This window comes from Petromyzon marinus, chromosome 42 (assembly GCF_048934315.1).
Source record: "Petromyzon marinus isolate PM22_M1 ecotype Great Lakes invasive population chromosome 42, UKy_Petmar_22M1.pri1.0, whole genome shotgun sequence".
Lineage (NCBI taxonomy): Eukaryota > Metazoa > Chordata > Hyperoartia > Petromyzontiformes > Petromyzontidae > Petromyzon > Petromyzon marinus.
The window spans coordinates 8,449,629-8,521,717 of record NC_133708.1 but is presented as its reverse complement, the minus strand read 5'-3'; the positions used below and the strand labels follow the sequence as shown (position 1 = coordinate 8,521,717).

The following is a 72,089-nucleotide window of genomic DNA, read 5'->3' as shown; positions in this document are numbered from 1 at the left end:
GCAGATGTTTATCTGCGCTACCCATTCCGCCCTTGACATTAATGACAACTTTAGCATTTTTGTTGTTTCGATTTAAAGCTTTCGTGACTGCAATGATTCATCTTCTTTGGTTCTTTCGCTGTGAGAATATTGTGTTATTTTATTTTATCAATTTATTATTTTATTCTCATTCTACGTGACTTTACCGAAAGAACCAAAGAAGATTTTTGTTGTTGTTGCATAGAGTGCAACCGCTATATAGTTTCTCCCATTGAAGAATAACAATGTGTATACGTGTATACTTGCGAACATGTGGGTGAGACGTTGTCCAAGGTTAAAGCTTGTTAAGGAATTATATATAGAGTTGGGATGTCTAAAGTAAGTGATATTTGGCAGGGCACATTGCTGGGAATGGACAATGGGGCCACTGGTGAAGTATAATAACGGAGTCGCAGCCAAGGAATGGAATGCGTCGAAGAGGATACCCACCGTGGGAGGTGGAGTGATGAAATCAATTTAATGAGCAGGTATGCTGGATGGATTGTTGCATGGCGGGATTGTGAGACGTGGCAACGGCGGCTTGGTGAGGCCTTCATCCAGCGGTGGATTGACGATGGCAGATGACGGTGATAATTAGCTGTTCGGTTATTTATCTAAGCAACGTGTTAACCTTGCTCATTGTTTGATTACTCAATTAGCGGACGATACGAAAGGCGTTTGCAAACGTCTCACTTTTGTTCCCACGTGTACCACTGGATGGGAGGTGATGAGTCATGTGACGCTGGGCGTGGCCTGTAGGGGGTTTCCCACCTTCGGGAAGCAACATGCCACCGATTTCAAACAGGCCCGGGTAACTGACCACAAAAGTAAAATAGTTGATTACAATATTTGATCAACGTGTCGACGAATAAACCCGGCTCGACAAATGTATGCTTGGGAGATGATAATGGCTTGGGGAGCCCTTCATCCAGCAGTGAATTGAGCATGACATCCGCTGATTGTGATCAATTGGCAATTAAGGCCAGAAGTCTATTTTGCAAATGATATCTGGGTTTAACGACAAATGCAAAACAAATTTACGTATTGGGCGTGCTCTCCAGAAAACGAAAAGGCACGAATGAAAAAAAAACCCGAATCAACTGGGCGATATGATTTTTTTGTGCCAAACTCAGAAGGTACAGAAAGGGGATGCCGGATGTGAGAAGCGCGCGCGCGTGCGCTACGTTGCCGGCACGTGCCGCCGTTGAACTCAACGAAATCGGCTCACCGGAGAGAGAGAGATCCCGTACGTGCCGTGGATTCGGCTACGAAAATTATCATCCGAGAATGCCTGGCTGACACGAGGTGGCGATTGAGGTGTCCACCTTGGTGAATTTTTTTTAAAAAATGGTTTTGTTTTAATCACGGGAGAGAGCTTTCTGAGATTCGGGGCACGAAGCGAGTTCAATAGGCCAGCATCAGTCATTCGGCACGCAAGCGTCCCGGGGTTAAAGGTGCTCCGTGCTGCTTTGCGGCCGCGGCAAGAGTGTTGCTGGATGCATTGACAGAGGTGAGGGCTCCATTCAACGTCTTGGAATGCCTCCGTGCTACGGGAGGTTATTTTGCAAATAATCAGTTATCACTCAACAAACAAAACGGTGCAAGGGACGGAGGGAGCTTTCATCCTCTGCTCACGTTTTTTGTTGTTGTTGCCAGCCACCCTGGCTTGCGCACAGTAGGGTTTCCCGTTCAATGGCTGCACTTACACATGTCGTGCAAAGGGGCTCACGTTGAAATGTTTACGTTCTAGAGAGGGCGTTTCTTGCATTGTTGCCGGTAAGAATCCTGCAGCTCACAGACCTGGTCCCGAACTGAAGATCAGGTGAGGAAGTTACAAGTGGGCCAAAAAAGGATGGAAAGAAGGATTTTTGTTACGTAGCAAGGGGAGGGGACGACATTAGGAGCAATAATTATAAATTGTTGATATGGTCATTATTATTCCAGATAGTAATGCGCCGCCACATTATTTGCTCGTTCTCGAAGGGAGAGAGGACGACTCAGAGGCACGAGGATCCACGGGACAAGCTGGGAGGCAGCCACTCTATTAGCCGACACCAACAATTGCCCAAGCTTTGCGGTCCTCTACGTATTGAGATGTTATCGGCTAATGAATGAGCCAGCGAGTGAAGGTTTTGAGATTTGAAACCAGGATAACGCGTAATTTACAAAGGTAAAAAAAAACAACGTAAATGGAATGTGATTGACCGACGGGTTATAATTAACAATGGAATTGAAGTTGGCGGAGGGGAGAAGAAATAAGAGGTAGACAGAACGTGAGATGACAGGACGAGATTTTTCCGAGTGGACTGGATGGTCGAGCTAAGAGATCGTAAGGGGCGGAAGACACGCTGCAGCAGCAGCAGCATGCCCAAAAAATTCGTAGAGACATTTCAAATTCGCCCTCGTCGAGCCTCAGCCCTTTCTGGATAAACGCACGGGCCCTGCCAAAGGGCATACCCAGGACCATAACCAGAATGCGAACTTTAGAATTCAAAGCCACCCTTGAAGGTGGAAAAAGTCTCCTTAAAATCACCCGCCCACGAGTTGCACTCCATTGTAGCAGCACGGATGTTGGAAATGTGTTGCTGATCATGCCATTAGCGTAGGGTCTGTGCGTTCAAGCTGGAAGTAGAGGATTTTTTTTCCTAATGGGAGGTCAGGCACAGAAGACGTATTGCTCGCCGAAGCATGCGCGCATATCGTGTGTCTTCATAGAGTCTTGGCATATTTGAACCCGGTCACCGCAGCAAATCCCTCAGCGCATGTGAACTTGTAAGCAGAACAGAAGTTGCCCTGGACGCGGAACGGCTGAGCTAATGGGTCGAGTTTGAGTTATTTTGGCAGGAACGTAAATTAATGCGGTAAACATGCCTTACTCTCTCTCTGCATTCGATTTTTTTTCACGCTGGTTAAACTCTTGTCGGTTTAACCGTGCCTTCCGATTAGCCGCGGTTGGCTACGTACGGTGCGAAAGAAGTTCAAGGTACATGCATTAGTCGAATCGCTGCCCCGTGATTAATTAATGCACGCACACACGCGTACAAAGATATAGCCTACACAGACTGTTAGGGCAGATTGTGTTGGAGGGCCCTTGTTAAGGCTGACACGGTTCACGAGGTGGGTTTTCTGTGGCTACCAGCACGCACAGTCACCTTTGTCTCACCAGTGCTGATGTTCGCACACTGCTCCAGCCACTGCCTTGAGTCTGAGCTGACCCAAGAGAGGGACAGCAGCGGTTCAGATGTACCGCTGTTATCGCTTGTCAATGGTGAGCATACAGAACAAGGGGGTGGTGTTGTTAGAATAAACAATCTTGTTCAGCTGCTGCTTGCCACGCTTAGCTGTGTTGGGAACCGAATTCAGGTCGCCGGGTTAACAGCTCAGTGCGGGCGCCACTGTGCAACCACTCACTACCCACAAACACATATATGCCCCGTATAGCCAGTGGGACTGTTGGGACGAGCCATGTCAGTCAGCGACTATGCATTGCTGTGAAGCATCATGGGAAATAACACGAAGATTGACGTCCGTTCTAGGTATCCACAAATAAATGTAATGTTTGCTCGTCATCGGTGCGTCTCGTCAAAAGCCATCTGACAACCCAACAGCATTTAACAAGCCTGACTGCTGATGACACCCACTAGGTGGAAACCGGTCCAGGGTTTGCTCGCTTAAACTAATGCTGCCGGATGATATTGTCTGGAAAAAAAAATCCAAAAGGCTAATGTGTTTAAAGAAAACTACACGTATATATGTGTGGGGTTTTTTTTTTACTTATACGCGCAGCCAGAGAACGGAGGTGTGTGTTTATGTAAGCCACATACGCACGGGTGTGCGGCCGAAATGTACAAGCGCCGCCACGCGCGTGGCCCAGCTTTCGTTCCGCCAGAATTAATATCTGGGCACTTTGTCATTTTCAGGCCGGAGAGCCGAGAGCGGCGGGAGCCCATTTGAAGTGTCTCTCAATAAGTCAGCGCAGCGTTAAAACAAACCGCCAGCGCGCCTACGCGCGCGCGCGCGAGAAAAGCACTCGCTCGCACGTGCGCTGGTATCGCGGACACTTACATCGCTCTCGGCGGTCGCTCGCACGATGAGAAAGGACGCGACGCGAACGATCTTGCGGGGGTTTTGGGCGACGATGTATGGGTGTCACGTGGGGCTCGCCTTCAAAGTCTCTTGTGATGGCCCCTGACGGTGAGCGGATTGCGCGTCGCGACGAGCAGGAGGGCTTCGTATTCGCTCTGCAGTGCGACGGGAGACACCAACTAGCGCAGGGAAGCCATGAGCGACGTTGACAGATATGGCCAAACGTATGGAAACACCAGCTATATGGGCACATTACAATAATACGAATAATTTAGAGCTCTTTGTTAATTCATATATTGATAGAGGTCTCCTAATGCTGTTGTGGTTATGTGTCTTTTGTTTGACCATAATGCAGCAGACCTTGCCTGCACGGGTTCGTGAATACGACACTGTTTTTTTCTATCGAATCCTTACCATCTAATACATGTGCAATGGCATCCTTCGAAAACCCTGGCTGTCTCCTGCGATTACTTTTAAACAAATTCACGTCGAATTATTTACGCGGCCCTAAAAAAAAAAATGTGTCTGGATTGTATGACCATGCTTTATCGCCATGGGTCAGTGTGGGTTGTGGTGAATTCGGGGAGGTTGGGATGGTGAGTGGGGAGGGAGGGTGTGTGGCCCACGACCGGTTCAGATATCACTTGGCACTGATGTTCGCCATGGCTGGCACTCAACCTCAGGTCCCTGGGTTCAAACAGAGTGCGCTCCCCACTGCGCCTCTCCTCTAACCGTCTATCTTAAGCGGTGTTCCTCATTGCAAGGCACGCGGGCCACTGACGGCCCCTGGTGGCCTTTAGTGTGGCCCCTGAAGTGCTCCCCCCGGAAATACACAAAAGCATCGTGCTGCTGTCAAACCCCCCAATGGTTTCAAATGTGTGGCGGCCCTCCTCGCACCGATAATGTCTTGTCGGCGAAAGTGGCTCCCCCCTTCTGAAGGTGTGCAAAGAACACTGATATAAATTGTAATGTACAAAAAAATACATCTAATAATGTACACACCTTGGCCAATGAACTGCTGGGATGAAGGTCCTCCCACGTCGCGTCGGTGATGGGAATTGGTTGACCGCATTGAGCCATGCTGGTCAGTGTGGGATGGATGTAAGCGGGAGTCAATTTCAGGTTGCCAGGTTAAAAGTGCAGTGCACAAACCAATGCACGCCCACTCCACTCTTGCCTGTATATGTAATGCATTCTCCACACATAATGTGCAGCTCTTTGTCAGTTGACAGCTGGATGTGATATTATTGACGGAGGATGTTGGCTCAATTTCACTTTGCTGGTCAGCGTTGGTCGTGAAGTGGGAGAGGCCTGTGACCGGTTCAGATGCCACTCGCCATTGATCTTAGCCAGGGTTGGTCATCAAACGCTGGTGGCCGGGTTCATAGCGCATTGCGTAGACCATTGTCCTGCTGTTCCCCCATTGGGCTCATGTACGTATGTTAATCTTCTTTCTCATCGTACGCAGCCAACCGCGCTAATCGGGAAGTGCGGGGGAGCGCCAACAAACTAAACACAAAAAAGCAGTTCTAAAGAAATGAGCTTTAACAGTGCATAACCCCAGCGGCTTCCTAACATCGGAAGGAAGAGCGTTCCAGACGGTTTGCAGAAGCGCGTCTGAAAGTTTTCGATGCGGTGTCCACCGCCTCTGTTCAATGGCCAGTCAAAAGCCGACGCTGCGAGGATGACCGGAGTTAGCGTGATGATAGCTTACACTCCTTGACGAGATCAAGAAGGTATTGTGGTTCATTTGTGGCAAGCACTTTGCGTGTATTGAGTACCACCGTATAACAACGTATGCATTTTGGCAACCGGAAGCAATGACCCAGCGCAAAGCCTGTCTGAATTCCCCCGTGCAACCGCATACATTTTTGAACAATAACCCAAACTGTAGGAGGTGGGGGGGTGAAAGACATTCTTATTTTTTGTTACCGAAAGCACATTTAACATTTGGAAACTGCAAAGCAAACATGCGCTCAAATACAACCACATTTTTACTATTTATATTCTTGGCTCTTTCGGTAAAGTCACGTAGATAGGTTCAAAGAAAATAACAAAAAATAACAAAAAACTACGACTTTTCCATCGCAACACAAGCGGTCGTCTTCAGGAAAAGGGGGGTTAGCTTCCAAGGCAAACTGTTTATAAGGGGTTTGAAATGGGCGTAGCCCAAATGTCAGCAGCCAATGGTAATGTAAGTGGTGGGCAGCCAACCCGACTGTGGTTGGTTTTCCACCAATCAAAGGGCTGCCAGGTGAAAATTAGCATGGTAAATAGAGATTAGCATACTCTTTGATTCTTTCGGTAAATTCACGTAAGCCTACTTCAGCAGTAAAAACTGCTGAAGTAGGCCTATTTCAGCAGTTGTTCCTTGCTCTAGTTGTCCCACCTGATGACGATCGCTTGTGTTGCGATCGAAACATCGTGATTTATTTTATTTTATTTCTACCCACGTGACTTTACCGATAGAACCAAAGAGTGTGGATTCCTGCAGTCACGAAAGCTTCAAATCGAGAGAGATTAGCATGTCAATGGGAGATCGCAGAGCCGTAACCAAGAGGTCGGCACGCGAAGTAGCCGGCACATCGACTTCGTGTGAGCAAGGTCTCCGTTCCCAGCGGTGTATCCTGAAGATGACCGCTTGTGTTGCGATTGAAATGTCATCGTTTTTTGTAACTTTTTTTTGTTATTTTCTACGAGCCTATCTACGTGACTTTACAGAAAGACCCGAGAATATGAATTCCTGCGGTCACGAAAGCTTTAAGTCAAGATCACATTTTTACTTTTGCACATTTTAATGGAACAACTTTAAATCGCAGTATCGAGCATTTAATCAGAGCACGGCTCTTTGAACGTGTGCACTTCCGCTGTTTGGCCCACAGTCAAAATTCAGAGCAACTGTTTGGGGGCCGTCCATAAATGACGTCACGCACCTAGGGGAGGGGGGGGTGTCAGACATTTGTGACGATGTGTGACGAGGGGGGGTTTGAGAAATGTGACGTCACATCAACACGCGCAACTTTAAATAAATATAGACAACACGTTCTACTTAATTACATAGACTTTTTAATTAATGTTGTCTCCAACAACATCAGAGTGCAGCGCCACTTAATTACGCAATGCAATGACAATAGTTTAAAACGATTTGAAGCATGTTTTATTTGGGGGGGGGGGGGGGCAGAGCTCTGTGACGTCATATTTGACGGGGTCGGGTCTGACTTTTTGTGACGCCGTGTGACGAGGGGGGGGGGGGTCAAAAAATGTCCAAAATCGCGTGACGTTATTTATGGACGGCCCCTTGGCGAATGCAGGGTCTTCGTGATTAACCCTGAGACACCCACAGGGCATAGCCCAGCTGTTCTCGACCTGTGATGGGGGTGGGACGGGGTCAGGGCGCAGGTCGCAGCATGGATACCGTGCCGGAGAAATGTTGAATGTGCATGGGGAATGTCAGTGCCACCTTGTGGCACCGAAACACTCGCACACAGCTGGAAACAAAGACCTTACGAACCCAAGAGACACTCATACACAACATAAAGCAAGAGTCTTGCTAATAAAAATAAATCACAACGATACACAGCTGGAAACAGAGACCTTGCTCACACAAGACACAGCCATACACACCATGCAACATTTACCTTGATTTGAAGCATTCGTGACTGCAGGAATCCATACTCTTTGGTTCTTTCGGTAAAGTCACGTAGGTAGAAAATAAAATTACTCACGACGTTTCGGGCGCAACACAAGCGTCCATCATCACGTCGTGATTTATTTTATTTTATACCCACGTGACTTTACCGAAGAACCAAAGAGCAACAATTACCTTACTAAGTTGAACGTCTTTAGCACCGTACGTAGCCAACCGTGCTAATCGGAGCTGCGACTTCGCTGAGCGATCATTTGTGATAGCCAGGTCGCTTCTGACAAAGAGCTATGAAGCTCAGTGGGCCTTACCTGGAAAAAGTAAATCGTAGTTAATAGTTTAGCTTATAGATTCCATTCCACCTTCCGACACGGCATTTGCAGTGGAGGTAAATATTCTCATATCGCTCCACCACTGTCCGCCCAGCAGTAAAAATTGGTTGCGCGTGTGGTTGGATAATAATGTGTTGGTGGGCCCACTTCTTCTTTAGACACGGCTGGTCAATCGTGGAAGAGTAGACCAAATACCCCCCCCCCCCCCCCCTCCGAGAGTTCGCTCGAGCAGTGGCGTGAGCAAGAAATTTGCGGCGCTGCATCGCCACACAACGAGGTGGGAAAACTGAGACGAAGCAGAGTCGAATCGTCATCAAATGAAACTACTCGGGGCTGAGACTCGTTACGTCGCTAACTTCCAAAGCCGTTCAGCAGGCTGCAAGACTCTGATCTGAGAAGCGAATACCGGAGACTCAAGCTTGTCTACGCATCATCATCATAACACGCGCTCGCAACAGCGTTACATTTAGACCGATACGCCAAAGGGGTTGGAGAGGTTGCGCACAGCGTTGAGCCAGCGTGCTGCGCCCTGAAGCCAGCGAGCCGAGTTCGATTCCTGGCCAGTGCCGAGTGTATATACGAACCGGTCCTCGGTGCGTCCCTTCACCAAGCTGCACTGACCAAGCTGCACTGACCAGTGCAGCTTGCTCATGCGACCACCGCGACCAACGTGGAACGGCAGGGGCCTCTCCATTTGTACCAAGGGCACAGAGAGCGCGGCGGGGTGGTGCAGCGTCAACATTCGTGCCTTGCAGCAGGAAGCGCCTGGGTTTGAGTCCCGCCTCGGGTGGCTTGCGCCGTGGAGTTCGTCTGTTTCTAACCCCCTTTGTTCTGCACGGGTTTTCTCGGGGTTCTCCGGGTTCCTGTCGTGGATAAACACGTACGATGCCTCGGTCCAGGGCCCTCCCGGCAAATGCTGTCGAATCTTGATTTGAAGCTATCGTGACTGCAGGATTCCATACTCTTTGGTTCTTTCGGTAAAGTCACGTGGGTAGAAAAAATAATAGATCACGACGTTTCGATCGCAACACAAGCAATCGTCAGGCCTGTTGACGATTACTGAAAGAACTAAAGAGAATAAATACTGCTAAGTTCACAGTATTGCTTTCCTGGGTTAATAAATAATTGGTATTATTATATAACGATGCATTCAGTTTTATTATTGTGTTTTTTTTTTTACAGGAGCCAGGGTACAGAGTGCGAGCAACAACAAAACTCGGAAGGGGCGCAGATATTCCGCCGGCTGACAACGCTTTCAGTTGAGAAGCTTCGATTAAGTTTGTTCCTTACCCATTGCCCTCTGCCCATCCATTGGTCCTTCACCTGACCCATTGGCCCAAGAGCTTAGTGATGCCGTACGTCTCCGTCGGGGTTTAGCAATGCACGCACAACTCCCCCCGGCTTTAAGTTGGGGCGTAGAATTAAGATACAATTTTTTTTTGCTCAAAGCAACATCTTTATATATTTTCATTTACCACTTAATTGCAGGATGTGAGCCCGACTCGCTGGGGAGACGTCGTGACGTTCGCGCATTAAACGGTGGCTGCCCGCGTACGGTATGCACGATCCGGCTTTATAAACCTTGTTACGTGTCTGAGTAATGACTCACACATGGACTGCAGGATGACTGGCCATTAAAATAAAAAAATAAAGAAGGGCAACGGTGGTTTCTTTGCCACAAGATAAAATTATAATCGTTGCCATGTGCGCAATCCCCCTCCCCTTTAATTGAAGTCTGGATATTGTGTTCTGTCGGCTGTCAAAATGCCACCCAAAACGGGGGCGGTGTGTGGATGGTGGGGGGGGGGGGCGGGGGGGCGTGCGACTGTTTTGCCACGGTTTGGGTGAATGATCGTGGCAGATCACGGCTAGAAGCCGTTCCGGCGAGCGTGGCAACCCCATCCCAGAAAAAAATGTGACGCAGTCCCCCCCCGAAATGCCGGCGTCTCGCAGCGCCGCGCAGAACTCACCGCTCGACGCCAAATCTTTAGGGCTCTCCGCGACGAATGTTTCTGTAGAATTTTCACTGAGAGTCAAGTAAAAATAAAAACCGCGGGATGATGAGACGGTTGACCAAAGGTTGCCCGCTGCAAAGTTACATTTTTTGTTTCAAGGATTTCACAGCAATGCAGAGTTGTCGTAACTAACCCGCCGCTGACCGGTACGGTGAAGTATGGTCAAACGACAACACAGATGACCGCTGCGGTCATCATGGCATGGGGTGGCCTCATGCAGCAGCGGACTGACAAAAAACGCCTTACAGAATTATGATGAAAATAAGTGATTTAAAAATGTAATTTCTTCAGACTGTGAGACTCATGCGTCTGCTGCGTGACAATACTTCACCACGCCGGTCAGTGCAGGTTTATGTAACAGTTGACACTTTAGTAAAAACAAAAAAAAACGACATTTGCAGACATCATCGACCAATACCACACTTTCAACCAAAGTGCAATAGGTCAGGTTTGAGCCCATCACACGGCACACCCCTAACCGCAAGAGATTGCCTCTCTGCAAACGGGACACGTGATGTTACTTCCCCCGTCCCACGACCTCAAGCAGCGTGCTCATCACCCCTGCCGCCCTGCACCTTTGCTCCCTGCGACAGGGGATGTCTTCGTCAGACCGTGACGACAGACACGTCTCGCCGTAGGGTGACGGCTGTGTGGATGTCTGGACGTGGGGAGCGCTGTCCACGGCGTCTCCGGTGGCGTTCCGATGACGGGATCCTTCGAGCTTCCCCCGCAGCACATCGACTCACGTCGAGCGGTGCATCGATCTTCGTTGGGCACCGCCGATCGTTTCAAAGCCACCACAGTGCGTTGCAGCGTGTGCTCATTGCTCATTCTCCCACTGCGTGTGTTCTTCTCTATTCAAAGACAAAAGGTTCCCTATATTTTTTTTGGGGGGGGGTGGGAGGGAGAGGGGGTGGCTGTGTCAAGCAAATGCCATACATCTGGATGAGCGGCAGAGAAGAGGCCCTGTAGGTTGATGGAATGAACCCACCGATGTGCGGACTTGTGGTCACGGCGACCAACTCTGACCCCAATCAGAGGCAAACCAATTCGAGATGACGAATCTCGCAAGTCGCCGACAACTGCTTCTGGCCAGACCATCTGACTCCGGTCGGTGAGATGGTGTGGATCTACGGGAGAGCGGTGGGGGGGGGGGGGGGCAGTAGCTGTGTCCATGGCCTATGTCAGAGAATCCGCTGCTAAGTGAAGGAGGAATTCGGTCCCTTGGTCAGCACTCATCGCAGACTGTTGCAGCTCGCCACGGCTCACAAAATCGGAGGCTCAGAGGCTCGCGGAGAGGGATGGACGGATGGGTTGGGGACAGTGCCGGATTAGCCTCGTCGCAAACGTAGCTACTACATATACTACATTTGTAGCTACTACATATGTAGTAGCTATGGGCCCCGCACTTTCAAGGGCCCTGCGCTAAATGCTTTCAAGCTATCAATTCCGGTTCAGTGATTCTGCACTTGCTCTATTACTATAGTACTATACCGCCTTCAACTTTTACGAACAACTGGGTGTTTAAGGTGAGCGATTTGTCGTATTATCTGGCTGTATAGCAAATGAAAAAAATGTAATTGCTTTACTGGGCAAGTAAAAACAAATGTGTTTTAATATTTACGTGCTTTTTTAAAATTTAGGGCCCCTTCATAACATATGCTACAGGTTCAACACTAGCTTGATCCGGCACTGGCGCTGTGGGGGAGGTGGGGGGGGGTGTTGGACATTGGCAATGGACGGGAGGCCGTTGATCACCCGTAACTCCGCGTCACCTCGCGCGTCGATGTCAACGAGGTTTATGTCGGCGAGCACCTATTAAGGACACCGCTTGCGCGCGAGACATCGGTGAGGCCGGCCCTCTGTTGGGCCTCCTCTGTTTCCGCCGTGCTGATGTTGACCACACCACTGCCCCAGGTACTTGCGTAGCAGGCTGAGTCAACCGAGGAGAGGTCAAGGGCAGGTTCGTATGTCAATTACAACATTCCATTCTTGACGTAGACTTTTTATTTCTGAGTGGCAGAGGTTAGATTTTTTTTCTTTCTTGCTGCTGCATGGCGAAGGTCATTGTGTAATTGAAGTCCCACAAATTTAAAATATCCCGCTAAAAATGTGTTTTTTTTGTGTTGCAAGAGCGCACGTGGGAAAATAACGGTGTGCAACAATTGCAATCGGCCGGGTGGCTCATTGGTAGAGCGAGCGAGTTCTGATCCCGGGTTTCGGTGTTGACTGTTCAGGTCTGACTCGTCAAACAACAATGGTTTCCGTTTAAATGTTCAACTGGCAGCTAAGATAACTGAAGTCAATATTTGTATTCTCTTGCCAGGTGGCTCTTGCAATGAGCCAAACAGATTTGGTTTGTGAAATGGGGATGAGACATTGGTGCAGTTAACCTCTCAGTGGCAGAATGAGTGCCTCGGTAGTTCAGCTCTAGAGCGACCTCCTTGCCACTGGAAGGTTCTGAGTTCAAATTCTATTTAGGAATAAACTTTTTTTTTAATTTTACCAGCCAAGGCCCACTTAGCTATAGCATAGCTCTTTTTCAGAAGCGACCTGGCCACAAATGATGGCTTATCATGTGGGAATTTATAGCAAACAAATACTCTAAGCGCATGTTGATTTTAAATGTGGAGGGAAACATTGGAGGACACAGAGACAAATCCACATGACCACGGGGAGAGAGACACGCAAACTCTAAATATACAGGCAGCGTCAAGATCTGATTCGAACCCACAACCTTCTGTATACCTGGCGAGGTAGTTAACATCTCGCCACCGAGGCACCCTGGGTAGTTCAGCTGTACAGCGAGCTTCTTGCAAACGGAAGCTTCTGATTTCAAACCCTGTGAACTATAATTTTTTTTTTTACCAGGTAAGGCCCAAATTTTCAGAAGCGACCTGGACACAAATGATAGCTCAACGAAGTGGCTTATCATAACGTGGAAATGTATAGCAGCCAAATGCTCTAAACGCGTGATGTTAATTTTAAACGTGGAGGAAAAAACCAGAGGACCCGGAGAAAAAATCCACGCTACCACGGGGAAAGACACATGCAAACTCCAAATATACAGCAGCAGGCATCAGGGTCGGGATCAAACCAACGACCTCCTGTATACCAGGCGAGGTAGTTAACATCTCATAGCCACCGTGGCGCCCTACATCGTAGTTGTGGGGTGACTTAGCTGATCATCCATCAGGGGTCTATAAAATAAATACCGTTCAACACGTAGCTTTTCGCGACCAATATCATCCATAATAGGTTTGTTGGGTTATATCGCGTAAATGTTTTACGCGATCGTAAATATAGGTTTTGTATTTACGCGATCTAACCCAAACAAACCGATATTATGGAAAATAAATACCATTTGTGGGGAAGTCAACAGTGGCTATCTTATGGATAGACTCCGAAGATATGAATGTGGAATTTCCACCACTGGCAGGACGCTGTAAACAGCTGATGAGCGCCACCTCAATGCTCGTTTGAGCAGGAAATGACTTTGACTTGACGCTCAATTGAAGTTCCGCAAGTCGCGATAATTCCACAAAAATATGTTTATTAATCCAAGAGCATATGTGGCAAAATAAACAGTGTACAACAGCCGTGCACACGGCGACAGAATTACAATGCAATGTACACCTATACGGTCAAACGCCACCTTTATCTTTAACCGGTGCATACATCCAACGTTACTACGATACATACTCGAGGCCCTACATTTTAATAGACGTACGCCTTTTTTTTAGTGGTGGTATAATATAAATTAACAGTAGAAAAGAGTGATTTACAAGAACAAAACGCGTACCCCTTTCACGCATTTTTGTTTTGGTTTTCAAGAATAATATACTTGCCCGGGCTTTTGCGAACGGCCAGAACACGTGCACTTGCTTAGCTTCGGGTCGGATTAATTACACAGACAGACGAGACAATATCAAGGCTATACTCTTTGGTTCATTCGGTAAAGTCCCGTAGCTATTTTATTTTGCTATCTACGTGACTTTACCGAAAGACTCAACGAGTATGAATTCCTGCAGTCACGAAAGCCTCAAATCAAGATTAATATCAAAGCTATAACACACGATTATTAGAGGAGTCGGCGGTGTCTCGTTGTCACTGCTGAGGGAGGCCCTCGTGATTTGAGGTCGCGATGTGGCGATGACGTTCCACGATAAAAAAACGTTGCCCTGCGTTTTGTGAATAGAATTAGATCGTTGAAACATATCTATGGGATATTTTAGTTGTTGTTGTTGTTGCCAGTATCAAAATATAAACAATGAGAATACAGGTATTTCCCCTTCATGGCAATAAAGCAGGCGTTAGGATGTTCAAACAGCAAATAGATTCCTTTTGCAAGGAGTCATGTGCTGCATTAACCACACAGAGTGCTTGTGTTGTGTTTGCATGTTCAGCACAAGGACGTGTGGATAATGCGAAGTTGACTCCTTGCAAAATTAACCTATTCAGTGTACGAACATCTTAACACCTGTTTTGTTTTGCCAGAAAGGGTAAAACTTAAGCTTATGTGTCGTTAAAAAAATATATCTTATTTCCAAACAAATATTTTTTTTTTTCCCCCGTGTGAAATACTCTGGATATAATCAAAGCTCTAAATACATTGTTATCATTCCCCAATGAAACCTGCTTGCTTTCCTGCATGACAACTGAAGGGGAACCTAGACTCATTGAGTTGTTCATTGGTTGCTTATCTTGAGCAGCTGACAGTGAGGTCGCCGCAATTGTTGCAACGATTGCGGCGATTACGTAACACGTGGCAGGCTCGTGCTGAGTTGAAACACTTTCGAACTCGTCTTTCATTTTCACCGTGCGTGCAATGAAACATGGTGTGAGATAGACGATTTGCTAAATGGCGGGACGTTTATATGTCGCGACAATCATCGTACAATCGCGAAAACTGGTATCGTACCATGCACAATGACATCACGACAACACCATTCACAACCCAGCTGGTATGTCGGGTTATTATGCAGCTTGTTATGGTAAGTGCCTCTTGTAAAGCTGCCCTTTTTGCCTTCCTTGAAGCAATGACGGTTAAGAAAATAAATCACTGGAAGCCTTAGAGAATCAAACAAAAAACCCGGGTCCCACACACACATCGGAGATCAATCTTGCAATGGAATTGCTCTCGAAATCGCGCGACTTAGTCATCATCATCACCACCACCACCACCGCCTGCGACTGCGTTGTCCACATCTGAGCGATGAGTTGGCGCAGCAAGGAAATTCAACCGCGTGCTGTGTTCGGGATTGCGATGACACATCGCCGAGCAGATCGAGGCTTGAGAGTGAAGTTCATCCCGACTGTAAGCAACCAGCTGCAGAGACGTCAACATATATATGCGATGCAGTTGCATGCAACTAAGTTGCACAACCGAGGCGTGTACCCGGCGTTAGTGTTAGGATGTGCCGGAACTCTGGACACTGAACAGAAACGGCCAAACGTAACGAGGTCGCCTTTGATCATCACTGCAGCTAAGGCGACTGGGAAATGTTGCATGGACGTTGCTATGAAATTGAATTTCGTTCGGCAAGGTTGGCTTTGGGGGCGTGAGCAACAAGTGTCCCCCACTTCCAGCAGTGACTCCCTTAAGAATATATATTAAAAAAATATATCATCTGAACCTCAACAAGTCTGTCAATAAAACTGCCCCGAAAGGAAAACCGTCAATATAATCGGTGACATTTCTGGATACGACTTTTTTATATACGATAGTTGCCTGTTTTTCTCTATACATACTATTTCCTTTTAGGGCAGTTTTATCGGCGAATGTTTTGAGATTTCGTGACGTAAATGATCATGTGACTTGAACAAAACTGTTTTTTTTATTTTACCAGGTAAGGCCCACTGAGCTATTTAGCTCTTTGTCAGAAACGACCTGGTTACAAATGAAAGCTCAACGAAGTGGCTTGTCACGTGGAAATGTATAGCCGGCAAATACTCTGAATGCAGGTGTCTAAATGTGGAGGGAAAAACCCGAGGAGCCAGAGAAAAATCCACGCGGTCACGGGGAGGGCGAGAGACACACAGACTCCAAATGTACACAGACTTCAGGGTCGGGGTCGAATCCACGACCTCCTGCATACCGGGCGAGGGAGTTAACATCTCATAGCCACGGGCAGCGCCCGTGGGTAAGACCGCGTGCCTTGATCACGTGTTCACGCCCGTCATAACACAAAACAAACAAAGTCACTCGACTGATTTTTTTTCTTAAAAACATGATGCGAGAAAGATGTTATGCCACAGGCGGTTTGTAGGGGAAAGTCCACATTTTTTGTTCAATCTACTTGTCTAAAATTATTTAACAATCTTTGAAATAGTGTATTCAACCAGACCATGCGTTAATTGTGTTTTAACCGACCGTCTGCGTTGCTTTACATAGTTTCCAAATTTTGCTAATCCCTGTTTGATTTAGTGTGATGCTCCGTCTCTCTGTATCCCCTGGTATATCTGTGTTAATTCCCTCTACTTCAGGTCTGTATATATATCTGCGGTTATGTGTTTCCTCTACCTGATGATGATTGCTTGTGTTGCAATCGAAACGTCGTATATTATGTAATTTTATTTTTTCTTATTTCTACGTGACTTTACCGAAAAAAAACAAAGATTAATGTATGACTAATTCACAAATAAGCAATCTGTTAACAGAGAAAAGGATTGTCGAAAGTCTACGGTCACAACTTTACCATTTATGATTTAAAATTAACCTTCACGATTCATAAGATGTTCCATCAGGAATTTTTCAACATCGTTGTCTTAATCTTATCAGAAGGAATCTGTTTCACAACAAATGGCGTAGTGTCCATCACATATATAAAAAAAGCCAATTATTTGGAGTCATAACCTGCATTTTATTTAATGTGAAACACGCAAACGGTGTGATTGCCAAGCTCATTATATGGCATTAATCTGCCCGACTTCCATTCATGTGAACTGCAGAATTTTATTTTCGGGGACGTGACACGAACGATGACAGTTGTAATTGGGAGTACACAATAATAATAATAATAAAATCCCGCTCCCTGGACAACTTAAATTACAACATAATTGTGGCGTTTTCTGCCAATGCGCCACGTGCACTGTTTAAAGTTGCAGATGTATTAATTACCGGCTGTCTGCTTGCGGGCCAAGGACTGAAATGCAGCGGAAGCCAACGGCTTTTGGCCGAGGGCGACGGGACTGCCTCGCCGAATGGGGGTCATATTTACGACACGTCGATCAAAAAGCAAGAGCTGCAAAGCCGCCTTGCGCTTTTTCCACGGGATGGATGGTCTGAGCGAACAATAAAAAAAAAGGAAATACAAGCGAAACAAGAGGTGACGGGGGAGACTTGGAGGTTCGACGGCACGCACGCTGGCGAGACCTTCGGGGGGCTGCGTTCTCTCCCCTCGTTCGTCAAAACCGTCGGCCCACGTTGCAAAAAACGATCGTGGGGGACGAGGGGTTTGTGGAGCTGCGCTTGTGCCCGCGAGCGCGGAGCGGTTGGGTAAGTGTCGCGGTAAGCGCTGCGCTCTGCTACCAACCCCAGCGGCCCGAGTTCGATTCCCGCTCGCGGCCAACAGCCAGGGACGATTATATGAACCGTTCCCGGGCCTCCCCTAGGTCGACTCAGCCTCGAATTGGTACCTGGTGCGGTGTGTAAACGTAGCCACTAGGGAGACAAAGGCGGCCGGGCGTGGTGCTGGCCACCCACCCCCTCGTGTGCCGTGCCGGCTTTCGTAGGTGCTCGCTAGCAGCACTTGCCCCTAAAGTCTGCCAAGGCTACGTGGGGGATCTTTGTCTTCGTGTCTACAAGTAAGGGTGAATTAATGCAACACATGTGACAGACACCGCAAGTCCCATTACACGTGCCGATGTTGTCGTTTTGTTGTGGGGATGGCAACGTTATTTTGCGTACCGAGTATTTACAAATTTGTAGGAGAGAAAAAAAAACAAATAAACAGACCGAGCAGAATTCACACCCGAGTCCACTTCGTCAAAACTTGTTCTATTTTACTGGCCCATCCACATGCTCGTCTTTGTCATATGTTTAAACGAACAAAAACAAACGCCCAAACACAACTAATTTCTCCCCCGGAGCTCCTCCACAGCAGATGTACAAATCTGTCCACGGTGGAGGCGTCTCGGGCGCCTTCGCCCCCTTTTAAATAACGCGACTGGATGTCACCACCCTCACCATCAAGTGTCCTTCCGACCTTTCACCTCCGACCCTCGGCTCACCCCAACAACAACCACCGCCGCCACCGCCGCGACCTCCCGGCCCTCACTTCCCACCACCTCTATCGGCCCTTCACTTGCACACGAACCTGTCCACGACCGACGTGCACTTCTTGCACTTGACGTAGCAGCACCAGTGGAACTTGCAGTTGCAGCGCTCCACCACGGTCGCCTTGAAGTGGTCGTAGCCGCGGCCGCAGCACATGAGCTCGCAGCCGTCCATGCCCTCCGACGTCTTGTTGCACGAGCGGCCGATCGTGCCCAGCGAGCCCGTCGTCTCGTTGCGCACGCAGTAGTCCGGGCTCGCGTCCAGGTACACGAGGTCACCGGCCGACGGCGGGCTGAACTTGCGGTTGGCCGGCTCGAGCTTGGCGCGCCGGCCGGCCCGCGCCGCAGACGCGCTGTCGTACTTCTCCTTGAGAAACTTGCCCACCTTGCGGAAGTCGGCGAGCTGCAGCCAGCACGTCTTGAGCGAGCACGAGCCCGACACGCCGTGGCACTTGCACGCCACGTCCGCCAGCCCGTACACCGCCTGGCGCAGTCGCGCGCAAAATCCGACGGCGCCGCCGACGACGCCGAAGGTCGCCGGCAATCGGAGAACGGAAGAGAAAAAAAGCGACAAAAGCGACGGATCAGGGTTTGTGCGTTTGCAGGGCGCTTACTCCGACCAGCACCGTGTTGAACTTCTTTCGCGCCGTACGCGGCCAACCGCGGTGCGCTTGGCCGCGTACGGTGCGGGAGACGTTCAACGCACGCACGCACGACGCGGCATCGCTTGCATGCCGCAGGAACTCGAAATCGCCCTCGACCCCGGCCCTATTGGCAGCTGTCCCTGTGCGGCGCTGCGCGATGGGAAACGAATCTCTCTGCCGGCGGGGCAGCGATGTCGCAGCATGGGGGATTTCTTTTTCCGAATGAAGCCGAAAGCTCAACGACATCCCCTGCTTGAAACTCGTGTGGTGTTACACGGAGCAAATTGCTCGATTGACAAAAGCAGACCGCATGGTTACAAATGTTGTTTGGCGTTTAATGTTTGTTTAAAGTTTGTTTAACAACCGAGTGCCGGGCCAATGCCCCCCCCCCCCCCTTTAAACAAGGGCGCGGCTACTGCGCGTTGCACTGCGGGGGAAAAGTTCCGTGGTTCCTGACGCACGTTTCAGACACTGTGAAGACACTGTGGACCACGTGGTGGGTACCCGCCGGTACAACCGCGACGTGCCTTCTCACGTGCGCCATTCGCAGAGTCAGCCTATGAGCGCAAGCGATTCCCCGCACCTCCGGTGAGACGCAGACAGACAAGTGGTGTCTCTCTTATACAGAGAGACACGCGGGCTCTGTGATACAGATATACAGGCGGTCTCTCATCCACGCTAAGATGATGATCACGCATTCTATTCCTGTAGAGGTCAAACCATCGGATTGTTTCACCATTGGAACCTCCTTTGCCAGTAGAAAAATATGATTATTGTTTTTTACCCTTTTATCTGGCAACAAAACTGACACCTTTTTTTTACAAGGAGTCATGTTTGCATTGACCACAATACCTGCGGTCGGAATGCAAACAAAAACACAACTCTGATAATGTATTGGCACTGTCCTTGAAATTGATTGGTCCACACCCGAGACAGCTTTCCTTAGAGCTGAGTCTTCCTTAGAGCCTAGTCTCACATGGTGTTGGACCAGATGACGCCAAAAGGCGCACCAGATGACACCTTTTGGCGTCATTTGGTCCAACACCATGTGAGACTAGGCTCTAAGGAAAGCTGTCTCGGGTGTGGACCAATCAATTTCAAGGACAGTGCATACATTATCAGAGTTATGTTTTTTGTTTGCATTCCGACCACAGGTATTGTGGTCAATGCAAACATGACTCTTTGCAAAAAAGGTGTCAGTTTTGTTGCCGGATAAAAGGGTAGAAAACAATTATCACATCGGATTGTTTCACAAATAAGCCGATATATAAATATTGACCGGAGGCTGTCTAGCTTGTTGGAACTGGCCTGCAATGGCATCACAGAAGTACTGGAGGCTGCAGTGACACCACCATCACGCTCTTGACCTTAAGTTGATTTTTATCTTCTCGGGGATGAAGATTTGAACTTCAAATGTATTCATGAAGTGCACGAATGCGATCACATCTCGGGACAGTGGACGCACCTGGAGAATTTGAAGAAACGGGATATTAGAAGATGATTTCTTTTTTTCTTGGGGCAAGGAAATGCCAATTGATGGCCTTTATATGCCGAGGAAAGCCTCAGAGAGTCTCAGTATTAAATGAAAGTAGGGTCCTGCATTTTGTGATTTTTGGCCTCATTCAACTTTTGGAGTTCCTACGTAGTACATATGCACGTTGAATTTCTTTCGCACCCTACGCAGCCAACCGTGCTAATCGGAGGTGCGGGCGGAAGGACAACGTGCTAAACACGCAAAAGCAAAAAAAAAACAGCTCAAGAGGAACGAGTTTTCAAGCTCGGCTTCACGTGGGAGGCAACCGGAGAAACCCGGAGAAGGCCCAGAAAGCAAAACGAGGAGGCCGCACTGACCACGGTCATCTCCTGGCCACGCTTCACAGCTCCGCGCTTCGTAACAACAACAACAACAACCCGCCAATCCGTGCCGCTTAGCTTCCAAGGGGACGTCCATAAATGACGTCACGCGATTTTGGACGATTTTTGCCCCCTCTCGTCATGCGGCGTCACAAAAAGTCAGACCCCCCCCCTCAAATATGACGTCACAAAGCCCTGCCCCCCCCCTCCCAAAAAAAACACATACTTCAAATCGCTTTAAACTATTGTCATTGTCGTGCGTATTTAATGTGGTGCTGCACTCTGATGTTGTAGGAGGAAACATTTATTAAAAAGTCTATTTAATTAAGTAGAACGTGTTGGCTATATTTATTTAAAGTTGCGCATTTTGATGTGACGTCACATTTCACCAAACCCCCCTCCCCCCTCGTCACACATCGTCACAAACGTCTGACACCCCCCCCCCCCACCCCTCTAGGTGCGTGACGTCATTTATGGACGGCCCCCAAGGTCCATCACGATTGGGTGCATTCAGGGGTGATTCGCTTACAGGGACGAGAGGCATAATTGCTGGAAGCCGGAGAGGCAATTGAGATTACGTTATCGGACAAGTGAAAATCGAGCCCATTGGCCAGGATCGTAGTGCGCTGCATGAACCATGACACTAACCCCAGCGACACACAAACACCCACAAGAAGAGACTATTGGAGGCAGCGCTGTTAGCGAGCACCTATTAAGGGTGGGACGGAACACACGATGGGGTGGGCGGCCAACACCACGCCTGGCCGCCTTTGTCTCCCCAGTGGCGATCTTTGCACATCGCACCAGCTACTCATTTGAGGCTGATTCGACCTCGGGGAGGCCAATGACCGCTTCAGATAATCGTCACCGGCGTTGGCCGTGAGCTGGAATCGAACTCGGGTCGCCGGGTTCGTAGCCCGGCGCGCTACCCGCTACACACAACCGCACACCTCCCACACACACAACCGCACACCCCCACACTCGCAACCGCACACACTCACACTCGTCTAGTACGTACCCTCCTCCCCGCCTCGTTGTTGTGCAGGTTCATGAGGGTGCGCGAGTGCTCCACACTGTGTCGTGCCGCCAGCTGTTGCTGCTGCTGCTGCTGTTGCTGCTGCTGTTGCTGCTGCTGCTGTTGCTGCTGCTGCCCCCCCTGCTCGCGCTCGCGAGCGTCCACGAACTCGCGAGCGAAGCGGTATCCGTACTCCAGGTTGTCTCCGCAGCCACCCCACAGCCAGTCGCGCTGCAACTCACGGGGCCTCGGGGCGCGGCTGCAGCCGCACGTGGCCAGCTCGCCCTCGCGGCAGGCGCGCGACACCGCGTGCGCGACACCGGCAGCCGAGATGGCGTGGGCGAACGCCGTCTCGCGGCTCCCTGCGGCGTCAACGACGGCGACAGGGTCACGGGGTCAAATGGGGGCGTGTAACGGAACACGGGGGGGGAGAGAGAGAGAGAGACTCGCGAAACGCGTGAACAAAAAATATCCGGGTTGGTGACAGGTCGGTGGGTCTGGATTCGAACCCCTGGATCTCAGGGGCGCAGCCATTGGAGGCGACACCTGTCAAGCCTCTGTCGGTGCCCTACCTTATTACAGACCAATTCCGAGATGTTTGGTCACCCCGTGCCCCTTATACATATCAACGTTCGTCCTACAAAGTCCCATCAACAAGGGAGAAACACAAACAAAGAGACAACATGGTTTGGTTTTTGTTTGCCCGTATTGAAACGGCTGTACGCCGTATGGACCTGAACAAGGCGTGGGTTGACAGCTGTGCGGTGGTGTCGTGGGCGTCAGAACACTCCCCCCACAATGTTTAGATACGGTGAATAGATGCAAGCAAAACTTTGAACACAAAAAAAAACCGTGGTGTGTTTAAGTCTTTACTCTCCCTTTAATGAGGTGATGTAAATGTGGATTGTGATGGTGATGGAACCATTAAATACAAAAACGCAAACAGCCAGTACGATCATCGGCTGTGCACATTCACTGTAATCAATCTCTCTTCTCGTAGCAAGGGCTGTTGCTCTAAACAGTGCCTATTACATGTTCAGTTTAGTAGAATGGTATGGATAGATGCGTTGAGTTTCTGTTATTTGTTCTTGTGAATCACTTCCAAAGCTGCATCAAAAAGTAATCCATGTTTAACGTAATTATAGTTCAGTGGAACTCCCTTTGTCTATGATGAAGTGCGCGGTGAACTTCGCACATCCTATCTGTAATCTAACCGACGGCCACCAGGAACCCTCCACTGGCTAGGACACCCCAAATTTCCATAGCGTGCCTGGCCCCTCGCTAATGTCAAGCTACAATACATTACCCCTTTTCCACTGACACATCCGAGCAATGCTGGGGCTATGCCGAGGTCGTACCGAACCAGGCAATCCACAATTACGAAGGGAGACATCACGGCGATACGCTCCGCTACTCCTCACGCGGTTATATTATCTGGGCTTGACCGCCTGAGCGTACAATTGTAATTGTACTCGTTGCTCTTCATCTACACCAGCCGTACGAAATCATGAGATGGAGGTTGTCTTTTTCCACTGCAGAAGCCGAGCCCGTGCCGCCAACGTCACACCCACGGCGTGACGTTTAGACGCGTTAAAAACGAGGCGCGATGCCGCATTTTAAGTCGCAACGACTGACGTTCACACGCCCAGCGAATGGATCCTTTAGCCGCCGTCCCGGGCCCTACTAGGTGTTGAGTCAGATTCAGCTGCCTCGCGAGGTCGGCGTATCGCGGAATAGCCAGCGGGAAAAAAAAAAACACACTCGACGTCTATTGGACATTTGTGAGGAAGAGCTTCACAGTTCATCGGATTCCTCCGGTATGAATAAATACATATTCTGATTCTGTATATCCTGATTTGGCTGGGCTCGGACGAGCCGGTGGGAGGGAATTTGAAAAAATAACTAAAAAAAAAAAGCTATCATTTGCGGTCCCTGCGGGATGACCCGGCGATGCGCGCCACCGCGCCACCGCGTGCCCGCGTGCCCGCCCGCCCGCCCGCCCGTCCACCTCCACCGTACCGATGTGCGTGAGCCGCCCGAAGACGGAGTCTCCTTCGCCGGCGCTGCAGTTCCAGCGGCGAGTGCGGAACTGGTGCTGGCACTCGCGCACGGCGAGGCGGGCGCCGTCGGCGATGTGCGGCACGTGGTCCTGGTACAGGTGGCACAGCTTTCGCTGACCCGGGGACAGCCCCACCAGCTGGGTGCAGAGCGGCTGTGCGCTCAGCAGGTACGCTTCGGGGCGCTGCATCGGGCTCAGGGCAAGGGACCTGTCGGGGTTCGCAGAAAACGCACACCCACCCCACCCCACCCGACCGCACGAGACGGCGTCGTCATCCTGGTGGCATTCATTGGGTGTTTAAATTGCCCCAGCTTCTTGCAGTTTCGTGACATCACATGCGTTCTCAATAACCACTTTTTTTTCCCATTCCGTTTTTCTTCGCGATCCCCGTTGCGATGGCATGCATGCATGCGTACGTCATCGGAATGGAACCGGAATAAAAAATAAAGTAACTTTATCGGTACCGAGGCTGTCACAAGGCCGTGCGGGAGGGCGTGTGGCACAGTTTGGCACCAGCTATCGTAGAGTGCGGTCGTGTCGCAACAGTTAACTGCATTGAGTGCAATGTCTTTATAAACAGCCGCGCTGCGTCTCTCTCAATAAAATTTACACTTAACCGCTCGCGCATTCCGCAACTTTCACTTGTCTGGGAACGGGAAAGGGTTAATAGCGATGCACAGCTGTATTTTTGTGTTTTTTTTTTGCCTTGGGGGTACCCCTTGTGACAGCAAGCTGACACCAGCACCGGTCTGAAAGGGGGCGACGATGTCGCTTTTGGTTGTTCCAATTTAAGTAATTGGCTATATATTTGTTTTGCCAAATGCGTAGACCGTGACGCCGGCACACATGGGCACCTCTTTTTTTTATTTAATAACATCACGGGGATCTTTAAAGTCCACTACGATGCCACACTGATGATTACAGCAGTGTTGATCAGGGCGGCCCCTGGGCTCAGACCGCACACCTCTGCAAGAGCGGCAGATAGGCTCCCGCTCCGCAAGCCTCTTATCCACCCATTATGTTTTATGGGCACCCAATCGATATGCGGATGCTCCCGTTATCCGCAGATGTATTTTCCCGACTGGACGCTGTTTGTACACGGGAGTCAGCTGGAAGCAGTCTCTCTCACAAGTGCTCAGCTCATCCGATTAAAAAAGAAAGGGATAAAGGTGCAGCCCTGCAATCACTTCCTTAAAGCCACTGCTGGTGGAAGGGTTTTCACTAGAGAGAGCTTAAGAGACCCCCCCCCCCGCCCCGCCCCCCTCTAGAGGTCATTACATGAACCGTTAGACCACTGAAACATCCCATAAACCTCTACTGCACACAGTATTAATCCAAAGTGTATTATCTGAATGTTTAGTGCAAGCTAAACTAAAAAGGAAACTATTTTTTTATTTTACCAGGTAAGGCCCGCTAAGCTGTGTCGCTCTTTTTTCAGAAGCGACCTGGCCACACACGATAGCTCAACAAAGTGGCTTATCACGTGTAAAATGTATAGCAGACAAATACGCTAAACATGTGATGTTGACTCTAAATGTGGAGAGAAAAATCCACACGACCACGGGGAGAGAGAGAGACACCGCAAACTCAAAATATACTGCATGTGTCAGGGTCGGGATCAAACCCACGGCCTCCTGTATACCTGGTGAGCTAGTTAACATCTCGCCTCCGTGGCGCCCTGGTGAAGTACCCCCCATATATCATGTCCGCTATCAGGTGCGCTGGCTGCCATCGCTCACCACCACTCGCTGGCGTCGACGTGGCTCTGCCAACCGAGAGACGAGAGGGCAGCGGAGAGGAGCAACGCAGGGAGTAGGGCCATGGCACTCTGGGGCCACCGCGTTGGGCCCTGGGACCTCTCTTTGGGCCCCACCCCCCCCCCCCCCCGGGCTGGCTGAAGAGTCAAACCACAGAGCAGGCTCCTCTGCTCGTCCTCCTCCTCCTCCTCACGCTTCTGTAGAAACCCGCCGCAGTCCCGACCTGAAAATCACAAAGCGTTAAACAGCAGCAACAACAGCAACAAGGGCACCTTGCATTGAAAGGCATTCCTGCCTCCGCTCCTCCTTCTCACCGCTCCCTCTGTTGTCTTTCCTTTGACCTGAAGTTTTCCCTTCCACATCCGTCCAGGTGCCGGCATGAAAGCGCAACACGCACCCCGCTCGCGGCCCCCACTTGCGTGGGGCAGTGAGCCCAATCTTCCCCCCCCCCCCTCTTCTCCTCCTCCTCCTCCTCCTAAACCCAGGAGCACAGAGATGGGGCGACGAGAACGTCCTAAGGGTTTCCGGTTCCCGTTCCCTGCGTCGCGTTTTGCGCTCTGTACCAGGCGTCTTATTGAAATAGACATCACAAAGTTGAAAGAAAAAAAAAAAACTAATTTACGGAGGTGGCTGGGTGGTTTAGGGCTGGGGTTTGGGTGAGGGACACTGAGATCTTGGGTTCGAGTTCGGAATGGAGCCATCTGCGATGAAAGTGGCATTCGGGTCGAGTGGGGCAAAGGTTTCGAAACAGTCGCCGATGACCGCACAGGGAGAATAAAAAAACAGTCATCGTGTTAAATCGGGGGTGTGAGTTCATTTGGCCTACTCTAGATGTGTGTATATATATATAAAATGTTCAATCTTGACGAAAAGCTTTCGTGACTGCAGGAATTCATAGTCTTTGGGTCTTTCAGTAAAGTCACGCAGAGAGAAACGTCGTCGTTTTTGGCTCATTTTATTTTTTTATTAATTTGAACCTATCTACGCGACTTTACCGAAAGACCCAATCTAATCAACACGTGAAAAAAAAAAGCTTGTGCCTGTTTAAGGCTCGAGAATTGTATTGCAATCAAACTAACACCGAATTTCTGTGGCATTATTTGTCTCCCTGGCGCCGTTCCCCAACACAACGCAGTGAGTTGCACTGCTGGCTGCAAGGGTTTTCCAGATTGAAATGTCTTCATCCCAATGACACGATACCGACAGCGCAATCACAGCACGGTTTTGGAAAAGACAAGCACAATCTTACAACAACAAAAATTGCAGTACTGATGCAAAATCCTTTTTTTTTTAATCACGTAGTTCAATCAAGGCTCTATGTATCTATGTTGGACTTCTTTTGCACCGCACAAAGCCGACCGTGCTAATTCGGAGTTGCGACCGTGCTAATTGTGGTATAATGTTAGCACAGTGGGGAGTCTAGAGGTCACCGGTTTGATCACCAGATGCAGAAGTTGAATCTAGGGTGTAGGTTTTTTTTGTAATCACCTCCCGTGCCTCTGCCCACTCAGCAGTGTAAAATCGGTACATCCACAGTCAAATAGCATGTGGCGCGCGTGCTGGAGTAAGACATTTCGGCAATATGGAAGAGTAAGCCAAATACCCTCTCGAGGGGTTCCATGGAGCTTATCGTAGAGGAGGCCCCTCCATAAGCAGTAGCATGAGCAAGCAATTGCAGGGCTGCACCTTTTCCTCCAGTCCAAACGAGGACATGCTGTATGATAGCGAAATTCTCCGTTTTACCATCGTGTATGCTAGTCATGACGATGTTAAGTTCACCCAGAAGCAAATACTGGAATTCATGGGTTGAGTGCATGGAAGTGGATAGCAGCTGCAATCGCCCTTGCCTTTAAATACCCTTCACACATTAACCTTAGGCAGCCGTGCTCAAACCACTTCAGGATGAAGGCCTCCCAAAGCCGTCTTTATTTCTCACAGCTCTGCGATGTAACAATTCACGACGAGCCGATTTCATTGCTCCATCTCGCACGTGGACGTCCTCTCAGACGTACGCTGCATATTCATTAGACCCTCGTTCATCCGATATGATCGACCGTAATGGTTTACGTTTGTTGACAAGCACGTTCGGTCGTTCAGCTGTTTCCGTTTATTTCGAATTACACCATGAGCCAATAAGCTCTTAAATTGTGTTTCTTGCCGCAGGTTTGCGGTGCGTTTTGGGTCAATGCCATGCTTACGCTCGCATTGAATTTGCTCCAACTGTTAATATAACGGAACCCTGACGATAAAACGGAAATAAATTGTCTGCAAAGATTTAAAGTTAGAAAGCAGATCGTCCGGAGTACAGAGCTCCTCCTTTCAGTCGCGAAGGACATCACCGCATGAGCTTCATGAATAACAGTGTACGTAAAGGTACCGGGGATATTGTTTTGTTGATTTTTTTTTGTATTCACCGTGAGAAGGCAATGCCAATGTTAAAAATAATGTCAGATTATTGCGCATTGTTTGGTATGTATTGACACATATCTGTAGACGATGGCAACAAATCAGAAGCCAAAACAACATCAAACAATGGCAACGTACTGATTTTTCGGAGTGAAAACAACGAAATCATAATTACAAAATTGCCACGTAAACACACAGCCAACAAAATAAAAGAATCGATCGCATAAATTGGCATTAGTATCGTTGACATTGGCATTGCCTTTTGACATTGAATAAAAAAAACCACAACCATACACACACACGCATACAATTAGGCGCATTTGCATCTGTCCCACAATAAATGAACATCAATAACACGGCGGTAAACACACAGTGGGAAAAGTCGGAGCAATTATTGCACTGACAAAGACAACGTCACGGCGATCCTCCTCAGCTCACATTTCCCATTCGAATTGTATTCCTTCCCGCAAGAAGCCAGTTGGCCAGGCAGATACCGCGTCCAACGTACCTCGAACCCTGCACAGGGACCTACGGCTTGTCGCACGTTGAGACACCGGCAAAGCTTTCACCATCGGCCACAAACCAAACAAAAAATATTAAAAAATAAAACTGAAACGAATCACGGGCGCTCACTCGCAGCGCTCGCTGAAGTGGCTGCGCGCGGCTGTGCCTCAAAGAAACTTGCAGGGATAGTGGCGAACTAACAAAAAGGGGCAGCTAGTTTAAATACCGCAACACCCCACCGGTTTGCATTTGGGAGAATAACCCAAACAACTCGACTGCAAACCAACCTGCTGCCATGAAACTCTTTCAAAGGGGGGTGGGGGGGTGGACGGAGAAATGTGCGTCTAATGTCTCACAATGCTGGTGTCTGTACCTCTGAACAGACACACAAACACACCGACTGGCCACTAATAGCTTTGACTGGCCGTGAGTGTGACAAACTTCTAAAGGATATGCTTTGGGGTATGTGCTAACCTTACTTTCGCTATGGCGTAAACACGCCGCAAGATTTACAACTACCGGCTCAATTTGCGAGCCGCAACGTGCATACCGTGCTCCCATTATTCAATGTTCCGGCACCGCTGCTCCCTGAACCATGCACCCTCTGCATTTGACCTCTGTTGCAACGCGATCCATTGAGACTTCCTGTTGTAGTCATTGTAATGATGGCAATGACAATGGCCATCATTTTAAAAAAAATCCTCGAAGAAACTGAAATTCACGCTAAACATGTGTGTCAAAGGTGATGAGCAAAGGTGCAAGCACTGCAATATCTTGCTGACGCCACTGCTGGTGGAAGGCCCTCCACCCTAGGGAACTTTAGACACCCCCTCTCAAGGGTATTTTGGCCTACTCTTTCACGCCGGCCAGACGTGTTGATTATTAAAGGCACTCGACGGCATGAATTTTAAACGGCATCGTTGGGAGTAGCCACATTATATCCCACACTTTTACCCCTATGCCTCCACACACGGTATCCAAATTGACTAACTATAATTAAAACTACAAGCTATTTTTTTTTATTTTACCAGGTACGGCCCACTGAGCTACGAGTCATTTTTCGAGAGCGACCTGGCCTACAAATGATAGCTCAACAAAGTGGCTTATCACGTGGAAATGTATTGTGGCCAAATAACCCACGGATTTACGTACGAACTTAACTCATTGCTCCATCTCCTCGGCAAGATTAACGTCCTTTCAGGCTCGTCCAATTAGTTGGCTGGATTTTCACTGGAACGTGCGCTTGGAACAATTTTCGATTCGAGAGAAAAGTTGTCAAAGCCATCGACCCTTGATGAAGTTCTGACCTAGAGAGATTGACGGGCGACTCGGGGAGCTAATGCCGTGTCAGAGCGGGCGAGCCGTCACCGCTGGCTGGTGGTCCTGGGTTTGAATCCGGGTTGCAGTCACCGCTTGTGATTGAGCCCAGTTCTCAGGTTTCGCGAGTTGATTATCTCAGCCTGGTCACCAATGACCACACCATAAAACTCAAATATGAGGTTACATTAATTTTGTAAAACTTAATTTTGGATAATTCGAGCTTTGAGGATTAAACATTTTATTGGATTGACATTTTTGAAAAATAAAAAAAATATACTCCTATATAAGGGTGAAGCTATTCCAAAAAAGTTACGTAATTCAGTGTCATATTCTTGGTTCTCTCGGTAAAGTCACGTAGAAGGGAAACAATAAAATAATAAAAATATAAAACAATAAAATTTTATTATATAACATTTTATTGTTTTATATTTTAACATTTTATTGTTTTATATTTTTATGATTTTATTGTTTCCCTTCTACGTGACTTTAGCGAAGGAACCAAGAATATGAATCCCTGCAGTCACGAAAGCTTTAAATCAAAATTTAATTCAATGTTCTTCATTTACCCAGGAAATCTTCACGAATACAGCGTCCTGTATTAGGAATTTTGCCCAAGCCCATGATCAGCATTTGGTATGTGGTAGCAACCTGGAAAACCCGGAGAAATCTGGCACATACGAGGTGGATAACACCCAGAGCACTGCACAGATGGATTTATCTTTTGACCACGGGGCAGGCCATGAGGCTTGAGAGTTTCACATTCGTTCACCTATCCGTGTGATCCAACCACCAAACCCCGTCATGCGGCATGCTTCACCACGCGTGGCTAACGCGGATTTTAGTACCAATTTATATTTTTTAAACGTAGTTGTGATGGCCTGCAAGCTCAGTTATTGTCGCCGGTGAATGAGAGAGGGATGGGGCCGAAATATTTAATTTCGCTCTCAGAGCCACAAGGTGGCACTGCGCATGCTCTCGTTCCAAGCCGCCTTCTTTCTGCACCACTGGTGCCCTGATACTTGACGTAGTTTGTGAACATTCGTTACACCGAACCGGAGAGGGGATGGACGCGCAGATAGCGCAGGAAAGCACAGAATTTTTTTTTTAAATCACTGTTCTTAAGCGTAGTCTTTAGATATCAAATGCAGAATAACCAACGTCGTTCACGGGACGGGAGGGAGGAGGGGGTGGAATTTCACCAACCCACATTCACCAATGTGGTGAAGTATGGTCAAACAAGCTTTATGACTGACAAGGCAAGGTCGGAGGCCCTCATCCAGCAGTGGATTGACAAGAGTTGTAATTCCTGAATTTTTTGTTCAATAATAAAAAAAAAACATTGTTCAGGCCTCGGTCAATCCACCGCTGGATGAAGGTCTTCTCACAACGTTGTATGTCATTGGACCAGCTTTACCATACTTCACGGTGGCTCCCAGGACCGGTTCAGCTACCCCTTGCCACCGAAGTAATCAACTCAAGTCACCGGGTTGGTAGCACAGTTGTGCCAACCACTGCACCCACCACTTCACCCCGTATATACGCATGCAAAGGAAAAGCACTTACGAAAACAAAGTTAAGAGATTTCTAACATCTTGTTTCTCCTTTCGCTCGGCGTAAAATAGCCGACGGACAAAACGAGCGCTGTGTGTCGAATCACCAACAAGACCAAATCGCCAACAAGACGTTAAAATAGACAGATAGCAATGCTGAGCCCGCGCAGTCTCGGAAACAAAGACAAAGCAACAACCTTCGGAAAAAGCCACATTTATCAAGCGGCAAATCCATCAGCGCTGTGGCAATAGCAAACATCCTGCAGGAGTGAAGTGCCCACAACAAAATGCCAATCGGTGATGGAAAGGGAGGCAATGAAAACCGGGACATGCGGTCAATTATATGACACAAAAAAGGCAAATTCAGACCAAACTCGTGAACGTACGTACGTATATTCTTGGTTCTTTCGGTAAAGTCACGTAGAAAGGGGAACAATGAAGAAAGAACCAAGAATATGAATCCCTGCAGTCACGAAAGCTTTAAATCAAAAGTACGTACGTATGTTGAACTTCTTTTGCGCCGTACGTAGCCAACCGTGCTAATCGGAGGTGCGCGGAAACCCATCAGCAATTCTTACACGTCCGTTGTATTATCCAGATTGTAAGTTGCACCTCCCTCCCCCCCCCCCCCGGTGCTTTAAATTAAAGCAAAAGTTTTGGGGGATGCGTCATGATGATGATCCTTTAGCTGTGTGCCTGTGCGCGCGTGACCGGATTTGTATCATTTAATTGACACTGGACACAAAGTTTTTGGGGTGGGTCTTAATTTGCGGACAGTTCCAGTAATTTGTTAATTTGTCTCCGCCAGTGATTCAATCAATGGTCATGATTCCAGTGGTTTCAGGGGGTCACGCTAAGTTATTGCTCACAACACACGTGAATCGCAAAGCATTTGATTCCAACACAAGCTATCTGTTGCATGCATCGTGAGATTAAACACGTCTATGTTAATTACCACACGTATTGTTACAACGCTATTGTGTAGCAACGTGTAAATGTGTGAAAAGAACGTGTGAGCGACTTATAAAGTAACTATGAAAAATATTTTATATAAACATTTTATGGCATGGTGTCCAAAGATTTAGAGGCTTACTTAAAAATATTTATTTTAAGGTACTTTAAGGCAGTGCGTAAAATCTATTGTTGCACCATACTCATATGCTGCAACGTCTATTGCACCCCATCTTCACCAACCAATAATGGCCAGTGTGGGGAAGTATGGTCAAAATAACCCGCACGTTGTGGGAAGGCTCCAGATCAGCAGTGGATTGACAAACATACACACACGGTATATAATAACGTCTAATTCATCGTTTTAATAAAACGGCATGCAATGCCAATTACTATACAAAATGAACATATTCGTGGTTCTTTCGGTAAAGTCACGTAGAAGGGAAACAATAAAATAATAATTATTGTTTTATATTTTTGTTATTTTATTGTTTCCCTTCTACGTGACTTTACCGAAAGAACCAGGAATATGAATCCCTGCAGTCACGAAAGCTTTAAATCAAAATGAACATGTTATTAAAAAAAAGTATAAGAACACCGCAGATGAATAAAACAAGAGGACAGAGACTCATGGAGTACAAAATCAGCTGAGAGCACATTCATGCAAACCATTACAACGCCACTGTTAAGTGATGTGTACATGTTCAGTTGTTATAGCAGACGCAATTAATGAACTAAAAGTGTGCGCCAGATGTTTTTTTTGTGTCGTCAAGATGTCTTACAGATTTACAGCCTTTACTTTAAAAGGTACTTTGTGGTACTGACATACTGCTCGTGTAAAAAAAAAAGTATTCAGATCAGTTTAGTTTCGTAAAGTGCATGGTGATGTAAGTACTGTAAATTGATTTCCTTCAGAACTTATCCCAGTGACTCGTGTATCTTTCAAAGTAGAAGGAGAAAGAGGTAAGGAATGCATTTAAAGCGATCGTCCAACGTTTAATAGCTCCACACTGCAGCCACCCGGGTTCCAGAAACATGTTGTTACAATTTAAATGCACGTTTTAAAAGCGAAAGTTTATTTTGACTTATGCTGCCGCAACTGTTAAGTTTAGAGTTTCAGGGTAGAATTATTGCCTGCTTTTTTCCCCCCTTAGCTCTGTCTAAAAATTAATGAATATTACATTGGAGCAAAGTTGAGTCTCGAGTGTTTGGTGTGATGTGAATATCTGTTTACGCTTGTGTGTTATTGTTATTATTATTTCACTGCAGATGTATTTATTAATTTGACTGTTTTTTTTCAAAACGAATATTTAAATTGCATTGTTTTTTTTTAATACAAAACAACAATGTGGTTTATCTAAATACACACACACATACATGTACAGCACAGTATAAAACTCTGTACAGATTTGGAACAAAACAGTGACAAATATGTGATACCAAATATATTTGTTGCATCATAATTTTTTTTTTACTTTTAAACTAAAGACAATTTTAATTACATGTGTTTCCCTCGCAATGCCATTGCTATTTTGCGAACAGCGTCCTGTTCATGCGCTGTACATTTTCAGAGTGGTGCATCACTCTGTGTGTTAGGGCATCGCCCATGGAACCAGACATTACAGAACTACTTCTGACATCCCTTCAACAGACCTGGTTTTTTTCCCACAGGTTCATTGCATGGCGTTCGAACATATATTTTTATTTAAATTAAGTGTAAAACCAAGTTTCACAGGATGTTAATGTGCAGTCACTGATAACCTGGGGTGCCACGGTGGCAAAATGTGAACTTCCTCGCCTGGTATACAGAAGGTCGTGGGTTAGATCCTGACCCTGATGCCTGCTGTATATTTGGAGTTTGCGTGTCTCTCTCTCTCAGTGGTCGCGTGGATTTTTCTCTGAATCTTCCGGTTTTCCCCTCCACATATATAATCGACGTCACGCGTTTGGAGTGTTTTGGGTGCTATGCATGTCCACGTGATACGCCAATTCTTCGTGCCAGGTCGCTTCTGCAAAAATAACTATATAGCTAAATGGACCTTACCTGGTAAAATAAAAAAGCAGTTTAGTTTAACTAGGCTGAGATAAGCAACCAAGTCCACTTGAGAACATGGTTTATTCACGGGCAAACGGCACCGGGTTCGAACCCAGGACATCAGAAGTCCTGGTTCGATGCGCCCGTATTCCGTAGGCGTGCACCCACTTCCCCCTTTACAATCTTAAATGCATCAACATTGGGAGGATTGCATCGGCAGTGGTGCACAAGCACAAATACAACTCACGACGTGCATCATCGCACTGCCTTATGGTTTGTCAGTCAAGACGTAATGATATCACATTTCTTTTAAATGAGTGAATGCAGACTCAGTTTACTTTGGAAGAGCTCGTTTGGCTATTAATTTATATTCATGGAAAACTCTTAATGTTGGACACGCGGTTTCAAATCGTTACGTTTTTTATACTGATAATTTTCTCAAAGCCCTACGGGGTCAATCTTCAACCTCGAGTAAATCTTTCTGCCCCTCTGTCTGCTCTGAAGAAGAACCATTGCCTGAAACGTCAGCCGATCAAACACTTTTTTGTAACATTAAAAGGCATTTTGTGACGAATGGGAGAAGTGCTCTCGATCCATTCTCAAATGTACCAATAGTGCATCAAAATAAATGCATTGCGTTTTTTAAAAATCAAAATATATGATTAATTAATTACAGATGTTGCATTCAATTACGTCCACCAAATCTATCAATTGCTTCCCGATTACATTTAGACCACATCAAGCTGAGTCTGAGTCAAATTGACAAAGCAGTCACGACTCTTAAAGTTCAACTCTCTTCATTGACAGTGGTATAGCTTTACCTACTACGATCGTCGTCGTTCTGGTACTCGTGCTATACGTGCGTGTACAGCCCTTAGTCAATCCACTGCTGGATTGGGGCCTACGCACCGCCCGCGCTGGCCGTGGGGGTTATTTGACCAAAGTTCACGGCGCTTACCGGCGTGGGTCGGTGTAGGTGGGGGAGGACCATGTACAACACAACAATTGATGTTGCTTCACTCTCCTCTGCTGCCCTATGGCGACCCATTATGTGCGTGGTGGTGGTGGCCCATCCCAAGCACGATCTGGGCTCAAACCCTGACACAGCTGTCGGGCTCAGGAGAGACGGGGGGGGCGCGCGGTGTGTGTGTGTGTGTGCATTGAGCGTCAAGTGCTTGCCTGCCCATTGCAACGTGGTGTGCTAAGTGCAGTGATTCTTCTTATTCTTCTTAACCTGGGGGTGCACGCTGCACCCCTTGGGGGTGCGAGAGATGGCCAGATGTGTTTTAGAAGGTAAATTATCGAAAACACAAATTAAGCACGTTAATATTCTTAGTTATTTCGGTAAAGTCACGTTGAATGGTGACGACCGTTTGTGTTATGGTCGAAACGTCGTGATAATTTTTATTGTTATATATATTTTATTATTTTATTGTTTCCCTTCAACGTGACTTTACCGAAAGAATTAAGAATATTAATTACTGCAGTCACGAAAGCTTTAAATCAAAATTTAAGCACGTTAAGTTACAACTTTTAATTTGTTTCATCAAACCTATGTGTTTATTAACATTGTATATCTTGACTTAAAGCTTTCGTGACTGCAGGAATTCATATGCTTTGGGTCTTTCGGTAAAGTCACGTAGATATGTTCAAAGTAAACAACAAAAAACTAAAAACTACGACGTTTCGATCGCAACACAAGCGGTCGTCTTCAGGAACCTATCGACGTGACTTTACCGAAAGACACAAGGAATATAACATTATATATATTTTTAACAATGAACGCTGCAAGTAAAGGTTAAAAACCACTGGTGTAATGAATCAGACATTTGTACACAAAGACAAAGATCCCCCGTATAGCCTGAACAGACTGTGGGGGAAAGTGCTGTTAGCGAGCACCTATAAAGGCCGGCAGAGCACACGAAGGGGTAGGTGGCCAACACCACGCCTGGCCGCCTTTGTCTCCCCAGTGGCGCTGTTTACTACACACCGCACCAGGTACTCATTTGAGGCTGAGTCGACCTACGAGAGGCCCATGACCGGCGCAGACAAGCGTCACCGGTCTTGGCCGTGAGCGGGAATCGAACTCGGAACGCCGGGTTCGTAGTGCAGCGCTAACCACTGCACCACCGCTCCTCCTCTGCATTTCGCGTCAGCTGGCCTGCTCAGACAATTAACGCTCATCTATAATAGAGGTTTTTTTTGTTTGGGGAGGTGGGGTTAGATCGCGTAAAAATATAAATGTGTCGTTAAACCCGCCACCACCCGACGCAGACAACCAGTGGAGGGTTGTCACGTAAACAGAAGCGTGCCAACGCTCAGTGACCGACCGCGAACCAGCAGGCGGCGGTGTGCAATGCTTTCTCACGTCACCTCGTGCCAGCAAATTGCTGTTGGTGGGTGCATTGTGTTCGGGGAAGAATTTGCGATGTCTGACACCACTTTTGCGAGCGCAGTTGGCTGGAACCAACAAATCTAAAAACAAAAAGTTCGATTCCAGGGCCGCGGCTGACATCGGTGACGAGTGGCGGCCGATAGTAGGGTCCCGCACCGACCAGAAGTGGTGAAGTATGGTCAAACACGTCTTTATGACCAACGCGGCATGAGGAGGCACCTCTGTTTTTTAGCAGTGTATTGATAGCGGGATTTTTAAACGGTGTTACTGTAGTCTCCAGAATTTAAGACTTTCCTGGTAAGTGAATTCCCGGTGTCAATGAAGTTCTACAAAGTTGGTCTCTCTCACACAAAGATCCCCTGTATAGCCTTAACAGACTGTAGGGCCAAGTGCTGTTAGCGAGCACCTATAAAGGCCGGCACGGCACACGAGGGGGTGGGTGGCCAACACCACGCCCGGCCGCCTTTGTCTCCCTAGTGGCAATGTTTACACATCGAACCAGGTACTCATTTGAGGCTGAGTCGACCTAGGGGAGGCCCCAGAACCGGTTCAGTTAATCGACTCTGGTGTTGGCCGTGAGCGGGAATCGAACCCGGATCGCTAGGTTCGTAGCGCAGAGCGCTAACCGCTACCGCTCCCACACACACGCACACACACGCTCACACACGCACGCACACACGCTCACACACACACGCACACACACACGCGCACACGCATACACACGCACACACACGCGCAGCTACCGGATTAAAAGACGCAGCACCAACGTTGCTTTAAAATACAAGGGGAGACGTGAGCCTTATAATCTATGTTTTTGGAAGGCCAAGAATATACACAGGCACACACGCACGCATCCAGCACACACATCGCTACTTGCTCGACACGCAGGACTCTCTCCTAAATTAGAAGTAAATTAGAATTAAAACTTAACTTAGAGGGGTTTGGGTAATGTCCTGTTCTTCAGAGTAACGATAAGAGTGCAATAATACAATCATATGCTGAAATATTTGCACTAAAATATGTGCATGCACCGTAATCATTCAACATTGTTTAAAAAAAGTATTTTAATCGATAAATATTCTTGTTACAATGTTATTCTTAAAACGTCCCATGTTTACAGGCCCATACGGCGTACAGCCGTTTCAATACGGGCCATTGTTTTTTATTTGTTTGTATGTCTCCCTCGTGATGGGACTTTGTAGGATGAACGTTGAGATTTCTAAGGGCACGGCTTGACCATAAAGTCAGAATTGGTCTGTAATAAGGTAGGCACTGGTATTGTATATCAAATAAAATAATATTTGGCAAAGACGCCTTTATCTAGCAGTCGATTTATCATGGCTAAAGATGATAATGTTGGTGGACTAATCCATGTGACCTCATTAATATAGCATAATAATAAACCAATTCGCCTGGTGACTTCGCAGCGCATCACGCACTATAGCCACGTTGTGGCCTGCGACAGCTGTACACCGCGCAATACAATTAGCGAAGTGTTAATAAATACCTGGGATCGATAAAGGCCGCGGCAATCAACCGGCTTTGCCTTCGGGGTATTTGATATGGAAAAAAAGTTTTAGGCAGATCAATTTGTAATTGAATAAACCAGGGCACAAGCCGGCGAATTCCTCAATCAAGGTCACAAGGTCACGCGCGCTAGCTAGGGATGATATTATTGAGCCGGCATCCGCCATCTGTGGTTCGTCGTTAATTAATAAGTCAATTGCTGAGTTAAAAGGGTGACTTTCACTGACACTTTAACTTCAGCCGGGTGCCAAGTCAGCAAAGCGAGATGTATGAGTCAACATCGCCACGGCAGCACGAGGCGACTGAACTCACCCTAAATTGGAGGCACGCGTACACTGACCTGGGTTCGGTTTCTGGCTACGGCTAAGCTCAGTGGCACGTGATAATCCGAACCGGTCCTTAACCACTGTTTCGCACTGACCAGCGTGGTGAAGTATGATCAGGAAGCCACCCACAAGCTACACGGTGTGGAGAGGGCATTCATCCAGCAGTAGATTGCCAGAGAGATGTAGGCCTATATTACCATGTTATATGACGAATAATTTATATATATGACATATGCATAAAATTAATCAAAATAAGTCTGAAGTAGCCCATTACTAATGTGCACTCATTTGTCATTGGAGGACGCTCACATACGAACGATGTACCTTTCATCACAGTATATTATGTACTCAATTCAACGATATATCCACGTTATGTATGCTGTGTATACATTTCCAATCATCCCATATTACTGCGTGGAATATGTTGGATGCAATTCAATGTATTGCTCATCGTCTGCCTACAGTACTAAAAAAATAATATGATTTAGTAAATTATTTATAAAGTGTATTATAATATTATTTTTACGTCTGCTGCTGTGTCCTCTCCAGCACTTTGAGATCATTGATTAAAAGCGCTATATAAATGTAAATATTATTATATGTGCATATGATTCACTTATGATTATGTTTAAAGAATGCCGTAGTATTAATGTAGAACACTCGCATGTAACTGCACAGAATTACATTCAACTTGCATTTCATTGAATGTGAAATAGCTTCTATACTCTGGGCACATTTAAATCGCTCACACGCCACAAATTCAGCTACATACAAAGATCCCCCGTGTAGCCTTAACAGATTGTTGGGGCAAGTGCTGTTAGCGAGCACCTATGAAGGACGGAATGGTACATGAGTGGGTGGGTGGGCCAGCACCACGCCCGACCGCCTTTGTCTTCCTATTGGAGATGTTTACACGCCAGATACTCATTTGAGGCTGAGTCGATCTAGGGGAGGCCCAGGACCGGATCGAATAATCGTCACCGGCGTTGGCCGTAAGCGGGAATCGAACTCGGGTCGCCGGGTTAATAGCGCAGCACGCTGACCACTACGCTACTGCTCCCCACAAAGTCAGCCCATTAAGGCAATGTAAGCGGCCCTTCGTTAATCCACTGCTGGATGAAGGCCTCGCCACGCCGTGCTGATCATAATAGGGGGTGTTTGACCATACTTCACCACGACAGTTAGTACCGGTTGGTAAAGAGGCGGGGGGGGGGCGCCAATGACTCGTTCAGATATCACTCGCCACTCACGTTACATGCGTCCTGGACTCGAACTCAGGCGTCCCGAGTTAAAAAGCACTGCGCGCTAATCATTGCGCCACCGCTCCCGAAACTATGGACTCCTTAAGACGCTGCCTTTAAATCAGCGCGCAATGCTTGTTAAACAAAGCGCGTTTAACAACATACCAAAAAAAAAACGCGTTAAATTCGTAAACAACAGCGCCATTACGAAGTGTCGTTGGCCCGAAACGTCGCCTACAATCAGTGCATTTGCTGTGTCCCGTTGAAGGGACCAAAGCACACGTCCTACAATACAAACACGTCCAACGCGCACTCAAAAACGGCGCAACGAGTGCAGAGACAGACAGACACCACCACCCCCCACATCCCCCCTTGAAAATGTTGTGACCGTCCAAAAGGGGTTTTGGCTAAAGTTTAATTCCTCCATCCCTAAACAAATTTGTCGCCCACTAGGATTATCCCTTTTAAGTGGGATTAAACGGTTACAAACAAACATCACTCCAGAAACACAAACTACTCTCCGGATCGTGCACGCAGCCAGTCGCCTTCCTGCGATCGCGTTCGGGACGTTGAACATGCCCGTTTCATAAATCACAGCCAGGCGTATACCATCAAATGGCCCGCCTATATGGGCCACATACATCACACGCATGTCGGGGCAAGAGATGTTAGCGAGCGCCTACTATGAGGATTGGAGAAAGACGTGGCCACCGGCACGCCCGGCCGCCTTTGTTTCCCCAGCGATGATGTTCGCGCAGAGGCGCCGGGTACTACTCATCCACGGGGTTAATAGACCGACCTAAGGCTGAGTCGAACGGGTTCAGCAGATAACATCACTCGCCACTGATGTTAGCCGTGCCCGGGAATCGAACTCGTGTTGTTCGTAGCGGCAGCGGGCTAATCGCTGCCCCACCGCTCCCAAACAACACGCACGCTATCTAGTATTATATACACACACACACGTAGCATTGCACATGCACACGTGAATTGAATCTCACGTAACAAAAACGTGTTTCACGTGTCTTACCTTTAAAGGGGTAGCTTATGTCCCCTAAAGATACAAACGAAAGCACGGCACTTCCCAACTTTATATCACAGGCACGACGTGCGGGCGGTCTTCACCTCTTCCTCCTCCTCCTCTTCCTCAAGTCTCGCCTCGCATCAGGAGACGAAAGTCACCCTTGGAGCACACCTCGTCAGAAAATGGCATTACTCGTGCAAACACAGCGCCAGTAAATCACGGATCAGCGGCGAGCAGCTCCTTCCGAATATTCCAGCGCGCGTGCTGTGCGTTCGCTCGCTCTTGCTAATGAGCGCGGTTCAAGGCGGCCCGTCGTTCCGCTTCGAAGTTCTGTTTAAGCCAAGTTGGTCCGCTGTCCACTTCGGTGCGCCAAGTTGGTCCGCTTTCAAAGTTCAGTGACTGAGCAGCAGCAGCTGCTGCTGCTGCTGCTATGCGAGGGCAAGAGGCTGGTTTATTAATGTTCCACAATAGCGCATGCAGTTGTTGTTGTTGTTGTTCTCCCTCCTCTGCCTCCTCCACCTCCTTTTTAGCCCCTCTTCCAAAGTCCAAAACCGCGCTCCAATCGCCTCGAAATCGCGCTCCTCGCGTGTGCGGCCCGGCTCGCTGCTGGACACGCACAGAGGAGAAGAGGGAGAAGAGAAAAAAAACCAACCCACTTATATAAATAAATATATGAGCTGGCTTCCAGGGGTGAACACAAAAATCCAACCCCCCCTTCTCTTCCCTCTCCCTTATTAGCGTCTTACACCACGGCAGCGTCTACAATCCACCACCATCACGCACGGCAGCATTGCCTCCCTAAGGATGCTGTACTCACAACTACGCAGGCGCCGACGTTGTGCGAGAAGTTAGTGTTGTTGTTGTTGTTGTTAATGTAGTCCATTACAATGACAATAGCGCTTCCTATCCATGGCGAGCTGTGGGGGCAAGGATGGGTGGGTGGGTTGGGAATGGAGACCAGCAGTTGCGGATCTTGTTTTTTCCGTGCGTTTACTGGCGAGTTAAAAATTACAATCGCGGATAGTAGAAAGAAGGCCCCCGTTTTTACAAAACGGCATATGGAAAAATAACCACGCGTATAATTCAGAGCTGTCTGTGTGAGGTTTCACAGACAACAATGCTTCTGTAGAACTCTACCTTGTTTTATCATGATTAATGTGTGATTATTTATTCTTCTTCTCCTTTGTTTGAACACGTGGAAGGAGTTGTTGGATTGTTAAACATGTCGAGTATCCAATGTCCACGAAGAACGAAGCAAAAACCACGACATCCCGAGGAAAGCGAGCGACTTTACCCCCTCCCCCCCCCGCCGCCAAGCTTTATGGGTGAAACGTGAAATCGACTGACCTGCCAGAGGCACGCGAAGCAAGAGGCTTTAGGCCCTCCGGACAACTCAGGGGGCCCTGGATTCGTGAACAAAACGGGAGGTTGAAATCCTAATACGCAAACGTGACCGAGGTGATTAACATTTCTTTAGACATGCTTTTTGTGTTTAGTTTGTTGTCACCCGCCCCCTCCCCCGCTCGCCTGCACCTCTGATTAACAGGGTTGGCGACATACGGTGCGAAAAAAGTTCAACGTACATACAACATCCCATTGATCACTCTCATCTCGAATCAGGTCTGATCTCGTTTTCGCTCATCTCATTACATGCCAAACATTTTTTTAAAAATCTGAACTTACATCTCTATCTGTTGTCTATAGGATTTTATACATTGAAAATGACCCACACACCCCCAATATGATTTCTGCTTAGGGTTCCCCAATGGGTTAGCAGCACCAAATTGCGTGCAATGTTAGTGTCTAGTTGATTAGCCCCAGAGTTTTGCGACCAGTTAATTATGGATGACGAAACTTATTCTTTGTTTTTTTCGGTAAAGTCACGTAGAAATAAGAAATAATAAAATTACATAATAGCATACTACAAAATAGCATACGACGTTTCGATTGCAACGCAAGCAATCATCATCAGGCACAGAAGAGCTAAATTTAAGAGAGGAAACAGAACCGTAGATATATATACAGACACCTAGGCAGAGGGAGTTAACACAGAGACACAAAGAGAGACACACGTATGGGACACAGAGAGACAGGGTCTCTGGGCCGAGGCCTTAGCATGTAGGGGAGACAAAGATAGATGGAGAAGCACACTAAATCGAACAAGATTTAGTCAAATTTGGAAACAATATAATGCAACACAGAGGGTCGGTCAAAACACAATTAACGCATGGTCTGGTTGATTACGTGTTAACTCCCTCTACTTAAGTGTCTGTATATATGTCTAAGGTTCTGTGTTTCCTCTCTCTCTTAAATTTAGCTCTTCTGTGCCTGATGATGATTGCTTGCGTTGCAATCGAAACGTCGTATGCTATTATGTAGTATGCTATTACGTAATTGTATTTTTTATTTATTTCTACGTGACTTTACCGAAACAAAAAAACCAAGAGTAATTCCTGCAGTCACGAAAGCGCCAAATCACGACGAAACTTCCTTCGCTACGAAAGAAACTGAATAGAAATTCCTCCCCCCAGACCCCCCCGTCATTCTCTGCACTGCCGTGGTTCTGCATCACAGGCAGACGCACACTGCGCAATAAGTTCCGACTAAATCTGCTAACGGTAACACACACACACACAAAAAAGTTTCTTGCGCGAGCGAAAAAGATGTTTACCCATGCGTTTGTGTGTATGGGTAACAGCACTTGTCCCAACAACCTCTGCAAGGCGGTTGTTGCAGAAGGCAATGATGCTTGCTGGGGCTCCCATTGCTGAAGCAGATACCTGCGTTGCAAATAACATTGCCGCATCCTTTTGTTATTGTTGTTGTTGTTGCTGCTACTGTTGTTGTTGTTATTGATTAGATGCATTTCTGGTGTCAATGTACGCCCATTGGACAATTTGGAGCAGTGGCGCAGTGGTTCGAGCAATGTGCTTTTTGACAAACTCGCCTGAAACCGAGGATGAATCCCGGCCACGGCTAACATTGACAGCACGTGATATCTGAAGCACACCTGCTCACCACCCCCCCCCACCCCCCTTCATCAACTCGCGCTGACCGGCGTGGTGAAGTATGGTTAAGAAACCCCTACGATCGATACAGCGTGGGTAGGCCCTTCACCGAGCAGTGGATTGAACAAGGGCTGTAAAATAACAAGGACTTGTTTATGCACGCCTGACACTCGATGAGGCCCAAAAGGGTGGAATTAGTCCAGAGTTTGCTTGCTTAGCTACCACTGCATAACGTAATTCATAACGCCAACTGACCAACGTTTATTGAATGCAGAAGATGCACATTGTGCAGACATCTTTGGTCAATACACTGCTGGATGAAGGCCTCCCCCATGCCACGTCGGTCTTGGCAGTCGTTTGACCATACTTCACCACGCTGGTCAGCGCGTGATGGGGAAGGGGCAGTGAAGGGCGAGTCGTGAGGGTCATTTGACCAAAGGCTCACCAGATTGGTGAGGTTTGGTGAAACTGGGAGGGAGCATAGAAGTGGAAGCGCAAAAGTACAGTACAACAATTTATTTCTCTGAACTTGTCACATTCTGCCCACCACATCGCCACGCACGCCCCATATGCTGGTCTATAACAAACAACCCGCGGTGTTCAATCATCCAAGCACTGTCCAGGCCCTTAACCAAGCTTGGCTTGGATTCTGAGATCGGGTCAGTTCTGGGAGACTTCGTCACAATCTCGATGTGGAGAATCTGAATGGAACATTTGTGTTCATCATCCAGAATGTGCTTACCCGCGGTGTTCGCACAAGTTTTTTTTTTTTTAAACAACCAAACGCGGTTAATTCAATTATCACTCTCCCGCCTTAAGCGTTATTATTCCCAGCGGGCTGGTCCGGGGGTAACGCGTAAAATTAAGTTTACAGAGAGCGCATTTAAGCGAAGCCAACCTAACCGACACTTAAACGTTAAGTGACACGCGCGCACTTTATCCACCAACGTCCCTCATCGTTGTAAACATCGTTGTAAAGGATGACGCAGGAGTGCACCGCTAATTGAATTTACAACTCTCACATATGTATACATTTAGAGCGAGTGTGTGTGTGTCCTGGAGTTGGGGTGAGGCGGGAAGTTTTTGCAACCTATGTGGTACAACAACAACAAAAAACCCCTGGACATATCCAGAGAAGAAGAAAATCTCACAATACTACAAGGCTCATGTTAATTGTGGTGCAGTCTTACAATGGCGTTTAAACTGGCATTTGTTCATCTGGATTCATTCTTAATAAAAGAAATAGAGGGAAACAATAAAATAATATTTTTCTTATTTTATTATTATTTTTATTATTATTTTATTGTTTTCCTTCTACGTGACTTTACCGAAAGAACCAATAATATGAATCCCTGCAGTCACGAAAGCTTTAAATCAAAAAGAAAAAGAGTTATAGCAAGCCCCTGTGGTGCATCTTGCAGTCTACAACTATTATTCAACCTCCCTGGACTCTCTAGCGCTCCGTTAGAAAGATATGTCTTTGCCTAACACCTTCATATATACTGTAAACATATATTTTTCCTTCCAAGGGTACTGTTAGTGATAAAAATACAGAGTGTATTGTTGTTATCTAGATTGTATTGTTGTTGTCTATGCTCGTGCACCAACCGCTACCGACGCAGCGTCACAACATCATGTGCAATGCAAGTAAATGCATTGTCTCGAGTTGTGTATTAGTACGCCAAATGACAAACAAAAAAACTGGAATTTTCATGTCCCTGGACGACTTAAGTATTTCCCAGGACAGCGACTGCCAAATGAGAACAGTAAAAATGTCGTAAAAAGAGGATATGCTTATGGCATCGGCCATTTGTGAATTTGGCTGTATGGCTGTGAACGAACAAAACGAATGATATTTAGAGAGGTGAATTTACAACGCGTATTTATATTCATAAAAAAACTCACCGAGATAGTGAGGTGGCTCAGGAGTCAGAGTACTGAACCAGCACTGTAGGATGCCTCTTGCTCAATAGGAATGTGCCAATCACCCCAATGCAGGACCCTACTAAATGGCAACAGTGATAATAACGCTGCAACACAATTGTTCTTCCTGGGTAGTAAGTGTTATTTCGTAATTGCTTATGCCTAAAAATGTATAGAAAATGGCTATTATTCCCCACAAACTTTACTTTTGTGACCGGGACAGTGAAATGTAGAATTTTTCTTATTTTCAATGACAAAACGGGCGAATTTGTGTCTTTTTGTTTACATAAAATAAAAAAAAAACTAAATATGAATCAAAATTCACATAGATTTATACAAAAGTAATACAAAAATGACTACAAAAGATGTATAAGTGAGTAGTTTTTCGATATTTACGATTATACTGTAAATAACTTTGAGGAATCAGCCCCCAAATGTAGTATCCCATCATGTTCTCGTAATACTGTCCCTGGAAGCGGCATTCAAAGTCCAGTATATCCTGGTGGAAGCGCTCGGCTTGCTCCTCCGAGTACGCTCCCACATTCTCCTTGAATTGATGAAGATGAGCATCAAGGATATGGACTTTGAGGAACATCGTACAGCCCATTGTGCCGTAGTTCTTCACCAGAGTCTCAACCAGCTCCACGTAGTTTTTGACCTTGTGATTGCCCAGGAAGCCACAAACCACTGCGACAAAGCTGTTCCAAGCCGCTTTCTCCTTACTAGTGAGCTTCTTGGGGAATTCATTGCACTCCAGGATCTTCATCTGTGGTCCGACAAAGACACCGGCTTTGACCTTTGCCTCAGACAGCTTAGGGAAGAAGTCTTGAAGGTACTTGAAGGCTGCCGACTCTTATCTACAGCTCTGACAAATTGTTTCATAAGGCTCAATTTCGCGACTTAAAGATTTTGCTACTGCATTAATTCATATTCTTTGTGTTTTTCGATAAAGTCATGTAGATCGGTTCAAAGAAAATAACCAAAAAACTACGACATTTCGATGGCAACGCAAGCAGTCGTCATCAGGAAAAGGGGGTTAGCTTCTGAAGGCAAAATGTTTATAAGGGTTTGAAATGGGCGTAGCCCAAATGTCAGCAGCCAATCTCAATGCGAGTGGTGGGCAGTGACTGTGACGGTGGTGGGTTTTCCACCAATCATAGGGCTGGCAGGTAAAAATTTGCATGTTAATGTAAGACCATTGAGGGGCCTCCATGGCTAGCGCGCTGAGGTGGCTATGTTCAGCATGCTCGCTGTTGAGGCATTGCTCGCAGGTGAAATTAGGTGCCCAGGGTTTGTCTTGATCCCCGACAGGCATGCTGAAATATGCCTTGTAGGCCTCACACAATCTTAGCAGATGCTTCCACAGAGTACTGTTTCGCTCTTGTCTTGATAAATTGACCGTAGACAGAGCAAAATGCGTCTGCTGGATGCTTGTAGCCTCTTGACGCCATCTCAGAAAAGTGCAGATATGTATCCACTTAGGCAGCTGTAACTAAACTGAACTGGTGGGCTTAAGGCCCCTGTATTTATACTACTATTTATATTACTGGAAAGTTCTAGAAGTTACTCCAAGTTTACTCAGCACTGAATCTATCAGGAATGTTTTGGAAAATAGATAAATTTCAAAATATCACTGTCCTGGACACAAAAGCAAAGTTTGTGGGGAATAATAACCATTTTCTGTACTTTTGAAGCATAAGCAATTAGGAAATAACACTTACTAGCCAGGAACAAAACAAATTGTTACACAGTGTAATCATTGAAGCCTCTCTGGATCGATTAAAGGCGTGACGTCAGTGCGCATAAACTCGACGCACCACGCACGTGCACTCAAGGGAGTGTGCGGCGCCCAGCCAGACAGGAATCGACCCAGGTGATCGAGCCAGAAAACGTTTTTTTTTAATATAGCATGATGTGCAACCTCACAGTAACATACATGTGCGAGTTGTGCGAGTAAATAGTGTTTAATGCATGGGAAGTGAACACAAAAGACTGCATCTTGAGGTTCACACGGAAGAAAAACGGACTTTGAAAAACTGAGTGTTGTGTTTGAGCAAGCCCAGGCCTCTACGGTTATGGGAGGTGTTGGTTATAAGCTTTATCACGTAGAATTAAAGTCCAAAAAACATAAAAAGTTATTTTTAAAAACACGAAGAAAGAGCACGTTTTAAGGTGCTAACATTTCACAGCTCATGGACATGAAATTGCCGGCGCTGATGCAGCACCGATAGAATAAAATCCGACAGGTTGATCTGCCTCATTGTCTGTCCTCTTTTTATTCCATTGTAAAAAAAAATAAATTAAATCCCATGGCCATAAAAAAACAAAACGGGAAAAAAATATTGTGATCGACGCTGCAATTCATAGCTTAGTTTTCACCCGAGGCACTTTACGGAGTGCCAAAGACCAGACTAATCCACTGATATTTCCCATGATATCATCTCTGAGCATTGCCCATTGTCAACACACACTACTGACAAAATACGGCACGGCTAAGTGAGTCTGCCACTGGTGGCAGGCCAGGCCCCCATCCTTACAAAAACACTTGGAAGGGCTTGTGCATAAAAAACTCGAGCGATTTACAACTATGCCACAGCCTGTTAAACGATCTGGAACTGCACTAGCCAGAGATCTGTTCGAGACTTCACAGCGTGTGTTACATGGTGGGTGTGAGCACATGTGTTTTTCACGTAGACTATGCACGGTGAGTCTACGAATAAAGATGTAACCTATTCCCAAGGCTTACGTTCTCACTCGATATTTTCCAGATCGCTGCTTTGTCGTCCTGGAGAACGAATGAGCGGTATAAGGCACTACCACCAGAGTACAAAGTACGTATATCTATAATAATCCTGTGTTATTGTACCATATATTCCTTAAGTCATACGAACAGGTTTATTCGAACAAAAAAATGTTTCAAAAGATAACGACAAATTAATTCCTGGAGCAGCTTTCCCGACTGATTCCTATCCATCCCAATTATCCAGCTTTGATAAAAGACCGTTGGACTAAATGTTGAAGAACTCGTATTTTGATTCCCCCCCCCCCCATCTTCTCCCCACCCCGCCCCCCGCCAATGGAATGTTATAGGCTTGCCTCTATTGGGATATTATCATATCCCACCAGACACCGTTTAAGCGAAGAAGCCACGAGAGAGAAAGGAAAAAAACTGAACAAATTTGAGCAACGTGGTGTATCAGGCACGCATTTGCTCTCACGCAGGCATGTATGCACGGTTAATGGGCCGTTTAAAGCCACACCGGTGCATTGCACGGCAGCAAAACGGAACAGCTGAACTGATGACTTTAAATTACCTGTTTTCTTTTCTCAAACAAATGCCAACGTACACACTCGCGCATTTTTTCCCCCCTCCCATCTGGCCCGCACGTCGCGTTGCACACCGTGAAAGCACAAAGTGCGTGCGCCCGGCTCGGTCTCATATACACACACTTTGTTAAATTAATAATTGTCTATGAATGCTAAAATTGTGTTCCTTTAAATCTTCTACTCAAATAATGATGAAACCGTAATTGTAAAACATTTACACAGGACACCCTCGCTGGTGTCTAGAAGTGGATCTGATTTTTTTTTTTAAATCGCGATTTGCCAGGCGCAGGCTTAAAAGGCCCACAATGCCGAGCGGGCAGGAACACACGTCACTGTTGAAGTTGCAGTCGATGCCAGGGGATACGTGTCTTGCATTGAGCAATGGTTGCAAAAACTTGCCATGCATTACAAGTGCTACACTTTGCTTATAAGATGGCGAGACAAAACTGCTTGCATGTAAGGCTCAAAATACATCGTGGCCGATTTTAGCAGCATTACAAGAAAGGTGGTGATTGTACAGAGTAGTCAATAGTTTTGGCAACTTACCAATTTGCGTCAGATCCTACTTTGAGGGCCACGTTCAATGGCAAGCAGTATAAAAGGGGACGGACATTACAGAAATATTAGAAACACTCAGCAGCTGCACTTTAGACACCGATCACCATCATCCTTTATTGAGGGTGAGAGGTTCAACAGCCAGGGCCAGGGGCTTAATGTGACAGACGATGGAAATACATCTTCCAAGTTCAAATGCTGCGTGATAGAAAGCAATGATGGATTTCATAAACAGATGGGCCAATATTCCCAATTGTTTATACTTCATGGTGAAACAGTTTATTCAACACAGAAGTGAAATAAACCATAATACATTTTATATTAACAAAATAAAAATGTAATTGTGGGGGAGAAAAAAATATACAGCTCCTCTGTCCGTCACGATTCTTCCGCCAAACATCACTTTCGTGGATTAGCGGGCGTTTAAGATTGCGCCAAGCAATGTTACATATAAGCACTGCTGCGTACACATCAGATGGGGCGTGCACACGCGAACAAAGGTACCGGACTCAGAACAAGCACAATTAACAAAACAAAAATAACTCAACACACTATATAAAACGATTAACTATTTTCTTTTAACAAGGTAAGGCCCACTGAGCTTCATAGCTCTGTTTCAGAAGCGACCTGGCCACAAATAATACCCCCCCCCCACCCCAATGAAGTGGCTTATCATGTGGAAACTTATAGCAGCCACATACTCGAAACGTGTGATGTTTATTCTAAATGTGAAGGGAAAAGCCGAAGGACCCGGAAAAAAATCAATGCGATAACGGGGAGAATATGCAAACTCGCAATCGAATCCATGACCTGTATACCGTGCGAGGTAGTTAACATCTCACCACCGTGGCACCATCGTCAACAACACTGCCTTTAGAGAAAAAAATACATAATTAGCAACCTTTTTGGGAAATGGCCCTTCTGCATCGCACACTCAAGGAGAGGCTCGTTGAATTTTAGCACTGGGCAACCCTCGGATTAAATAAAAGTGAAAGTGATTTACTGGCCAAAGTGAGCTTGGAGATGATGTCTTGTTTACAAGTCTGAGCTAGTTGCGGGAATTCCATATTCCTGCGGCAGGGACAGAGCGTCCTGATGAAGACAACCACTGTTCGCTTTCCTGCGAGGCGGTACTCATGTTTTCATCAACCCCCGAAGGCTTTTGAGCTCGCAAACCTTCCAGTTGTGAGCTGCTGCTTTGTTCAACGCCGAGCCACGTGGCTGTATACGTCCCCAAACGGACGGTTAGAATGAAGACCTCACCAGCGTGGGCAAGCGAATAACGCCACGTAGCGCATTCTGCAGCCGCACGCGTGCGTTAGAGCCGCGCCACTGGACGACCCAGTGAGCTTCTCCACGGCCTGCGCTTGCGTTTTGGCGAGAGAGTCAAAATTTTGTTTTTAGTTTTCCCGTGGCCTGGCTTTAACTTGCCGCGAAGAGCCGGAGGTGTGGCAGTTGCAGAGCAGAGTCCCCACCATTCCCCCACCGCTCCCCCGCAGAGCCCCTGGGCCACCGTGACTGCTGCGAGAGGGCGGCGGTGGCGCCTTGACGCTCGCTGATGTAGTCGCTCCGTGGTGCTGTGTCCCACCCACCCCACGCCACCCCCCAGCCAGTGCCGGATGAAGCTAGTGCGGGGCCTGTAGCATGATGTTATGAAGGGGCCCTAAATAAATAAATAAAACACACACACACACACACATAAATATTAAAACACAAAATTTTACTTGCATTGTAAAGTAATTGTATTATTTTCATTTGCTATACAGCCAGATAATACGACAAATCGCTGGCCTTAAACACCCAGTCGTTTGTAAAAGTTGAAGGCGGTATAGTAGTATCGTAATAGAGCAAGTGCAGAATGACCGAACGGGAATTGATAGCTTGAAAGTATTTAGCGCGGGGCCCTTGAAATTGCGGGGCCCGTAGCTACTACTACATGTAGTACTACATGTAGTAGTAGCTACTACATATGCAGCTACTTTTGCTACTAGGATCATCCGGCACTGCCCCCCCCCTCCCCGCCAGCCCCCCACCAGCTCTCAGCTGTGGCAGTAATTTTAGCTAAAGGCACCCGTGCATGCCGAGCAACAGCTGAGGGAAATGCCCTAAATGAGCCGTGATTTACAGCGTTGTCCGCGTGTCGTGCGCGGTGCGCTCTCTCGATTCCTAGCTGGGGTTTTTTTCCCCATCCCCGGAGCATTTCGAGAGCCGCGCAAAAACTCCTCGCCCCGCCAAGCCGTCCGCGGTGAGCCGGCCCTTTGTGCGTGTCGCGGCACACGGTACCGCACGCGTGCCATGTGCGTACCGCGTGCGTGCGCGTGTACCATGCGTGTTCCGTGCGTGTACCACGTGCGTGCGTGTACCACGTGCGTGTTCCGTGCGTGTACCACGTGCGTGCGTGTACCACGTGCGTGTTCCGTGCGTGTACCACGTGCGTGCGTGTACCACGTGCGTGTTCCGTGCGTGTACCACGTGCGTGTTCCGTGCGTGTACCACGTGCGTGCGTGTACCACGTGCGTGTTCCGTGCGTGTACCACGTGCGTGCGTGTACCACGTGCGTGTGTTCCGTGCGTGTACCGCGTGCGTGCGCGCAGTCGATTAATCGTCGTCTCAGCGGCGGCCCCCATGATGATTTTTTTGTTCGTCTTCCCTTCGCCCCGTTTTAAAAAAAAGAAGAAGGTACAAGCTCGCAGGAGGGATGCAAGGCTGGGGCTCAGAAATACTTACGGCCGCCACGCTCTCTGTTTGCGAAACGGTCCCCCCACTGCCCCCCCCCCTCTTCACCCCCCTCCTCCGCCCCCCACCCCATTCCGCCCCCCCCCCCCTGTCATTAATCTGCTACCGGGAGTGACCGGCCCCCAGCGTTGTCCATTTCAACAGCTGTCCGCGTGTCCACGTGGTGTCTCGTTAAAGCGGAGCATTTAATGTCATTAGCAGATCGGCACACACACACACACATCCACACACACACACGTGTGAGCGTGTGTGGATGAGAATTCTCGGAAAGCCGTAAAAACGCGGGCGGCTTGGAGTGTTTTTTTTAAGAGGCTAAAATAGCTGGCGTCGCTCAGAATAACGGCTTCAAAAGCAATGAGTGTATCGAGCGAGGGGAAATGTAACGGAGTACAGCAAAAACAGTAATGTCAAATAACACAGCGCGACTGTGTTTATACAATTCTTTATTGGCGTTCGTATAACCCGGCAAGGATGTGCGCCGCGCGCGTGTGTGTGTGGGCATACGCGAGTTCACTTGTCTGAGGAATTTGACACGAACCCACTCTGATCAATGAAAACATTAAAGACGTAAGGGCCCGATGCTGAAATTATGACCCAACCTTATTGCTTAAAATGGCATGGCAGCCGACGTGCTATCAAAGAACGTTTTTCGTGGCTTCTTGACCTCATCTCTGTCATGTTTGGCCTTGGCCGGTCACCCGATGAGAGTGAAGCATTTTGAGAGGCATTTAAATGAACATAATAAAAGGGGCATTGCGCTTTGAAAGCATTTTTATCTAATGCCAAAAGTTAAAGCCCGGCAAGAGCCAAAAGACTTTAAGAGGCATTTCCCCCCACCCCGTCCCGCCACCCCCCTCCCCCTGTTCAGAATGTTTTGCTTATGCTGCAATTACGGTCGAATGCATTTTGTAAATGTAAACAAAAGTAAATAAATATCACATATCAAGTCGCAAGTATGAGTAAAGCAATTTACCAGTTTCTTGTCTCTGAAAAATGTTGACTTCCAACCCGCCGCCTCCCCGCCTCCCCGCTAATTCGCCACAGATAAAAATTAAACGTCAGACAATTTTGGAGAAAATGGGCAACGTCTTTTGAAACTATGTTCTTCTCCCGTAATTAGGCCACTTTACGAAAATATGTCACGGGGAACATGTTATTGATGCAAGGTTAACCGCGGATACCGATGGGAAAATATACTTTGATTGAGTCCACAATGTAGTCGATAGGCCCTTAACGAAGATCGAACCCGTAACAGGCATTTACTTTTGGCCACTTGATCGTTAACAGACCCAGCGTGCTTTCGCTGATCCATGCTGCGTTCAGCCTAATTTCTAAACACAAACACACATTAATGCGCGTCAAAGAAAAACAATATTATTATTATTCTACAGAATGTACTTAGGGTTAAAGAAACAATTTTGCCCGTTGGTTGTATTTTTTTTCTTCTTCTCCAGACACTCGAAGGTGGCTTCCCAACACAAGAAAGGCAATCGTCAAACATGCGAAGCAGTGTCCTTTCTGCCGGGAAAGAAAATAACAACAACGCACAGTTTAGAATTGTTGCTTGTGGATTTGCTTTCTTATGTCAACGTTTTATTGCTTGAAGTTCATTTAAATTCCGTCCCGTGACGGAGATTGTGCGAAAATTTCGTGCTAGATTTGTGGTTGTTTTTTTTTGTGTGTGCGGGAGGAGGGGGACGTTTAAATAAACAAATTACCATGAGTACAATGACTGCGGCCAGGGGAAAAAGCCAGCCGGTGCTCCACACACACACACCCGATAAGGGGTTAAACTGCGCATTCCTGCCTTTATGACACATGACACAGATGTGTCCTGCTGCGCTGTAAAAGTGCGGCTTATAACTATGCCTCCTCCGTGTGTCCCTGTACGAGAGAAGACACAGGCCCCCATGGCTGCAGTGGCTGTTTTTCATCATGGAGTTGTTTTTTTTTGCCTAACCGTCTCCCCGTTTTATATTTTTGGACCGCGCTCTTGTGCCACCTTTTTTTTCTTCCAGCGGAGCGCGAGCTGGCCCAGTGGATGACACAACCATAGCTGCACTGCATCTCTGAGGAGTCCCATGACGATAGCCGGCAAAACAGCGAATCGTATGGTGGCCTGCATCGCTCTTCCTGCACCGTGAGTTAGCATTAACTTGTCCTCCTGTTATTGCAGGGGTATTGGTGGCTCACGCCCGTGACCCAGTGACCGATAAATGACAAAACATTTTTTTTAAAAAATATATTGATAATGTTAATTTTTATGCCAATTATTTGCCAGGGAAGGCCTCAATGGGTGTACATATGCGTTCTTCATTCAGGAGGTTCATGCATCGGGAGGTTTGGCCAATATCATGTTGTAACCCACGGGTTTTTTTGTTTGTTTGAGGTCGCGGTGCATATCCGATGAGTTTTTCATTCGCAGAAAGCACGATAAGTGCGCTTTTATTGCTACCCTTGGAGAGTGCCAGGCTGTTCAGCCCCCCCCCCCCCGAGCCATCAGGGGGAAGGGTTGCCCACACGAAGCTCCTTGAGGCACTGAGCAGCAATGATGGCTAAACCGTACCGATGATTCCTAACAACGACGACCTCGACGCGCAGTCGCCTAGAAGAATTACGGCCACGCTTTTTGACTCCCTTTGAGTCGGTGGTGTAAAAAGCAGGGCTGTGTGCAACTCACAGGCGGGGCGTTGATGTCACGCGACATGCAAAGCACGAGATGAGGAGACCAATGTCATTCAGCAAGCAGGTGGCTTCCCTTGCGCGAGTAGAGTTATTGTGGCTTTCTATTCTGCGTTTTGCCATATCCGACGACGCGGTGGATTTCTGGGCCGCGTTGCAATAAAAAAAAACCTCGAAAAACCCAACCGGTAAAATGCCCCAAGCAAACTCTTTCAGGAACAAAGTCTTGGGACTCTGTACGAGGTTTCTCGATGAATAGCCCACTATTATCGTTGTTATTATTATTACTCCATTAGCTAAATTGCAGCAGAGGGGGGTGCAGACAGATCCACAATTGTCCTATATTTTATATAGTAGAACGATGATGTGTGCCTTTCCTGATAACAAAAACATGCTCCTGCATCTATGCTCCCCGCCTTCAACCCGCACTGACCAGGGTGGTGAAATGTGGTTCAGATAACCTCCCCGCGACCGCCACGGCGCTGGGAGGCCCTCATCATCCAGCAGCGGATTAACATAAAAGGACCATGGGCGCGTACATCGGCAAGGCCACCCAAGACACAACGCAGGATGCTGATGTTGAGAGACGGAGTGAAGATTCAGCAAAGGCTCCGCGTTAAATTCAACAGAGGATGGGGCTGTTTCTCTCTCTATGTGTTACCTTGGGCTGAAATTAACGTCAGCGTTTCTCAAAATACTTTGAGTAATGGCAGCAAAAACTTCTGGAAATAGACGCGGTTCTTGTTGTTTTGCATTGCCCAACATTTCCTATTCACTAGCAATGCAATTTTGTTGTTATTATTATTATTGTTACCCCCCTCTCCATCGTCCGCCTGCCCGCCCGCCCCTCCTGCCATCTATTAAAGGTAATTTAAAGGTGAAGCTGCTCATGGTAGAAAAAAGAGAGAGCAGAAAAGGGTTCTTCGTCGTGTTTCAGTCCACAGTGCTGAGTTTCAGCAGAGTGGCGGGTTGAGCCGCCCACAGCTTGCGTTTAAATAGAGACCTTGTTTAGATAAACAACAACAACTAGCGAGACACGCTGCATATTACAACATGGAACCTATTTGCCAGTATCAATGTATGGAAAAATAAGAATAGGTTTCACCCTTTCTGACAATAAGACAGGATGTTCAAACACCAAATATAAACCTTTTGCAATGAATCAAGTTCGCATTAACCACACACAGTAGTTGTGGTGAACATGCAAACAAAACGTGCATTGCCTTTTCACTGTTCGCCTTTTGGCGTTCTCTGGTCTGACACTGTTGGGACTAGGCCCTAAAGAAGGCTGGCTCTGGTGTAGGCCAATCAATTTAAAAGGCAATGCCCATGTATTATCACGGCATGCCGCTCACTGGGGGTGGGTTTCATGTGAGCCAAGGCCAGGAATTTAACTGAGGCCGCTGAACTCGTCAGTGCGGTGTGCTAACCACCGCACCGCCGCTCCCAACCCTAGTGAATAGCTGGTGAAGAAATATATTAATAAATCAGAGCGCTGCGCACTGAACAATGCATTTAATTGTGCGTTGTGCATCGTAATCTCACTTGAAGGGTCGCACTATCGCTGCTCCAGCGCGGTCAGCTGTCCGATTAGATCCTCAGTAAATGGATAATTAGGAGAGGCAATTATTGTGAAGTCTTAAAACAAACGGGGGGGGGGGGGAGGGCTTTCTCCCCAGCTTGTTCCCAGACTTGCAGTCTGTTTGTGCAGAGTTTTTATTCCCTATGCCTATCTGTGTTTCTTGGGGCAGACTGATCAGATATGGGAAATGAATGACAACTGACCTCCTCTGCACCCCAACAGAAGATGCTTATCGACAAGTCCCCCCCCCCCCCCACCTTGTTCAAATGTCTATCTGCTGATCGCTGGAGGAGATAGTCACTCTCAACGTGCCCTTGTTGGGGAACACCGCACCACATAATTATTACAACGATACTAACAAACACACACAGATAGGTAAACATATTCATATGATGTTGTTGTTGTTGCTGCTGCTGTTTGTCAGCCTGTAACTTCCCACTGCTGGACACGACTTCTCCCATTTTTTGTTCAATTTCCTTCCATTCCTTATTTTAGTTTCCCCCAGCTGCTCCTGTCCAGTAGCGGCCTCCAAACTCTGTTATTTCATCTCCCTTCCATCGCTTCCGCTCTCTCCCTCCGCTTATTTTTGCCTTCTCTCGGTATCCACTCTGTCATCAATAGGGTCCATCTTGCGTAAACATATTATCCGTCATCTTAATATAAACAATATTAAATACCAATACATAGCTGGGGTGGAGCGATGTCGTAACGCGGCTCGGAACCTGCCACCCCGAGCTCGATTACTGGCCACGGCTAACATCAGTGGTGAGTTATATCTATAGAGGTTCCAGGCCGCCTCTTGGACCGATCAGCGTGGTGAAGTATGGTCAAAAAAACCCCACGAGCGACGCAGCAATGGGACGCCTTCATCCAGCAGTGGATTTACAAAAGGGCTATACAAATACATAACCACATTTTCAATGCTATACCTGTCAAAGGATAATCAAAACCTCGACTAGAGCTGTAAAAATACAAAGATAAGCGTGTTCTCTTGAGGTGTTTGGACTCAGCGAATTACGCTGCATATGTATACACCACGATAACAGCGGAGGTAAAAAACACAATGAACAGACTGAGCGCTGTGTATCAAAAGCACAACATGTATCTCATCAAGCTATCAGATGGTCCTAAAATACCGAAGGCACTCATTGCGCGCATTCAGTCTTCTCACTCAGTCGAACGGTGACGGCAGATGGTGACCCAAGCCCAGCGATGTCCGCGCGTGCAGATAGCTGCGTTCGGCTCCCTGGCTGCGTATGAGCCGGATCAGCCCATAGCCAAAAATCAACAGTGATGTTTGTGGAAGGCTTGGGAGTGATGAAACGAGGATTGGAGAGGGCTCTTGGGATCTTGACGCACTGCACATCGGGACAGGAAATGTGCCATAAAATTCAAAGAATCAGATTTTTTTGCTTCCACAGCCCCCCCACCACCACGCCTGCTGTAGGCGTTGGGACATGCCAGTATTCACGGACAGCCTCTCTACTCTGCTTTGATTCGCCCTGTGGAATGTGCAACGTCACACGCAAGTGCCGTGCCGACACAGACTTTGCCGTTCGCTGATGAACAAATTGCTCGGGGAAAATAAATAAAATGCATGCCATTACACCGCATCGAACGCAAGCTTTAAAAAAAAATAAACCAACTAGCCTGGTAGTGTAAGTACATAGTGAGTTTGACACGCAGGTTCTCGCGAACAATATTATTAATAAAGGTTTTTGTTTTAGGTTAGATCTGGGTTTTTTGCCCGATGATACTGGATCTGATTACCAGTGAAACGTCAGACTCAAATTGTAAACGTTGTGGATTCACTCTCCAACACACCGGTTTTGCTGTACTAGTGACTAACTGGCATGTTTTGTTTACATGACAACCCTTAATAGTTGGCTGTGTGGGGAGGTGGCGGGTTATTGACACATTTACACCGACTCAAAAAAACTTGTATTATGAATACGTGCATCGTGGTGGCTCAGCGGTTCGTGGACTGCACTGCGCTTGAGTTAGATTGCTGGCACACAACTGAAGAATGATGAGTGATAACTCAACCAGCTGTGGATTACTTCCCTCAACTCACTGACCCGCACTGACCCGGCACGGTGAGGTATGGTCAACCAAAACCCCTATTACTGACGCGGCATGTAGAGACTTTCATCCAGCAGTGGATTCCCACAGGACTGCAGATTATCATTATTTATAGTGCATATAACAGGGACTAAATTTGTCTTTGTCACCATTATAATTATTATAATTGTTAAAACCCAGGCGTGTAATATATGTACAGTACTAGTAACCCGCTTTCCATACAGCTTAAACGTAACACTCAGTAGGAGTTAAAATACAGTAACTTGGTTCGCTGATGATGACGGTAAGTATGTTTTAAAATGTTTTTTTCGTGAGTTTACTTTATATAACAGGCGAGAGTACTCAAAGTGCAGGGTCTAATATACAAGAGTGCAATGTGAACCTGGTTGAGAACTTTAGGCTTTCCTGGTCCTACTAGTCAACCTCTGTGATGTTAAAAAAAAAAAACGTTCGGGCGTGAGTTAGTACAATTTTAGTGTTTTTGTGTGTGTGTGTGTATTTTGTAGTGACAGGCATAGCGCCGAATATGTTGTTAGTCGACTTTAAGCTAGAACGTGATTACAATTTATATCGGTCACTCAATCACGGTCACGTCAGTGACTCAGATGTTATGTATGTGCTCGATATCTATCCGTTTATTTAATTTAAAAATGCAGAATTGAAACTATGGCACAGTATTGGGTATTCACTCCGCACATAGCACGAAAAATGTAATTCTTATCATCATCATCGGACAAGGTCAAACCCATTGCTGAATGAAGACCTCCCCAAGTCGCCACGGCACCTCACCATCCTGTGATGCAACGATCCACTCCGCAACCTGCACGCGAATTTATTTCATCGCTCCATCTCCTCGGTCGGAACCGTCTACTCGGACGCCTGCCGCTCCGTTATCATGATTTTGACCATCGGTCATCGGCCCTGCGAGTGACGCGTCCCTGCCCGAGCCCCGCTCACTACTGACCCTTTGTTCACAGTGTTGGATGATGTCATTCACCTGCGTACCATCCCAAATTCACGTGGTTCCTCTTTCTTAATTCCAAGCAATACATATATCCACGCTTCTTTTCGCACCTTAATACAAAAGAAAAACTAATACAGACCACGGTTCTGAACCGTATGTCACAGCAGGTAGTATGCACTGGTCTTTTTTGGAAGAAATATAATAATATGATTCCATTTATACAGCACGTTTGGTCAAGGATCTCAAATCACTGTACAGGACACATCAGTAGCAGACACTCAGCATAACGATAATATGATAAATACATTTTAAAAATCCATTTACTAAATGAACTAAACATTTTATTACTAAAAGTATAACATATGGCCTCATAAAGAGTTCAACGGGGGAAGTAAGCTGAATATAAAAAAAAACATAATTATCACTATTTACGCACGTCCGGTAAGCACGGTTATCTTTATGCGGTGCGAAAGAAGTTCAACCGACACACTTTCTGTTGTCTGTTACGTAAACCAGGTCAGGAGTGTTGGTTTAGACCTGCCAGACGTACAATCTGCGCCGTGAATGAGAATATTTATCAAAAAACCATATCGAGGGATATTTCCATTTCAATTGCCCATTGGGGAAAAAACAAAACAGTCATCATCATCAATCATCATCTACGTGTCAAGCAACTTCCTTATGAGCTATTGGCCCTGCGGGAATACCCGGTGCATGCCTGTTAATGGCCTTAAATGTTTCTGTAGCTTTCGCTGTGCCGTAGCATTTACACATTCAAACACGTGGTGTAAATAAACAATTACATTTAGTTCCTTATCTGCCTCTCTGTTATTTCCTATTCTGTCTCTCACGATATTCGTTAATGGGTCCTATGATCTCATCACTGTATTCCTTCACTGTCTTTGCCACAATATGGATACAGCTAACAATTATGCATATACATCCGTCATATAGGTTTTTGTTGGGTTAGATCGCGTAAATATAAATGTGTCGTTAAACCCGCCACCACACGACAAAGTCAATTAGTAAGGTTTGTCACTAAACAGAGACATGCCAATTCGTCCACGATATGCATATACATGTATGCATGTAAGTATGCATGTTCAACTTTGTTAAGCAGTGACTAAAGAAATTAGTTTTCAATCTACAGTGAGGGAAAAAAAGTATTTGATCCCCTGCTGATTTTGTACGTTTGCCCACTGACAAAGAAATGATCAGTCAATAATTTTAATGGTAGGTTTATTTGAACAGTGAGAGACAGAATAACAACAAGAAAATCCAGAAAAACGCATGTCAAAAATGTTATAATTTGATTTGCATTTTAATGAGGGAAATACGTATTTGACCCCCTCTCAATCAGAAAGATTTCTGGCTACCAGGTGTCTTTTATACAGGTAACGAGCTGAGATTAGGAGCACACTCTTAAAGGGAGTGCTCCTAATCTCAGCTTGTTACTTGTATAAAAGACACCTGTCCACAGAAGCAATCAATCAAACAGATTCCGAAGTTACCACCATGGCCAAGACCAAAGATCTGTCCAAGGATGTCAGGGACAAGATTGTAGACCTACACAAGGCTGGAATGGGCTACAAGACCATTGCCAAGCAGCTTGGTGAGAAGGTGACAACAGTTGGTGCGATTATTCGAAAATAGAAGAAACAGAAAAGAACTGTCAATCTCCATCGGCCTGGGGCTCCATGCAAGATCTCACCTCGTGGAGTTGCAATGATCATGAGAACGGTGAGGAATCAGCCCAGAACTACACGGGAGGATCTTGTCAATGATCTCAAGGCAGCTGGGACCATAGTCACCAAGAAAACAATTGGTAACACACTAAGCCGTGAAGGACTGAAATCCTGCAGCGCCCGCAAGGTCCCCCTGCTCAAGAAAGCACATATACATGCCCGTCTGAAGTATGCCAATGAACATCTGAATGATTCAGAGGACAACAGGGTGAAAGTGTTGTGGTCAGATGAGACCAAAATGGAGCTCTTTGGCATCAACTCAACTCGCCATGTTTGGAGGAGGAGGAATGCTGCCTATGACCCCAAGAACACCATCCCCACCGTCAAACATGGAGGTGGAAACATTATGCTTTGGGGGTGTTTTTCTGCTAAGAAGACAGGACAACTTCACCGCATCAACGGGCCGATGGACGGGGCCATGTACCGTCAAATCTTGGGTGAGAACCTCCTTCCCTCAGCCAGGGCATTGAAAATGGGTCGTGCATGGGTATTCCAGCATGACAATGACCCAAAACACACGGCCAAGGCAACAAAGGAGTGGCTCGAGAAGAAGCACATTAAGGTCCTGGAGTGGCCTAGCCAGTCTCCAGACCTTAATCCCATAGAAAATCTGTGGAGGGAGCTGAAGGTTCGAGTTGCCAAACGTCAGCCTCGAAACCTGAATGACTTGGAGAAGATCTGCAACTAGGAGTGGGACAAAATCCCGCCTGAGATGTGTGCAAACCTGGTGGCCAACTACAAGAAATGTCTGGCCTCTGTGGTTGCCAACAAGGGTTTTTGCCACCAAGTACTAAGTCATATTTTGCAGAGGGGTCAAATACTTATTTCCCTCATTAAAATGCAAATCAATTTATAACATTTTTGACATGCGTTTTTTCTGGATTTTATTGTTGTTATTCTATCTCTCACTGTTCAAATAAACCTACCATTAATATTATAGACTGATTATTTCTTTGTCAGTGGGCAAACGTACAAAATCAGCAGGGGATCAAATGCTTTTTTCCCTCACTGTACATTATTTAAAAGTGCATAGCTCCAGTGGTTTTCTAATATCGGAAGGAAGAGAATGTTCCAGACGGCTGTAGAAGCGCATCTGAGAAAGCACGCGATGCTGTGACCATTTTTGTTCAATGGTCAGCCAGCTATGATCCCGTCCACTTATATACTATAAGCAAGATTTTTTTAATTATAATTAATTTAAAGCAACATTGTGACTGGCCTTTGGAGACTATCACAGGGATTACAATGGTAAATACTATATACTAACTTTTGTTAGGCATTGATGTCTTCCCAGAGAAACCTCAGAGCAAGTAACCGCTAGCATTGAATGATGTGGTAGAAAGGCACCGCCAATATTTGTCACCAGATGAAGAGGCTTTGAAAACTTTTTTTTTCTTCAAAGGAGGCCTGAATAAACAGAGATAATCAAGTGATTACCTCAGGGATTAATGACAAAAACACAAATTGCACAACATGAAAACGTAGTGTAACACATGATAAATAAAGACGCAATTAGAGCAAATAAAAAAAACATTCACATTTCCCCCACAAAAATGTCTGTAAATGCTGTGATTGGATGAAATCCACGCTTTTGTATGATCGCATTTCAAATTGTGTTCAGCGACCATAAATTGTCATATCTAGACAATCACGTTCCTTACAAATCTGTTTGAATTCATCTGTGCGGAGCTTTGAATGGAATCTCCCCATCTGCGTGGTCATTCTCTGGCCATTCCAGTCTCCTCCCGCTTGAAGCCAAACATCTTCCTTCAGGTGGGCAGCATCGACGCAGAAGCCATAGGACGTACAATACAACAATGGAATTTTCTGCACTTCCATCCGCTGCCTAGCTCGTTGGAATGGGGGCCACAGCATTCAGACGTTGCGGACAGTTCCCTCAGCGCCACATCTCTCTTGCCCTCTCTGTAGCCCCTCGTCCTCCCTCCCTCCCTCTCTCAACTCTCATCTCTCAACTCTCCCTTCTACCGCGTTCCCTTGCCCGGCCCAGCCAGGACCACCATCCGTGAGCCCAACCGGCTGCGCGCCTTCGCCCTTTGAAATATTCCCCGTGTGATCCAGCCCTCTCCAGGGGGAGCCGTGCGGCGCCATTGTGTGCTGCAGGTACCAAGTGATGATCCTGTTACTGGGTCTTTGTTACCCGGTCCTCCTCTTCGCTAATCCCTAAACCCCCCTCCCACCCCCCACCCCAAACATCCCACCCCGCAATCCCAACCTCCTCCTCCCGACGAATAATGGGCCAAATGCTGCAGCCACCGCATTCCCATCTTCTCCCGCACGAGGCCGGCCGGGTGGCAGGAGGCTGGCGTGGGGTGTTGGTGGTGGGTGGGTGGGTGGGGAGGGAGGGGGGGAGAATGCGGATTTAGCGCCGATGCCACTCGCGACAAGCGCAGGCACGCATGCCACAAGCACACGCGCCCGGGCGAGTAATAATTGTGGGATTATGCGCAGTAGTAGTAGTAGGAGTAATACTAATAACGCCCGTGGTGATATTAGTGGCGGTCTGTTTATGTCTCTCTCTCTCTGCGATGGGTTTTCTGGTGTTTACTGAGCGTTGTTCGGCGTGCAAATTTCGACGTTTCGCTTCACGTACTGGGAGCTTCTCCAGGAACGGAGTAAATCTGCATCCAGAAGTGTATAGATTACGACTCTTGCTGCTGCTGATGATATATTTTACGATTGGTTCAACGTGCTGCCTGTGCTCGTGTCAAGTTGTTCACGTGTTATTTGATGTCAAGTTTGTTGTTCACGGCAACTTGTTCACGTGTTAGTTGTTGTCAAGTTGTTGTTCATGTCAAATTGTTCAAGTGTTGGTTGTTTCGGTGGTGCTGCGTAGCTGTACGCGCACAGGAACTGGCCCAAGAACCCATCGGGGAGACGATCCCTGACGGAGCGAAACGCCGGACATCGTGCCAAACAAGACACGCGGTATAACCCGACGAAACATTGGGGAACTATGCAGCACAAGCACGAAATCCTACACGGTAGTTGTGTTTCTTGTTCTGTGACCGCGTGAGTGTCGTTGTTGTGGTGGTGGTGGTGTCGTGGTTAACGCACTGCGCTACGAACCCGGTTCATGAGTTCAATTCCCTGCAATGGTTAACGTCAATGGCGAGTGATGCCAGAATTAGTCGTGGGTCTCACCTAGGTCGGGTGCCATGGCGGCGAGATGTTGACTACCTCGCCTGGTATACATGAGGTCGTGGGTTCGATCCCAAACTTACGCCTGTATATTTGGAGTTTGCATTTCTCTCCCTGTTGGTGCGTGGACTTTTCTTTGAATCCTCCGGTTTTTCTCTCCACATTTGGAGTCCTGCGTTCAGATTATTTGGCTGCTATACATTTCCACGTGATAAGCCACTCTGTTGAGCTTTCATTTGTGACCATGTCGCTTCTGAAGAAGAGCTGTATAGCTCAGTGGGCCTTACTTGGTCAATTAAAATATATTTTTTTTTTTGTTTAGGTTGGGTACCTGGTGCGCTGTGTAAACATCGCCACCAGGGAGACAAAAGTGGCTACCAGCCTTAATAGGTGCTTGCTAACAGCACTGTACGGCGATATGTGGGATATATGTTTTGCTGTTGTGTTTTCTGGTTTAAATTTTAAATATGTTAATTGTGCAGAGGGTATAAAGCATTGGCTAGATGTGGTGGCATCAATGGCTTTGGTGAACAGCTTTGTGAATGTAAAATTAAGAAGTCAGAGTGTGATTTTGGCTATGCTACGATGCAGAAATTATTCTAGAGGCTGCACACGAGTTGATTTCATCTCTCCACCTCCGCGATGTACGTCATCTTGGGCGCGTTCCCTCCGATGGCACTAAAAAGTTGTGATCTGGACCCAACTAAACAAAAACTCTAGAGTTCTACACATTAAGATGCGTTTGTCTTTGAGATGACTCATTTTCTGTAAGAGCCTCACAGAATGAAAACAGCATCACGGGACTCCTCATTATACCCATGATCATTCCATGGGATGAAATGTGTACTCAAAAGGCTCAGCCAACACATAAAAAAACTTGGCCGTATAAAAGAGCGTATAAAACGCGGCTAAGAGCATTTTCCTCCAGCCGGGGCAATCCCCATGTGAATGCAGTAAAAGCGCTCATAAAAAAAAATAGCCACGCGAGAATGGATTTCCCCTTCTCTGAACGTATTCTACAACCTCAATTTTCCGTATCACAATTGTCAGGGCTAAGGCTTGTCGGGAGGTGGGGGGGGGGGTGTGCAGCGATGCCCTGCAGGCTTCGAGGAGTCCATTTTCTCAATTAATAACCTTGCCGGGGCCTGCGTCATTACCATAACCTTTCATGTGTGGCCCCTTTGATGGTGGGACAGATTATCTCGGTGAGCCACCCACAAATCAAAAGAGAGAACCCCCCCACCACCATCACCACCGCAAGCTAAAAGGGGAACCGGGCCCAGCCACGGGCACTGCCGAAAACACCGGCCGCTCGGGTGCCGTCCCCCCATTTGAAATTGAAAGTTGAGCAAGGCGCTGGGGACAAAGGGGGCGGAGATTATGCTTGAATTTACATCCACATTCATCGGGGGTAATGCAAGGGGTTTACTAAGCCCCTCGGGCGCTTCAAAAGAGACAGGGAAGAATGGGCCGCAGCTTCAAAGGACTCCGCCAAACACGTATTACCGCGGTTCTCATGCGATATATAACATACCACGTTTTCATATATTATTGTATATGATGTAATATTGTATATATAATGTGTTATATGTAGGATCGTGTTGTGTAGTATATATTAATATAATATGAGATATATAGCATACTATTGAGACGTATATATCTCAAGAGACATATACAGCAGTATTCAAAAGAAGACCATGTAGACATCAAGTCATCGCCACCATCATTATTCCATGGTCTATCTACTGCTGGACAAAGGCCTTGCCAAGCCGCTGCCGCGGTCCCCGTGATGTATCAATAATAATGATAATAAACTAAATTATTTTTTATTTTACCAGGTAAGGCCAACTGAGCTATCTAGCTCTGTTTCACAAGCGACCTGCCTATCACACATGACAGCTCAAGGAAGTGGCTTATCATGTGGAAATGTGAAGCAGCCTAATACTATAAACGCGTGTTTCTAAATGTGGAGGGGGGGGGGGGAATCCACACAACCACGGGGAGGGAGAATATGCAAAACTCCCAATATACAATAGGAGTCAGGGTCGGAATCAAACACCGCAACCTCCTGCATACCAGGCGAGGTAGTTGACATCTTGCCACCGTGACGAGATGTTGATGATGATCCACCGAGCACCTGCTGCATGTGGACTCATCTCTCGGCTCCACCTCTTCGGTGGACGTACCCTTGGACGCTTTCTACGACAATTAAGTAATAAAGTGACACGTGAACTCGTTCTGCCCTTACCCCATCTTCACCATTACCAAATAACAAGCATGGTGAAGCAGAGACAAGAGACTATCCCAATGACAGATGTGGCCCAGAAAGTCCATGATACAGTAGTGGATTGATAAAAGGATGTAAAATATTATTACTATTTAGCAAGAAACTAAAGACTGCTTTTATGCTGCCTGGGCGGTGGTGCAGAAACACAAATAACACAAATTCACCTATTTTGTCAAGACCGCTGCCGTAAAGAGGAAACACAATTCTGCAGGTGATAACTTTTTTTGAGCAACGACCCCTTTATTTCAATGCCTTAAATGTCGCCAGTTACATATTTTTCCTCTTTAAGGCAGGGCGTATTGATGCACGTGCTTTAGATTTTTTTTTCACAACGGAGCTGGCCTACACTTGCGTCAATTCGACGCTTGCACTCCGCGGTTTATTTTCTGAAACGTTATTTTAACAAACCGATAATTTGAACTTAAAACTTCCTCTGCCGAAGTTGAGACTTCGTAAGTTGTTGTCATGGTAAATATTGACGTTACCGAATACGGGGCAGGAATGCGGCGTGAGATGTTTTCACGGATAACGGATGCTTACAATGAAATGCAATTAAATTTTTTAAAAAATGTATATCCTAAGTGGGAGCAGAAGAAATAAAATGGTGAAAATTGTCAAAGCTTTTAAACAAAAAGCTATTGTAAACGTAATCCCACGCGGATTTTTTGGCATTCGCCAAAATTGACAACAATTGAAGCCAGGTTTTTTTTAACCGTAGCTCCCAGGAATGTGCAGCTAATCACATTATCCCAGCCATTTGCTTGTAAAGCGCTACAGTTCACTTTCCACAAACCTCCACTAAAAAAAAAACTAAAATAAAAATAAAACGACCCTCCACCAGCTCGGGGTCAACTGGGCTGCCAGGGCCTTAGAGTTGAGAGAAAAAATAAAGATTAATAATCGCGATCCGCGACTGCAGCGCTGTGCCCATCATTCCGCACTGTTTTTCTTTGCGAGCTGACAGGACGTGGTGGTTGTCTGACGTGAAAACAACGTGGCCACGCAGGGACGGGATTTGTGACCAGGACTTGAACTTCTCGCAGGTATTTTTGTTCCACGGCAACAGATAGAGTGGCGTTTTTACACGTCCGCACCGCAGCTGGAATGGCAGAGGCAAGGGGATAATCCCAGCAAAATTTGCGTCTCAAAAAAACTTTTTTTCTGAAAATGATATCTTTCCGGTATGATTTAATAAAAAAAAAGTCAGCGTGCTAACATTCGCACGGGAAATATTTTTTTTTCGGCGTCCGTTAGAAAATGTGCGTGCCGTACAAATGAACCGCACTCTGTAAGTACATGTATATATGTACACACAAAGACAATTATCCATCCCCCTCTTCGGAGCCTTAACAGGCTGGTGCGCCCGATGCTGTTAGCGAGCACCTTTAAAGGCCCCTGCAATGCATGACGGAGTGGTCTGGCCAGCATCACGCCTCTGTCTCCCCAAGTGCTGACGTTGACACACAGGTACCGGTTACTCAACCACTCGTTCGCAACGTCCGACATGTGCAGTGGTCCTCCTTTACAACTCAAGAAACCCGCGTAACGCACGAGGTCCCAGAGAAGAAGGGACCTTGGCGAAAGCGTTCCCAGTCGGACAAAAAACGAGGGAACGGAATTCGACTTCTGTTGCAGAAATGGGCACGAATGGCTGCTTGTAAAATTTACGTGGTACAAGAATATCCAGAGAAGGAGAGAGAGGGAGAGAGACACACACATCGGAGCACATTTTCTCTTTTTTTTCAGTGAAAAGAAAGAGAGGAGAAAAAAAAACAACCAACCCACCCGGACCACCATGCAGCGGAGCCTTTACACAAGCCATCAATCTCTTACGCACGCCGCCGAATTTCCCCAACCCACCACCACCACCACCACCGTCGGCTGAAAAAAAAAACCTTTGAATACATCACTGCAGCAGTGGGGGGCCGGTCAAATGGTGGGTTTCCTTTGGCAAACAGCGCTGTGTTGTACACGTAATGGCTCGCAGCGCTCATGCGGTTGGCCGAGAGCCCACCCCGAGGTCAAGGTTGATGGAACCGCAGAGCAACCCAGAAGGATGCTTGGCCCTTAGCGTGGCGTTTATGATTAATCCGGCGCGGGGAGGACGACTTCCCTTAATGCGCAACCCCCCCTCCTCCTCCACCCCCCCCCTCCTCCCAATCGTAACAAATCAATTTCACGCCGTCACTTTCTCTGGCTTTGTGTGCGGGCAATCGTTACCGAAGGTTTCTTTAGTTTTACGGTCGTGTGGCCGGGACGGTAGTCTGGTTGGGGAGATGAGCCGAGCGCTCGGTTGACGGTTCCACGAGTTCAAATCCAAGCTGAGATTGGCTCGGCACCACCATCACCACCATCGTCGTCGTCATCATCATGGTGGTTATTGCATCAGGGTAGGTTATATCAGTATCGCCTGTTCAGCGCCAGTTGGTGGGAAGTCAATAGTTTCTGTATTATGAACATGATAATAATAATACAGAGCCCTTAATACCGTGCTGGATGAAGGCCTCTCCACACCTTGGTGTTGTTTAAGTTTACTTCACCACAATGGTCAGTACAGGTTGGTGAAAGAGACATCACGGTTGGCTACGTGCTGTGCGAAAGAGGTTCAACATACATACTTAACATCCGAAGAAAAATGCAGAATGTGATGTCAGGTGTATAGCCATGAATGCCATGCAGTGTTAAGGTAAAGTTGCAGTCCTGAAATTGCTTGTGCATGCCATCCACGAGATGGAGTTCTAGAAGGCCCTATTTAGAGGACGTTTGGCCTAATCTTCCATGCTGACAGGACATCATTAAGTGTAATAATGCATTATAAAAGGGAGCTTAAATAAAGTTCCGCTTTAACCGCAAAAAAGTTAACATTTTGTTCGTGAAAAAAGAAATATACTTAGATCTATCAATGTTCTATTCTAAATCCAAATAGTGTCTTGGAATTTAACATATATATTACAATTCTAATACAATATCTAGAACATTGTTGACATTTCACCAAACCTAGCACGAGGCGTTATACATGGAACCGTGTGAAATGCATTATAAAACAACTGCAGAGATAAAAATCGGACCAAAACCCGCGATAAAAAATGTCCAAGGCTTGCTGTTACGTAAAAGGTAAAACAAAGGTGCAGCCCCTGCATTTGCTCGCCTCGCGCTACTGCTAGCGGAAGGACCCACACGAAAAAGGGCGTTTGGCCTACTCTTCCACTCCGACTACCCACACGTTATCCCGCCACGCGCGCGCGACCCTGCCGACGGAACGGACTGTGGTGCGCCAATTTGCACTTTTGGGCGGACAGAGTGGGGTTGGCGGTCGCGGGTGGAGGGTTCGGTGGACAGGACCATCGTGTCATCCGTTGCAACTACCGCGCCGGGAGATTGAACTGACCTCCGCGACGTGTGAATGGCTGACCATTTCGCCGTGGTAGCGAGCGCTCCATTATATAACGCCACGTAACAATCCCTGGGGCTGTTTTTCAAAAGGTTTTTTTTAATTCAATCTTGATTTGAAGCTTTCGTGACTGCAGGAATCCATACTCTTTGGTTCTTTCGGTAAAGTCACGTAGGTAGAAATACAATAAAAACTAATCGCGACGTTGCGATTGCAACACAAGTAATCATCATCAGCTGGGAAAACCACAGCAACAATTTTTTTTTTAAATAAAATTTCTTCTTCTTCTCCGCAGTACTCATAGAAACCGTGTCAGCCAGAATCAGGTGGCCATTGTGTATTTTCCCACCCGTTCACGGTATTTTTGGGCAGATGTAAATGTTTTGAATGCCAGTTATCGTCTCCTCGTCGAAGCCTGGCGGGGGGAGACTTTGTTCCTGCTGTAATCCACCGATGTCCCCCACCTAATGCTCGCGGTCTTAGCCACCAGAGCCTTCCAGACAAACCAACTCGCGGGGGAAAAAACAAAAACCACCCCGGGGGCTTGAGTTGACGATGGTGGCTTGAGCCCCCCCCCCCCCCCACACACACACACACCCCACGCCTCTTGCCCTGCGACCGACCCCACAGCGCCTCGAAACGAACGCCCACCGCCACAGCCATCACCCACCACCCACCACCCCCTAGACATGCAAGCCAACAATTAGCCGCAATCACGGAAACCTCCCCCCCCCAACTCCCGCAACAACACGGCTCTCTCACCCCCCGCCAGCCAGCCAGCCCGCCACCTAACCCGCAAACCCACCCTGTCTTACGCTAAGCAATACCGCTAATCGATTTGGCAAGGAATGGCGGTGGCGTATCTGTTCGGACATCAGTGGCGTAATAGCGCAATAGTGAGCAAGTGGAGTGTAACGACAACAGGAAGGCCGTGGTCGAGGTGGGCTTCATTCCATCCCGTGTCAACCACAATGGCGAGCCCTGTGCCTTTGTTTCCCGACCCAACGAACGCTTCGCGTTATCGGCCGCGAGCGATCTGCGGGAGATGTCATAAATAGTTGAGGTTCGAGTCTCTCGGCCCTTAGCCTCGCTGTCACCGGGACAATAGGCCAACTCAAAAGAAGATGACTTTGTGACAAACACGAGGCTCTTGTCGTTTTGCGCGTGTGAACTACACGTTGTGCGGTGTTGTTTCTTTTTTTTACATTTCAACAAATGTCAGGGCGCACGCACGGCAGGAGCCGCTCGTCAGAAAGGGGGGGTAGGGGGACTCTTATCCGTCGTCACTTGACGGATCTTGTCGGAACATTATGACCGCTGCATTGTGAAGCACAGCGAGATAGCAGGGGAGACAGGGAAGGGGCAGATAAGGCGAAAACAACCATCACATCGAACACAAATTATCCGTTGTAATGAACGCTTGTGTTGCGCCCGAAACGTCGTGATTTATTTTATTTTATACCTACGTGGCTTTACCCGAAAGAACCAAAGAGTATGGATTCCTGCAGTCACGAAAGCTTCAAATCAAGAATGAATGCTACAAGGCGTAGTTGTAATTGATATCAATTTGTCTTTTCCAGAATGTGCTTGAAGGTAGAGAGACCTTCCCTAATTCCGGCTTGGTCTGTTCCCAATGACTTGCATCAGTCATGTATACACGTGTGATAAGGGA

The 72,089-nt window shown here is 47.0% G+C and overlaps 1 protein-coding gene and 1 long non-coding RNA gene across 5 annotated transcripts; one reads left to right on the top strand and one right to left on the bottom strand.

Moving 5' to 3' along the window:
* Window positions 1-13,627: 13,627 nt before the first annotated feature.
* On the bottom strand, window positions 13,628-42,239 carry WNT5A (Wnt family member 5A). Of its 3 annotated transcripts, XM_032969532.2 has the most exons (6): window positions 42,114-42,239; window positions 40,983-41,582; window positions 25,683-25,923; window positions 23,904-24,151; window positions 21,888-22,246; window positions 13,628-18,855 (listed from the first exon to the last, which is right to left on the bottom strand). In XM_032969532.2, exons 3-6 carry the CDS (start codon window positions 25,763-25,765, stop codon window positions 18,397-18,399), a joined length of 1,149 nt encoding a protein of 382 aa, XP_032825423.1. In that variant the 5' UTR covers window positions 25,766-25,923; window positions 40,983-41,582; window positions 42,114-42,239; the 3' UTR covers window positions 13,628-18,396. The 3 variants fall into 3 exon arrangements, with proteins under 3 accessions (XP_032825423.1, XP_032825422.1, XP_032825424.2); XM_032969531.2 differs by lacking the exon at window positions 42,114-42,239 and having other exon boundaries at window positions 40,983-41,808; XM_032969533.2 differs by lacking the exons at window positions 40,983-41,582; window positions 42,114-42,239 and adding an exon at window positions 28,615-30,309.
* Window positions 42,240-63,843: 21,604 nt separating this feature from the next.
* On the top strand, window positions 63,844-70,682 carry LOC116951232 (uncharacterized). Of its 2 annotated transcripts, XR_004404154.2 has the most exons (4): window positions 63,844-63,919; window positions 64,435-64,526; window positions 67,991-68,069; window positions 68,773-70,682. It is a non-coding gene; the product is annotated as an uncharacterized LOC116951232 (long non-coding RNA). The 2 variants fall into 2 exon arrangements; XR_004404153.2 differs by lacking the exon at window positions 63,844-63,919 and having other exon boundaries at window positions 64,261-64,526.
* The last annotated feature ends 1,407 nt before the right edge of the window (window positions 70,683-72,089 follow it).

Coding starts and splice junctions, on each gene's coding strand:
- WNT5A (XM_032969533.2), bottom strand. CDS start 28,678: ATGGTGAAAGCTTTGCCGGTGTCTCAACGTGCGACAAGCCGTAGGTCC. Junction 25,924..28,614: donor GTCCCTGTGCAGGGTTCGAG/GTACGTTGGACG, acceptor TGTGATTTTCAG/GTCGGGACTGCGGCGGGTTT. Junction 18,856..21,887: donor ACAACGAGGCGGGGAGGAGG/GTACGTACTAGA, acceptor CGACTGCGCCAG/GCGGTGTACGGGCTGGCGGA.